Below are 70,044 nucleotides of genomic sequence, written 5' to 3' on the forward strand. Positions count from 1 at the left end.
TTGTGGCTCCAGTCTAGCTTATTATTCAGGTGAACACCCAGGTACCTATACGAGTCCACTATCTCAATGTCCACTCCCTGGATGTTCACTGGTGTCAGTGTGGTGGGTCTGCATCTCCGGAAATCCACCACCAACTCCTTGGTTTTCCCGGCATTGATCAGCAGGAGGTTCTGCTGGCACCAGTCCACAAAGTCCAGAGTTCACTGTCTGTACTCTGAGTTGTCCTCACCTGTGATGAGGCCGACTATGCCAGTTGTCAGAGAACTTCTGTAGGTGGCAGCGTGGGGAGTTGATGGAGAAGTCTGCAGTGTAGAGAGTGAAGAGGAACGGTGCCAGCACAGTTCCCTGTGGGGCCCCCGTACTGCAGACCAGCGTATCAGAGACACAGCCCTGTGACCTCAATGCCCAATAAAGTATGATCATGAAAATCTAAGGAGCTTAGAACTGAAGCAGCTTCTCAGATGAGAGGTGAAACGTCTTCAAGCAACTTAAGAAGTCCAGAAGTTTTTCTTTCCAAGCTCCTGAGATTATCATGACCTGGATGACTGACAACGTACACAGACTTAGGGTCAGGAAAGTGATTACAATCAATATTATTCTGTTTATCTTCTTAAAACCTTCACAGGTGAGGAAAAAAATCTAATTGATATTATACTCTAACTTAAGGTAAGATTGTATCTAATTCATTAGAAAGTTTGAGTCTTTTGAGATGTCTCCTTTTCAACAAACATCTACAATATTTTCACAGTTGAGGACCAGTTGTCACAAAGCTGATTTGAAGGGAGATGCAACCCAGTATCACAGCAAACTAGAAATACTGGTCTACCCTGTTTATTTCATACTTTGCCTCTCCAAAGCATGAAACATAAATATATGTAGAAGTTTCGGTAATTTGCTGTAAGCTCCAGTAACAGCAGAGGGAGGTATTTTGTTTCAAGGCAACATGAAAATAATTTGAATAAAAATAGTTGTGTTTTATTTATTGATTTATTTCTTTATTGATTTACTTTTTTTGATAGTTTTGTATTTCTTGCATTTCATTGCTAAAAAATGTCACACTAGTTTTATTTACATGAATACATCCTTAGATTATTTGCAAAGAATGTTTTACATACAGATAATGAACATTTATTTTCATTTTTATTTTATTTTATTTATTTATTTATTTACACACCATTTCCAGTTGTTTGGAGCTGCAAAACCTCTGAATAGCTTATATCTATGTTATGATGATCAATATCACATTTGTGTTGTTGGAGGATAAGTACGATGTTGCATATATTTAACGTTATATTTCTTGCTCTTTGAGCTAGAGAGTAATAATAAAAATGTACACATGTCATTGTAATTTAAAATGAAATTTCAAATTCAAATAAAACACATCTGCTGGTCATTTAGCTCTTAACTGTTTCCACACACAGCTGATTTGAGAGGAGCTTATCTTGAACACTAAGTTCATCATTAAACCATTATTCACCAACAGCTCACTGTGACAAAAAGAAGTTACAACATCCTGTGCGTATGCGTACATTTCTAGTCTAAGCAGAGCAAAAAACAATTTCCCAAAGACCTTTCATTACTGAGGTGCTGCTTCTGCAGTGACATCTGCTAACTCAGACATATTTTGTGGAATTCTGAAGTTCTATCTTAACTGTTTAGCAATGTTTTGGCATAGAGTGGAGAAATGAATAGAGGTAAAGGCATACAAGAGTGGATTCACTGCACTATTTATAAATGTTAGTGCTTCAACACTGGTCCAGGTGTGCTTGCAAAGCTCCAGTAGCCTGTTATCTTTCAAGAAAATAGCTGCCACACTCAGTGCATTTATGACAAGATATGGCATCCACAAGAAAAAAAAAGGTCACAATGATGTTGGTAATCAGTCTGGTGGTCCGTGGATTGCTGAAAAAGGCTCCCCGATTCACCTTTATGTAGAGACTGATTTATGAAAAAACAATGACAGACAGTGAGACAAATCCTACAAGAGTCTCCATCAACATAGCCACTTCAGCCATTTGCTCCTGGGAAAAGTATTAATTTTGGCATTTTGTCCAGTGCGAGTTTTTTTTTACCAGCTGTTGATTGATTAATTCTGGAATGGACAGGATCATTGCAACCAGCCAGAGCGGAGCCGGCAGCTTGCTTGCTTCTACATGATCTAAATTCCTTTCCAGGTACACCACCCGAACGTAGCGCTAAACACTCATCACAGTCACAGTCAACAGGCTGCCATAAATGCTGCAGTGCACAAAGTACATTATGATCTTGCAGCCTGCCAGGCTTAAGAGCCAGCTATTGAGGACAGTAAATCAGCACTGGAATGATACCCAATTCCACTTGAAAGACCAATACAAAGTGGTGTACACGTGAGAAGTGGAACGAAAATCATACATGATTCCAAACATTTTTTACAAATAAATAACTGAAAAGTGGGGTGTGCGTAATTATTCAGCCCCCCGAGTCAATACTGTAGAACCACCTTTTGCTGCAATTACAGCTGCCAGTCTTTTAGGGTATTTCTCTACCAGCTTTGCACATCTAGAGACTAAAACTCTTGCCCATTCTTCTTTGCAAAACAGCTCCAGCTCAGTCAGATTAGATTGACAGCATTTGTGAACAGCAGTTTTCAGATCTTGCCACAGATTCTCGATTGGATTTAGATCTGGACTTTGACTGGGCCATTCTAACACGTGGATATGTTTTGTTTTAAACCATTCCATTGTTGCCCTGGCTTTATGTTTAGGGTCGTTGTCCTGCTGGAAGGTGAACCTCCGCCCCAGTCTCAAGTCTTTTGCAGACTCCAAGAGGTTTTCTTCCCAGATTGCCTGTATTTGGCTCCATCCATCTTCTCATCAACTCTGACCAGCTTCCCTGTCCCTGCTGAAGAGAAGCACCCCCAGAGCATGATGCTGCCACCACCATATTTGACAGTGGGGATGGTGTGTTCAGAGTGTTGTGCAGTGTTAGTTTTCCGCCACACATAGCGTTTTGCATTTTGGCCAAAAAGTTCCATTTTGGTCTCATCTGACCAGAGCACCTTCTTCCACATGTTTGCTGTGTCCCCCACATGGCTTGTGGCAAACTGCAAACGGGACTTCTTATGGTTTTCTGTTAACAATGGCTTTCTTCTTGCCACTCTTCCATAAAGGCCAACTTTGTGCAGTGCACGACTAATAGTTGTCCTATGGACAGATTCCCCCACCTGAGCTGTAGATCTCTGCAGCTCGTCCAGAGTCACCATGGGCCTCTTGGCTGCATTTCTGATCAGCGCTCTCCTTGTTCGGCCTGTGAGTTTAGGTGGACGGCCTTGTCTTGGTAGGTTTACAGTTGTGCCATACTCCTTCCATTTCTGAATGATCGCTTGAACAGAGCTCCGTGGGATGTTCAAGGCTTGGGAAATCTTTTTGTAGCCTAAGCCTGCTTTAAATTTCTCAATAACTTTATCCCTGACCTGTCTGGTGTGTTCTTTGGACTTCATAGTGTTGTTGCTCCCAATATTCTCTGAGACAACCTCTGAGGCCATCACAGAGCAGCTGTATTTGTACTGACATTAGATTACACACAGGTGCACTCTATTTAGTCATTAGCACTCATCAGGCAATGTCTATGGGCAACTGACTGCACTCAGACCAAAGGGGGCTGAATAATTACGCACACCCCACTTTTCAGTTATTTATTTGTAAAAAATGTTTGGAATCATGTATGATTTTCGTTCCACTTCTCACGTGTGCACCACGTTGTGTTGGTCTTTCACGTGGAATTCCAATAAAATTGATTCATGTTTGTGGCTGTAATGTGACAAAATGTGGGAAAGTTCAAGGGGGCCGAATACTTTTGCAAGCCGCTGTAAATCTAATTATTATAAGTTTGACGTATAATATTTCTTTAGCATGAATTATTGTAACAGTGCATCCTTTTATCAGTATTCTACTAGTGCATTGATACAGGAATGATTTTACAGGTACATGGAAGAAATCATCTTGGCATTGGAAGGATGATTGGTGACCAAAGGCTCTCCTGCAGTAGTTCTGACCCTTTGGGTGGACCATTTTTTTTAACAGTGGTGACAGCTGTTCAGAAAGCCTGAGGGAGCGTACAAGATTGCATTTCTTCTGCTTCTAAGGGCAAGACTAACAGAGTTACTCTAGGAAAGACCCTTTTTACTTAAACATACACCCACACACAAAGGGCCCCTGGATGGCCTGAAAAAAAAAAAAGGATATACAGATGGATGAACCAAATATCAGTGGAAGTGGAAGAACAATGGTGATCTTTATTCAGAAGTTCCAGGAACTATAATCACAGAGTGATGAAAACAAAAAATCATAAATAAAAAAGTAAAAGCTGAAAGTAAACTTTGAAAAGATTACAAATTTACTTCTCAGGGAGGCTCCATGCTGAATGACTTTAGCCTGTATAAAATAATATGAAGCACACACAGTTACTTTGTAACAGGTACAGTTCATACTTTAAAAGTTGAGACGCTACATAGGTGTTGCAAAAGTAAAACTATGCAATAGTATATAAACTAGTGACATTACAACCACCTGAACCGGGGAAGGAAATTATTAATATTTACATCAATAAAAATGATTAAAGTAATTCTAACTGATTTTTATCTGTTAATCATCTATTTCATTTTTGGGAAATATTATATTAATCATATACTAGTACAGTATTTGTAGCTAAGTTACTTGACTTTGTGTCATGTAATCGGGTGTGTGAAGTGAGGGCCCAAATGCAGGATGTAAAGGCAAAGGTAAAATGAAAAGATTAGAGATGGGATGTTTGACACTGAGGCTACAAAGCTTGTTTCACTTTGTTAAAGCAGACTTTAAAGCAGAGGTTTAAACTTTAAACAGAAAGAAAACTGTAATGATGGAGAACATGAATGGAAGAAAACAGTCCTGTGTCTGGGGACACTTCCACCTTTTATCACCCATAGAGGTTGGTGTTTCATTAATATAATATATATGATATGATGTTGCTAATTTTCTCCCTTTAAATAAATGCATGTTGTCCTGAACAACTGTTAAATCGTTTCTGACAAATGTGGCTGTTCAACTGACTAATCATTAAAATCAAAGCCTGTAACATACCTTTATTAATTTTTATATTATTTTGAATGTTTCAGTATTGTGTTTCAACATATTTCAAATTTAACTTCAGTACCTCATATTGTAATGAATATTATAAAAACACCTCCTATATGTTTCAGCATCTTTGCAGTTTCTTCCTGTTAAAACGGAGTGTCACCAAGCACTTGCTAATACTTGTTGTCTGTTGATGTTTTCTCTGTATAATTGCAGGGTTTTACAATATAAAGCGCCTTGAGGTGAGACTTATTGTGATTTAGCATTATGTAAATAAAACTGAACTGAACTGATGACATGATTTATAGACTTGTGCAGCACCCTCTCTGCCCTTCTTCTTGTCTATTTCTACCTCTTTGTTGTTAAGAATGGAGAAAGATGGTTAATTCTGGTGAAGGAGGAGCTCCAAAACAAACATTTATTCATTTTTTTCATTAATTGTTGTTTCCTCCTCTGTTTAGTTTCAATGCAGTTTTATTTATATGTCACCAAATCACAGGAGCAGTTGTCTCAAATCACTTTATACTGTATACTACACTTTATAACTGGTTTGTGGTGAAAAAAAAAATTACATTAACTCAGAATCTACACAAGCCTCTAAAATCGAAAAAGAAGAAAATTAAAAATATGGAGAAGCTGCTTTGATTGTCATGAACTTGCTGAATGGTAAGTATGAGCTGTTGTCACTGTCGTAGGTACGTATTAGTGATGTACGATGTGACTTTTCCATTCCGATCTAATAGCAAGTCAAATTCAGGCTGTATCGATGGTACTGATCTGATGCCAGTACAACTTATGTTTGGAAAATCAAAAGTAGTGTATTTAATTATGAATAATTATCATAGAAGAAATAAAAAAAATAGTACCAATCAAAAACAAATGTGACTGAATGAAAATAATAATACAGCTGAGAAACACCTTTTTAGATTTTATAGATCCATGTTATTTTAAAGCTATCTTATCTACAAAATATTTTGCGTTGTATTTTGGGATTTTTCAAGCCTACAGCAGTTGTTTTACTGAGAGTGCCCTGTATATTTTAAAGATACCTAGTCTACATAATCCACTTTTAATGCTCTACAATTTAAAAAAAAAAAAGAGAAAAAAAAGAAAAAAAAGGAAATCTGTGGTTTTAAGGATGTGGGGAATTCCCTCATTTAAACACAGATACAAAAACCTAAACCTAGATGCAAGTCACTTTCCAAAATTCAGCTACAGTGCTACATATTGCCAGCAGCTCCACATTTTGAGTGAGCACACATGAGCAGTGATGCATTTAGACAGTCGAAATTAGGATATCATTATGACAGACGGAAAAAGAAGTCGTTCCTACCAATCATTTAGACAATGCAGATATTATAGATACTTTCCATTATGTTCCTGTTAATCATAAACTACAAATTTTCCCCAATTTACTATGGGAATTTCTAGATAAGAGCTAGATTATTTCTAGAACATAACTATCTGGTATTATAATTGATATTTCAGCATCAATCCACAAACCAATAGTAGTAGCAGCCCCGAGGGGCTTAGTTGTCTCAGCAGGCTTCTTTGGAGTAGCTGGATGTAGTTTGCTTGGTTAAGGTTAGGGTTTAGGAATTCATGTAGCTGGAGACATGCTACACAGGTCCTCTGGCTAACAACTAATCTAAAGTCCAATCTGAACTATGATCATAAGAGTTATGACAGTTGATAAGAGTCAGTTAATGGGCCTCATAGCCTTCATAGCAGGTGAAAAAATATTTTAGAGAGTATGATATAAGCTAAGGGAAATTATATGTAATTAGATGTCATTTAATAGGTACTTTGATTTTTTTTTTTAATGCTGTTTGAATTCTCTGGTTGAGAACCAGCTCAACGAGTAAGTCCATTATCTGACCAATCGCAACAGCTTGCTGTGACAAATAGAGATGACCACACACTGTCTGTTTTCAGAGTAAAAATCATTTCTCAGGGAGCGTATATCAATGAGGTGCTGCTCCTGCAGTGACAGTTCTTGACTGAGACCGATTTCTGAACGTCCTTCTTAACTGGTTACCAATTCTTTGGCCCAGAGTGGACAAATGAATAGAAGTAAATGTGTACAGGAGTGGATTCATGGTACTACTTAGAAATGTTAGTGTTCCAACAGCGTTCCAGGTGTCTTCACAAAACTTCAGCAGGCTCTTATTTTTTAGGGAAATAGCTGCCACTGCTATCACATTTATGGCTAAATATGGCACCCATAGGCCAAAAAAGGTCACAATGATGCTGGTAATCACTCTCGTGGTCTGTTGATTGTTGAAGAAAGCTGCCCGATTCACCTTTCTGTAGATACTGGTGTATGAAAAAACAATGATAGAAAATAAAACAAAACCAACCAGTATCTCTGTCAACAACACAGCTATTGACTGGCCCTCTGAGAAGTATTGATGTTTGCAATAAAACCAATGTGGTTGTTCTACCAGCTGTCGAACCACTAAAGCAGGAATGGACAGGATCATTGCAGACAGCCAGAGCGGAACCAGCAGCAAGCTTGCTCCTACCTGAGAAAAACTCCTCTGCAGGTGAACGACCTGAAGGTAACGCTGGATACTCATCACAGTCACAGTCAGCAGGCTGCCATAAACGCTGCAGTACATGAGGTATGTTATGAGCTTGCAGCCCGCCAGGCTTAAGGTCCAGCTACAGACAAAGTAGTAAATCCATATTGGGAGGGTAGCCAAGCAGAGCAGGTCTGACACAGCCAGGTTCAGCATCAAACTCTGGGTCAGATTGGACATGTTCTCCCAGTTTGGCTTGAGAATGATGACAGCAATGTTTCCAGGGAATCCCAGCAGAAAGCAGGTGGACAGCACCACCACAGGAAGTAGATTCCTGGGTTCCAAGAAGAAATTAGGTGAATATCCAGGACAGGAGGAGATGTTATAGATAATATTGGTGGAGTTGAGTTGTGCCATGCTGCAAGCTTGCTTGCTCGGGTGTGTACTGAGCAAGTGATGATGACGATAAATGTGCAGTCAGGTAAACAAGTTGCTGTTGTTTGATGTAGTCAAAGAGGAACTGATAACAAGGAAACAGAGCTATGCAAAATCCCAAAGACACCTGCCACCATGTTTTCAGAATTTTGCATAACTCTTTCCACAAAAGGAAATATGGACACGAATAACTGGGAGTTTTGAATCTTTTTATTCATTTATTTTGCTAGTAGGAATCTTTTGGATTTTCCTTTTTGGTTTTTGTATTTAGCAGCACATTTGTATGTCTTTGGTGAAATGGAAAATTTCTTTTAGTTTGAGATGGAGTGGAAAATAAAAGCAAACATATCTTCTGTCTTGGACTATCTGAAAAGGACACAGTTTCTTGTCCGGTTTTTAGCTTTGTAACTCTGGAATATCGTCAGATCTTCAGCCTTTATTGCAATTCTGACATATTACCCTAAAGCCTAAAGTTTTTGTGCTGTTGAACTACATTTCAATTAGGCTGTTGCTTGGCTCTGTGGTCTCCACCAACAAGTCCTATCTGAACAGGATATAGTTCGTTGTTTGTGTTTGTTTGTGTAACTTGGACTTGAGTTAGAAAAAAACTAAATCCAAGGTTTTACCCACATCCCCTTACTCACACAAAGAGCTCTACTAATAATGTGACCTGCAATGCAAACATACATGGAGCTCAGAGTGGCACCCTCTGCTGCGCCCCTGACACGAGTACAATTCTCACTTCTCAGAAGGGAAATGAATGAATGAATGAATGAATGAAATAGCTCTTAGAGCCAGATCTTTGAATTGAACGATGGCATCCGGTTCCTGCCTGAGAGCTGGAGAAGCTTTACTTTCTTCTTTTCCAAAGTCACATCTCATTAGTCAATGACATGACATGTGGTGATGCCTGACTGTCCGCACCAAGCAGTCATTGGTCGACACTAAGCAGGAAGTGGAGGGGCAGGGTTACTTACCCAGGGCGTGCGCACACACACACACACACACACACACACACACACACACACACACACACACACACACACACACACACACACACACACACACGAGGGAGGGAGACAAGTGAGAGAGAAAGAAAGGAGGTTATTGGAAAGGTTAGAAGGGTGAAAAATTGAGTGATGGCTGGAAATAGTAAAATGTTTGATGCGTTTTGATTGCATGATTACAAATTACTTTGTAGTCTGAAGAATAGCTCGAACTGTTACCTAGATGCTGCTTTTTTCTTTGTTCACATAAATTAATCTATTTTTTGTTTTGTGATTCTCTATGGATTTTCTAAATACTATACATAATGAGAGACCGGATCTTTTTGTCAAATTGAGTAGGATATTATGGAAGACCAGAAGAGCCATCAAAATGAAGAATTTTGTGCTTCAGTAATGAACTCTGCAATCAAATATGGATTAATTAATTAATTCATTCATTTTTAATTATTGTATGTATTTATTTATTTAAACATTACAATAGTAATTTAAAAATAAAGACACTTTTTAAATTTCAAAATAAATTTTAATCCCTTAACAAATACTTCAAATCCAAAATGGATTACACAGAAAAAGTTAAAAAAAAGAAAAAAAAGAAATTATTTCCAAATAAAATGAAACAGATTTTTGAGATCTTTTTTTAAAATACAATTTAAAAAAAGTAGATGGATTATAAATTTAAAATATTTATTATTTATTTATACACTTGTCCTTTTCAAATTACGTTAGTTCACAGATTAGCTATTACATTAGCAAAGGGATGTGCTTTGGGATTAAGTATGGGATTGGGTTGTTTAAAAGAATTTTCTTGGTTAATTTTTCTTTGTTGGGATAAACATATCTATAATCACTTTGTTTTTCTTTTTGATGCTGTGCTTTTTTTAGAATTCAGTGCTAAAATCATAACTTGTAAATCATGTCATCATACTAGTTGTTTTTATCCCAAAAGTTAGCTAATATAAAAAAATCCAAAAATATATAAATACATTGTTGACCAACAATGATATTGTGATTTGGGAAGATAATTTCACATTTCTACATTCATACATACAACATGAAAGTGATCACAGAGATACCGGAGAACATGTTTCCTGAGTATATATGGTGGTGTTTGCAGAAAACAGGAGGACATCATCACTACAGGATCCATCACCATACTGTCCATCACCGCAGAGCTTCTTACCATTCTTCATATATCTGTGTTGGACAGAATGTAAATACTGAGGCTGAATGACCTTTGTACAAGCACGCACACTTCTTAGCAGTTGCTGGCCAAAGTTGGTTTTGATTGTTCTTGCTGAGGCCAAGAATTCTCTTTATTGACTCAACAACTGGAACCATTTCATTCTGTCCTTCCATCCCAATTAATATTTCAGCCTAAGTTTATATCTTAGCATTTTTAGTGGCCATTTCAATTAAAAACGGCCAATATTGATATGGTATAAAACTGTCTGCTGCACAAAATATTCAGGCTTTTGACTGAATTATAACCCAGCCTCTTAGTCTCTGCAGTGTCAGCTTATCTGCATGCCATACAGTTTATTATTTAATTTTTCCTTTAACACTTTACTGCAACAGTGAATTGGCTTAATTGACTTCATTTAAGGAAATGAGGCTTGGGGTGAAGAGGATGATAATGTTTTTATCCTGATAGAGATGTATATACTGCTAACAACAACTTGCTGTTTATTTCCAAGATGATAGCTTCACATTAGAGCTCTGAAACTTTAAACTGGATCCATTTAAACATCAAATATTTCAGTCCCCGAGCCTAATGAAGAGGACATGGAAATTACTTTAGTTTGTCAGCAGCTTCAGTTCTTGTAGCTTAAGAGACTCTGCAACAGATTAGAATACAGCATGTAAACAATGCAGCACTTCATTTGGTGGTATTATGTACCAATACAAAATTAAAAAAGGGGAATTGACACAAGAGGATGGGACAAAACAAATGTGTCTGTGTCCTGGTTTACCAAACACACCAGTGCTGAAGTAATTTCCAGTCAGTTCAAGAACAATGCAGAGCTTTATTGAGAATTTCCAGGGAATGTAATCATAGAGACCGGGAAAGAAACAAAGCAAAAAAGAAAATACAAATTAGGTTCTCAGTTAGTTTCTATGTGGGAGGTCTATGGTCTAAATATACTCCCATGAAGCACACACAGTTACTTTGTAACAAATAGAGTTGTTACTTATATTGGATTTTATAAATGGATGTTATAAAATGGAGAAACTTTTAGAATTATGTTTGTTAAAGTAAAATATAAGGTATCCCACATGAACCAAATCGTAGGTCTCCATGTTGAACCTCCAACTACTGAGAAAAAAAATACACTTTGATTACACCTAAAATGTTGAACACTATTTTTCACACATTGAAGTTTATGTCATAGAATTGGATATTGACCTTTTTGTGTGGGGTCTGTTTTTTTTTACATTTGCTTTTAGTAATTTGATCAGTTTACCATCATGTTACCCTGTAATGAAAGAAAGGTTGACTCAGACTAACAAAACGATGGTCCGATCATCAAAAAAGATCAAACTCTCTGGAGCAGAAACTGCTGAAACTGCTGACTCTTACCTGATATTTAACTGCAAAAGTGCGAGGTAAACCCATACCCATGTTCCTCTCTCTGAACTCTTATTTTAACAAAAGCTTTATTGTTTTGAATGTGTTGGTTTTCTTTGTACCCAAGAGCTCTTTGGTTTTTGTATTTTTCCTCCTCTTGGGTATTTGCATGACCCTTTTTTGTATGCAACCTGTGTGAGCTGTTTATCATGGACCCGAATGCAAATAACTGTAGGGAGGAGTACACTCATTAAGTGAGTATTTAGTTCAGAGCTCCACAAACACAGAAAATTCCGGAAGAGAATCCAAAAAACCCCCGGAAAAAAACAAGAAATCACCAGGAAATACACATAGTCAGGGTTATGTCACAACGCTCCAAAGGACGACAAAACAAGAGAATAACTGGAGACTAAGACAACACACATCCATGCACCCCGTATGTGTCTGTAGGTCAAATTGGTTCAAAAGTTTGCTGGAAAAAGGAAGGCAGTGACAGATTCCACAAGTGATGAGAGAAAAGATAAGTAGCGTTGTACATGTTTTCATTTACAAAAAAAAAAAAAAAAAAAACATACAAGAAAACATTTCATCTTTTGAGCAACTTTACATATACTGATTTGAACCAACAGTAAAACAGATAAAATGATCGTCCCCGGTGTGGTTTTAGTATCAGGGTTACAATTAGGTTGTGGTTAGGTTTCGCCTAAGGGTTAGGGTTAGGTATTCATTTTTGATTGTTAGATGTCCTCACTAAGATATAAAAACAAGTGTGTGTGTGTGTGTGTGTTATTTATTTACTTATATGAAGCAGCATTCAATTATAAATAACAAAAAACGAAAATATTCCTCTAAATATGTTCACAAATGATACATTTATATTCCTGTCAACTGACATTTTGAACTGCAAAAGCACGAGATAAACCCTTGTCAGATCTCTCTCTAAACAACACAATACATCTTTATTTAATAAAAGATTTTATCTTTTATACAGGAAGGAGAAAATAGATAAGTTGGAATGTGTTTTTTTTGTTATTATTGGTTTTGTTTTTGCTTGGAAGCTGCTTATTGTTGACCCAGATGAAAAAACACAGGAGGCTGGAGTAAACTCAAAGCAATCATTTATGCTGATTAGTAAAAAAAATTCCAGAACACGGGGAAATCAGCAAGGACCCCCCCGTAAAAAAATTAATAATAATAATAAAAAATTACATGAATACATGAGAATGAGGGGATACGATAACAGGTGCACAGCTGGAGATAATATACCTAATGAGATGGGGGAACTCAACAGAAGAGCATTGCGCCTTCTCGCAGGATCTTTTTCTGGGCAATTGTGTAACCACTACAATATGGCGCATTTGTAAAGACTAATAAACGTAATAATATGTAAATGTAAAAAAGAAGTGAAGAAAGAAAAGATAACTAAACATCTTTTAACTTACATTTTCTTTGTGAATTATAACTATAAACTATATTATCATCATTAGTATTAGGATTAGTATTATGGAATATACTACTTATTCCTTCTTTGTTAACTCGTGATTTTTGGACAGGCTGCTTTCAGCATTGTCAGGGTCGGTGGTTGGCTAGGTTTATTCTGCAAAGCTAATTGATTTGGTTTTGGACATTTTAAGATCTACTTGTATGCATTTGATGTCTGAAGTATGGCATGCAATTGTCACGGCTGGCGGGGTGAGCCGTGTGGTGTGGAGGAAAAGGAGGACCCAAAATGCAGACAGCCGATATGATGATATGAGTGAGGGTTTTATTTACAGTGCACAAATAACAGAACTGAGGGCAGGACAGAACATAAACCTAAACTGGGTGAGCTAAATAACAAACCGGAGATCATACGAACGGGGTGGGAGGCAGAGAGACGCAGACAAGGAACAGGACACCATGAAACACAGACGAGCCGACCACGAGCACAGACCGACACCCACTATATACACACACACAAGGTAATCAGGTAATCACACACAGGAGGGAAGAACAGCTGATCCTAATACACAAAGACAACTGGAGGATACAAGCTGAACACAGTGACAACAGACTCAGACCTTCAAAATAAAAACAGGAAATCCAGAACACGAGCCTTCAAAGTAAAGCAGGGAACACACAGACTGATTTACAACACAACACGGGGACATGAACAGAGCACCAAGGACAGACACAGGTAGGGCTGAATAAAGGAAACACAAAACGCTGGGTCAAAATGACCCAGGACCATGACAGCAATAGGGGATGATAACAGTTAAAGATGATTATAATGATGATTTAAACAAGATTAAAGACTATGGAGATTATACTATAATTTATGGTAAAATTATACGTATATCACTTAATACTAGGTGCTTTGTTTTGAATGTTTACCTGATTCCATGTCAACAAACATTGCATTCTATACAAACATGTTTTGCAGCTCTGGGTGAGGACCAGCTGTAATCAGCACACAGCTGATGTGAGAAAAGATGTCATCATAAAACCACCAAATACCTACAGTTTGCTGTGACAAACACAGAGTACCACAGCACCTTCATCACTGAGCAGTTTCTGCAGTGATATCTGATAACTCAGGCAGCTTTTGGAGAATTCTGAACTTCTCCATTAAATATTTAGCACTTTTTTGGCAAAGAGTGAACAAATGATTAGAAGTAAAGGCATACATGAGCGGATTCACGGCACCGTTTACAAATGTTACAGAGGCAAACGCATTCCAGGTGTCCTCACAAAACTTCATCACGGGCTTGTTATGTAGGGAAACAGCTGCTATCTCCACAATATTCATGGCACGATATGGCACACGTAGAACAAAAACAGTCACAACAATGCTGATAATCAGTCTGGTGGTCTGTGGATTGTTGAAAAAGGCTGCCCGATTCACTTTTCTGTAGAGACTGATGTATGAAAAAGCTATGACAAAAAATGCCACAAATCCTATCAGGAATCTTGTGAACACCGTCGCAATCCTCTGGCCCTCAGAGGAGTAGTGAGCTTTGCAGCGTATCCAGTGCTGATCTCTGTGCAGCTTTTGAACCACTAAAGCAGGGATGGACAGGATCGTTGAAACCAGCCACAGTGGAACCAACAGCTGCCATGCTTCAACTTCATGTAACCTCCTCTCAAAGTGCACCACCTGAAGGTAACGCTGGATGCTCATTGCAGTCACAGTCAGTAGGCTACCATAAACACTGCAGTAGCCAAGGTATGTTACCAACTTGCAGGCCTCAACCCCGAAGGTCCAACTATTGAGAACAGAGTATGTCCACAGTGGAATGGTAAGCATGCAGAGCAGGTCTGACACAGCCAGGTTCAGCATCAAACTCTGGCTCAGACTGGACATGTTCTCCCAGTTTGGCTTGAGAATCATCACAGCGATGTTTCCAAGGAATCCCAGCAGGAAGCAGATGGACAGCACTGTTGCAGGAATCAGACTTCTGGAGTCCAAAGAGGTTCCAGATGAATTTCCAGCAGAGGAGTTGTCGTTATAAGTAACCATGGTGGAGCCGAGTTGTGGTATGTTTCAGGCTTGCTGACTGTCATGCACTGAACAAGTCATGATGATATGGTGAGCAAGCTGTTCTCCTTTGATGAATCAAAGAGGAACTAATAACAGAGAAACAGTTATGCTAATGCAAACATTTGCCATTTAAATTAGGTGTGGATCATGACGAGCTTGTGGAATGAATTAACCGTTGTTGCATGTAGCAGTAAGGCTGGCTGTAAAATAAAGCAACAAGGGTTAAAAAACAAAACAGGTTAGATCTGCTCTGGCTCTGGTAATAACATGCTCATGACAGGACACACTTAAAAAGGCCAATTAACATGAATTTGAAGTTTACAGTTTAACTGCAAAAGCAGCAGATAACCCCATAATTAAAGTTGTTATATACCAGATTGGGATGTAGATGAGTACCTGCATACAGCCTGCCCTTGCATTTTTTCCCCCCACTTTGAGCTCAAATGATGGAACAAGTCAGGACGATAAGCAGGTTTCCAAGGAATCAATGAGACATCCACAGGAACAACCCCGGCACACTCTGCAGGAGTTCACCACAATATCTTATCTCAGAATCCTGCTTTATCAAAAACGATCCATTCTCAACTGCGGTGCACCTCTCTACAGGCTGCTTTGGAGTCCATAACTCCAAAGGATAAGCTAACATCAGCACACTACCTGTGGAGTGCCAAAATACCCACATAAATGATGGATTTTTGCATTCACATGCAGACCCCCTGAATGTCCGGGTTAACCAAACACATCATTGCTGTTGTCAGTTCCAAATGTGAAAGCTGGACAGAGCATAGCGGAAAAGACGAGGATGCTGAGATGGACCGGAGTGGAAGATTTGAAGAATTGCTTTAACATAAATGAAGTTCTCAGGGAGTTAACTTCTGTGCTGGAGCATTGTTTGTTTGGGCTAATAAGCTTATTTCACAGAAGAAGAAGAATAAAAGACAGAAATTGTTAGTGCCGGAAAACAAAAAGAGGTGCCAGTTTATTAGACACATGTGCACTCATACATCTCATATGTCCTTGAAAAATCAGGCTTTTCCTCATTACAGATGTAGTATGGAGTCTGTCCGACACTATAGCACCTGTTGCAAATTACTGCATCAGTGAGATGGGAATTAATAGGAATTTAGCGATACCATTATCAATATCACTTATTGAGCTGATTACTTATCGATTCTCACTGGGTTCTCATTGGCTCCATTGATGTCACGACGGGGTGCACCGGTGTGTTTTTTGAGACAGGCCCCAAAAGCAGATGTGGACGAGGAGTTGCAGGTTTAAACAAAAGCGATCCTTTATTTGGATGATGGCAGGAGTTAAACATGGAACCCTAAGCAAACTAAAAAAACACCAAGAAACAAACACTATGAAGCTCTATGACTAAGACTATAACAATGGCAATGACTACGGCAATGGTGGGGATAACAGACGACCTGACAATGACATTCAGAAAACAGAGGACTTAAATACACACATGAGGCGATCAGGGGAAGTGGAGACACACGAGGAAACAGCTGACTAGGATAAACATAATGATGCACAGGAAAGAGTAAAACTAACCACATGAACACAGAACAGAAGACCCTTTTGAAAATAAAACAGGAAACATGCAGACTTAGACATGACAACACAAGCTTAACACACATGACAGACAAGGAACCAAACACAGAAACCAACGAGACAGATGATAAAAAATCACTAACCTAAACCTCCACTAACCCCTAAAGAAGAACAACACACAAACTTATAACCAAACTAACATGAAAACTTCAAAAATTACAAAATAAAACACAAAATACTGGGTCAGAGACCCAGCCTGTGACAATGGATAATTTAAGTTCAGCTTTTTAACTCATGTAAATGAGACCTTCAATTCGGTGTGTTTCTTTTTTTTTCTGGTTTTTTTTTTGTTTATACAAAGCATAAAGTTTTTTTGTTTTTTTTAAGTGTTATCTTCATTTTAGATGTCAAAACGTATTTGCAGCTCCCAGGTTGCTGACCCCTGCCTTAGTCCAATTTGGGGGAATTCAGATATTTTCCATTACACATTTAGCATTTTTTGGCAAAGAGTGAAAAAACGATTAACCCTCTCAGGCTCAAATTAAACTTTTTGTTGCTAATGCACAACCAAGTCCTGCAGTGGTACTTCTGAGTAAAAAAAACTCATAAAATATGTATGTGGGGTAATCAGGTTGTTAGTTTTCAACTGTTGCAAATCGGCAACGCCTGCCTCGAGAGGGTTATAAGTAAAGGCATACAGGAGCAGATTCGCGGCACTGTTTACAAATGTTACAGAGGCAAAAGCATTCCAGGTGTCCTCACAAAACTTCATCACGGGATTGTTATGTAGGGAAACAGCTGCTATCTCCACAATATTCATGGCACGATATGGCACACGTAGAACAAAAACAGTCACAACAATGCTGATAATCAGTATGGTGGTCTGTGGATTGTTGAAAAAGGCTGCCCGATTCACTTTTCTGTAGAGACTGATGTATGAAAAAGCTATGACAAAAAATGCCACAAATCCTACCAGGAATCCTGTGAACACCGTCGCAATCCTCTGGCCCTCAGAGGAGTAGTGAGCTTTGCAGCGTATCCAGTGCTGATCGTCGTCCAGGTTTTGAACCACTAAAGCAGGGATGGACAGGATCATTGACACAGTCACAGCCACAGTGGAACCAACAGCTGCCATGCTTCAACTTCATGTAACCTCCTCTCAAAGTGCACCACCTGAAGGTAACGCTGGATGCTCATTGCAGTCACCGTGAAACAGCTGCCCCTAGCGCTGCAGTAAATAAGGTGTGTTACCCTGCACAGTATGTACCAGCATATAGAGGAAGTGGCTCACATCCAGAAATCCTACTAGTGGCTGGACAAAGATCAAGTGAAAGACAGCAATGAGGCTCTAATCATGGCAGCACAGGAACAAGCTCTAAGTACAAGATCCATAGAGGCTGGGGTCTACCACACCAGGCAGTACCCCAGATGGGTGAGAAGGAATTTTTTATTTTTTTTGGAATGTATACATATGCAAAACATGCAATGTTCACAAGTGCTCAATATGTCCCCCTGCAACAGATAGCTAACAATCATATTAGATTCATTATATGAATCTAATAATAGCAACTTACATTTGCTTTTGCAAGCATGACTAGAGTCACTACAGCCTCTGTTGTTGTTGTTGTGCAATTTTGCATTTAGATTTTCAAGGCCACTGCTACCTACCAGCTACCATGAAACTCGTGAATCCCCTCTTTCTAACAATATGTGCTTCAATTGTTAATTGTGAATATCCACCTTTTATTTTTTTCAGTTTCCTTTTTCATTATTTTGGGTAGTGTTCATGTCACAAACACTTTTTTTGTTGTTAAATATAAATAGTGCTGATAGAAACCAAAGCAGGCATAAGTGATGAGCTGAGGTCACTGAGATCAACAGATGTGTCTTTTATTGCATCTCATTTGGACTCACATGCAGGTGGGGTTGAGGGAGGGGGTGTGATGCCATCCATGTAACAAAAAAACAAAAGAAAGGAATCCTTCATTTTTGATATTCATCCACATTCTTCTTGTTTTTAGGTGCCATTTTTATTTTTCCTTCAACACTTTGTTAATGCCACAATGGATTAAGATACAGTCACTTTTTGAAATAATACACAGAACATCCAGCGTATACTCGAGTGCTTTACAGTGAGCCCGTTATCCTTAAGCAGCACATGAACAAATGTACCAACCGCTGCTCTATCACAAATCGCCCAAAAACAACTGAGGCCAATCACAAACACTCCCTCGTGTCTTTGTTTCCACGTTAACTTGGACTCATCGTACGTAGAGACAAAACAAGGAATGGAGCTCTTTCAAAGTGCCTCCCAGATTCACCTGTTTCACGTCATCATGCAGTACCACTCCACACCAGCAAAGGGCGACACAGCACACACTCTGAGCAACATTTCCACTCAATATTTGTTACAGCTTCAGAGGTATGTACAAAGTGGGAAACTTTTTAGTCTACTTGCATTTTTATCCAACCATATAATTTAATGTAACTAAAAATATATGATACACTTTTTCACTTAAAATAAAGAAAATATGTATAATCTGTCATTTAAAATAGTCTAAAATGCATATGTCAATTTTTGCATGTTTCATACAATCCCTAAAAAAAGATAATGTGAAAATGAAACGAAACACTGTTTTTTAATGTCTTTAGTGATAAGCCCAGATTTGCAGTGCAAGTGGTGTTTAAGTACATTTTGATAAGGAGCTTTCGTCCAAAAAAACTTGAAGTAGACAGGTAGGATGGATGGCCATCAGATATATATGGGTACAACCAAGTCTTTAATGACAATAAACAGTATTAGTCTGAACAACAGGGATAGAGGAGTGGGAGTTGGCCAGTGAAGTTACACCGAACACAGTTCACATTGAACAACACAGTCCTCGTCTGGGAGATGCGCAAAGAAACCAACATATATCCACCATTCCAAGTCAGCTGATACGCCAAAATCCAGAATGAATCTAAATACACATTTACTGATTTTTTTTGTTAATTTTTCTGTAGTATATTAAGTAAATGTTAACACTGAATAACACACACACCCACACACACATAAACGGAATTCTCTTTTTCTGTATCTAGGGTTCACATTCACAGTTGTGCTACAACATTAGATAAAGAGGGCAGGTTGCTTTCAGGGGTCGTGGCTGGTAGGGGGGGGGGGCAAAGATCGAAGAGTTGATGGCTGGCTGAAGGGGCTGAGAAAAAAAGGGGGGGGGGGGGTGCAGACATCCACATCCACAGAGCTCCAGACACGATGACAAACCTACAGAGAGAAAGAACATGGTCTTGTCTTAGCTTAGCAGACACAACATATTGCATTATTAACACTATTGTTAAACGGCCTGAAACTGGCATGTGATATCTGATTTACTGTGACAAGATGTTTTCCCTAACCCTAACGTCACATATTTGGTTTCTTTACCTTATCGGTACTGTTGTGGATCCCAATCCAAAGCAGCTTTTAGCACATTTTTTTTTTGTAAATGCTGATCACTTAAAATTTGTGAAGTCTACTTTCAGAAAAGATCTTGATATTTGCCAGTGACTTCTGTCTGTTTGCAAAAAAAAAAAAAAACCCTCAGAAAAACCACCCTTAATTTTATCTTCAGGTCTGGGAACCACTTTTCTAGCATCAATTTGAACTTGCATGTGGTTATTGTTTAAGGCTCCTTATGCTTTGCCATTTCATGACATATGAGTTATTTTAGTTTAGCAATTGCACAACAGGTTTACAACAAGCAACGAGCATGTCTACATCTTAAGCAGAATAACTGATGGTAGAAGTGCTGTAGATCACTGTTATGCTGAAACCCCAGCCTGTTCTACAGAGAAAAACTATATGAATGTTATCCGTAATGAGAGGAATCTGCAGTTTCAGCATACTATCAGTAAAGATGTGTACCTTGGGGGTTTCTGGATCAGTCAGTCTACATGAAGTCCTTAATATTGAGGTCATCCAGAGCGTTCCTGGGTGGTGGAGGCTTCCTGGGGCTCTGGGCCATTCCAGGAGACATCTGTAAAACACCTTATTTTAGCACTCATATTCTTTCTTTTGTCATTGTAACCTGTGCAAATAATAATATTTTCCATTGTAAAAAAAAAAAATCAAGTGTGTTACCGGTGCTCCTGGGGTCCCCCCAGCGGCTGGGAAGCCTGGTCTCGCCATTGGCATCATGGGAGCCCCAGCAACTGGTGCTCCGGCCTGATGGAATGGAAAAGAGTCAATAAAACTAGATGTCTGTTATTTTATGGGTGTGTGAGGGCCACCCAAGGGGGGTGATTGTCCATTAGTTATCCAGTAATGGCCTGCCTGGGCATTACTAGACTGGACTGGAGGTCTTACCATGGTGAAGCTAGGGTGAATCCCCATAAAAGGACTGACACCCATGGGTATGGTCTAAAGGTGTGGACGAGAGGGGATGGAGAGGAGGAGGTGGGATGTTACTATACTACATTTCAGATGAAAATATGGCAAAATGAACACAGAAAACAAAAATTTAAGGTAAAAGAAAAAGGACAGACACACCAAATGCTGGACAAAACAAGCTGGCACACAAGAAACGAGGACACGCCACAACAGAAAGCCCAACTTCATCTTCAGTTTTTGTTGTCTATTTGCATATGAACAGAGGTTCAGAGAGCAGTGAAGCTTGTTTCATGTAGCCTTCAGATGGAAGCGTCAAACCAACTGCAATGTCCAGGTTTGCCTCAACTCAATCAGGTTTCAAAGAAAACTCAAAAATTAATAGCTGTTTCCAAGCAACAGCTTCTTAATGCAGTACTATCACTTCCCCCTCCATCACTCTCCAGTGAATATTCCAGAAACACACATTAGGCTGAATTAAGTTTATGCCCTGCTTCCTAGTTTTATGGTACACCTGGAACCTGGAGAGCTGGGCCATATTGAAAAGAAAGAGGACAAATCTCCAAAACATAAGCATTTGTTATTAGTTGTTTTTTTTCCTGTTTCTTTTCCATATGGTGATGAAGGCGACACTTGTGACTGCTGCTACAGGTTTGCCCTATCTGTCGCTGGCATGCGGCTCCACTCCATGCTTTAAGACACAGACAACATTTACCATCGGAGCACCCCAACTTGGGGGAGCTACCTGAGGGGCCGCTGGAGTTCCCATTGTGAGATCTTGGAAGGAAAGAAAGAGAGAAAAAAGGTACTGCAAAAAAATCTGTCGCATCATTTGTAACTTGTAATTTACTGCAGTGATTTCTAAGTTACAAGACAGTCAGTTAAAGCAGATGTTTGCCATTTTAGTAGATGAGTTTCTTTGCTTTCTTTTAACAGAGGTGGAAAGATTAATAAGTTGGCTTATCTTTAACACAAGCACTCTTAAAGTTCACAAGAATGATTTACTTTCATAAATAATTTTAAGTGTAAAGAAACTTATTTGTGGTTTATAGGGAAGTTAGAGCTACTTTTTTTTTTTATTGTGAACTAAGTGTCAGATGGAGTCACACACTCAAAAAATGACTCTTTGCCCTCATAAACTTTAAGCAACAATTTTGAATAAAACACAGATGAAATGTATAAAATCAAAAGGTTTATTTATTCAAATAATTAATCATTAAGAAAAGTATGCTTGAATATAAAATTAATCTATCCATTCTTTTACTCCCAACAGTTATGGCAGATGGCTGCCACTCCGTGAGTTTGGTGCTATCAGAGGTTTCTTCCTTTTAAAAGGGAGTTTTTCCTTCCCACTGTCACCAAGCACTTGCTCATAGGTGGTCATCTGATGATTGGTGCTTTCTGTAATATTATAGAGTCTTTACCATACAAAATAAAGCAACTTGAGACGATTGTTGATGTGATTTGGTCCTACAGAAATATAACTGATTTGAACTGAATATTGAATAAATGTAATGAATGTACGCCACTCAAATAAAATTCATTTGACCAAATTCCCTAATGTTTTACATTGTAACAAAATGATAAGTATTCAAATTACTTAGTTAGCATTTTGGGCATGTATAGCATAAATAGGTTTGGCTCTGTTAAATATAAAAGAAAATGTGACTGCCAGCACATCTAACATTCTCAAGACTGCTTTTCTCTTTTGTTTAATATGTAAAGAAGTGACTCTCAAGCCTTTCACAATTTATTTAGAATGAATAAATAAAGCAAATCTTGCAATTTAAGAATCTCTGCTGGAGAACAAACAAGCATATTTCTCAAAATGTTAATTTACTGCATTACATAGTCCAGAAATCTAGAAATCTAAAACTCTACTTACTACTTGCCATGTTAGCCATAGAGGTGTCAACATCCCCAGCCTGGGGAGTCACTGTGGGCTTCATTACATCCCCTAGGCCATCAAATACTACAGCAGGGAGGAGGTGCAGCAAGGAAGGGAGAAGATGGACAGGGGAGGGAGATATTAGTATCCTTCACTACAAGCAATTCTCACACTCTACTACAACTCAGGAGCAGGCCTTCTTATTACTTGGGATATTACCATGACAACCAACAGATGTCTCCATGACAACAGCGAAAAGAGAGCATTGAAATGTAACCTACTGAGGAAGAGTTGGTTCATTTAAAATACGACATATGGTTTCTTTTTGGAAAATACTAAATCTTAGTGAATTTCAATCATGGGAAATAGAATATAACATAAAACCATTGAATATATGACTCAGGAGACATCTGTTATGATCAATTGCAGTAAGATAAAGAAGTTTAAAAGTACGTATATATGTGGGACAGATATAAACCTGAGCTTGCTTCTGCATAGCATCAAACATGATGTCAAGAATGTGACCGTTAACGTAGTTTTCCCATGAGTTTGTGACTGCTGCAGAAACTGGCATGAGGGCAGAAGCACTGAAGCTAGAATGAAGCTGGGTTAAATGCTAAAGAAGCACTGAATAATAACTGCTACTTCACACAGTCCTCATAACCATCAAGCATCTGGTGTTTCAGGAGACAGTGCAGCTGAGCTTGCCTTGCACCACCGCAATGCAGTGCACTGTGGGAAATTAGCGTGTTAAAGAGCAAGGGGACTCACCCAATCAAATGGCAGGAAGCAAGAAATGAGCCAGCCCAAGAGCCAGATGGAGAAAGAGAGCAAGGGAGAGAGAAAGAGAGGAGAGTAAAAAAAAAAAAAAAAAAAGCACAGATGCCAAAGAGAGAGGGGGGAAAATGCAACGAGGTTTCAATAGAGTGTTTTTTTTTTTCTAAGGAGGTTATTGTATGGTTGATAGAAAGGAAGGAAAAGAGAAAGAGTTAAGCCTTAAAGCAGAAGTATTGCAGACCATTAGTTATATAATATGAGACCAGCAGCACAAAAGGAGAGGACCAGGAACGACATGAGCAGGGATCAAGTATTGAAAGGTGAGAAAAATTGGAGGATTTTCCCAAGAATATAAGTCATCATGAGCAAAATGTGATGCTGTTATCATGAAACTGAAGCAAAAACCAAGCCAGCAGCAACATGCACCATTTTGTGTGGCACAAACAATGTTGATGTATGTTGCTGTTAAAAGTTAATAAATACAATCCAAAGAGAAGCTGCTGACAGCAAACTATTTCATTAACCATTACCAAAGTTAATAGAAACAGTAAGTGATACATCCACTGACACGAAACAGCTAGTCTGGCAAGCAAACCGATTTTAAGATTATCAAAGAAAGTGTTAGTAAAATATTGTAAAGTGATATTATGGTATTAGCAGGACAACAACAAGGCATCGTGCGTGTTATTACAAGATGAACAGCTGTAGCCATGGATGAATTATCAGGTTAGGGCCTCTGAGCTAAGCAGAAACCCCGACCTATTCTTTTTTGGACAGGGCATCCAGGACCCAAAAGGCAGGAGAAGCAAGGTCGACAGAACTATTAACACATAAAAGTTCGAAAATATGTTTAAGTCATGTTAACTCATCAACCAAAGCCTTACTGTATTCAAACAATATCCATCCATTCGCTTCCGCTTATCCTTTTCAGGGTCGCGGGGGGCGCTGGAGCCTATCCCAGCTGTCATAGGGCGAGAGGCAGGGTACACCCTGGACAGGTCACCAGTCTGTCGCAGGGCCAACACACAGGGACAGACAACCATTCGCACTCACATTCATTCGCACCTAGTGACAATTTGGATTATCCAATTAACCTATCCCCACAAGCTGCATGTCTTTGGACAGTGGGAGGAAGCCGGAGTACCCGGAGGGAACCCACGCAAACACGGGGAGAACATGCAAACTCCACACAGAAAGACTGCGGCCTGATGGTGGAATTGAACTCAGGACCTTCTTGCTGCGCGGCAACAGTGCTAACCACCATGCCACCGTGCTGCCTTCAAACAATATATTATTACTAATATTATGAATCAAATCATTTTGTGCTGTCTGTCATTTGCAGAACATACATGTGAACCTGTTGATGTCAAGTATGCAACTGTTTTTGTTTTTGGCAAGTGTCAGAAAAAAACATAAAATTATAAATTATGTTTAGCAAGCCAAAGCAAAAAAAGGTGGTCCTTAAAAGAGGAAGGAGAGTAGAGGGGAGGACTTTGGACTTAAGGAACTTGAGCAGCACTGACTTTGCTGAGAGCATGGTCTGAAAGGTGAAGTTCTGATGAGTGAGTGAGTGAGTAGTTTGTTACCGCATATATATTAATAATATAGACTCATATTTGGAGCGCATGAGTCCATCATTGAAATAATTGTTGAGTGGGGAATTCTATAAATGAGCATGCTTGTTTGGTACCATGACCCCATCCAGTCAGTCTGTGAGGACCTCTGGTTAATGTTCTCTCTTTTATTCCACGCTTACAGACTTTACAAAACAATACCATCAGTCTATTTCCACTTTAAACTCGACAAAAACAAATCTTAATACAGAGGCTTTAGCTCAGGAGCCTCCAGACCTGTGCTCATAATATCTGTTATGAAATCCATCCATGACCACAATACATGCAGTGAGAGGGAACTATTTCATACAAACATGATGATATAACCTTCACTGATCACATTCAGGTTGGCACTTCCACATCTGAGGATTTACCTGACATCAGTTCAGCACCGGGGGCAACAGGAGCAGGGGCAGCAGCAGCAGCTGGAGCATCTCCTCCTGTGGGCTCTGGCAGGTCAACCAAAAAACATAAACACAGTCCACCATTCATTCCATGACAGGGTCGCAGTGGGTCGAGCCATTTCCATCGCAGCATTAAGGCAAAGAAGGGGAACAATCAGCCTTCAGCTTCACACTATTAATGTCAGACAAAATGCTTAGAGTTAGAAAAGAGGGCTTAAAAGCATGAGCGCAGGATTTTTGATTTCAGAAAATGAAAACATCACACACGCATACTGCTTATAAAAATGGCCTTTTCACATGTAACACTCAGATATACACAGCAAGGAATTTTAGTTGTTAGATTTGTGCTCGTAATCCTGTTTTTCTAGAGGATAAATGAGAGCAAGTATAATTGTGCTGAAGTAGTGTAGCCACTTTTAGTTTAAAAGAAAGAAAATCTTGAGCCAGAGTCATTATTAGAAGCTGATAAATACTTTGACTCATCTCAGCTATCTGTGTGCGAATCTCCAATAATGTATCCACCCACATGAATAACAAGAACAAAATATACAACAGCAACAATCGCAATAGCTATGATCATAAAGGAGAAAACCTGATGGTTTCAAAATCACTTGTTTCATTTTATGTCCTTCGCTTCCTCAGCGTGAACAAGAGAGGCAGAGTGAGGGGAGGTGGTCATGTGAGTTACCCACCACCAAACAGATTCATGATGGCTCCTGTGTCAATTTTGGATGGGGGTGCTGAGGAGAGGATGGGGGCAGAGGAGCTGAACACATCCGCTGGAGGAGGCAAGGTGGAGATTATGTTTTTAGACCCCAAACACGCACAAATACACACTAAACACACACACACACGGAAACACGGAGATTATAATGCACAGTGCGCTTTTATCAAGTTCAGTTTCAGTGCACGCAGTACATGCCGGAATAAGAAAAGAGGTAAGTGTCATTCACTAAATGCTTCAGACAGCTCAGTGGCTTTCAGCTGACCCATAACAGAGCAATCTCATTTCCTTCTTTACTTCCCTGATCAAAGCCAAGGACAAAGCTGAAAAACACAGACAGCAAGACAGGATATGAGAGTAAGAGCACGCGCAAGATGGCAGATTGAGTGCAAAAGGGTACCTGCTGAAAACAAGTCAGCACTGGGAGCGGGGTCTGTTTTGGAGAAGCTCGTGTCTGGCATGGAGTCAACGATATCTACAAATACATGCGCACCCAAGACAGGAATATTAAAAAGCTCAAACTCTTTCAACTGGAGAGGCAAAGCTGCAAACATGTGCACATTTTCCCTCATAAAAATAATGACAAAAACAAATGGCAAACAGCCTCAAACCACAGAGTCAAGAAGACACCAGCCTGCCTCAGTATGATGCGATAATTACTAATGCCGGACCACACACATCTCCAATGTTTACCACTGAAAAGGTCAATCCCAGGGCTGGTGGTGCTGGCGGCAATAGGAGCTGAAATGGTTGCAGTGGTGATGATGGTGTTGGATGAGGAGGTGAAGAGCGGTGAAGGGGAATGGGAAGGGGAGGGCTGGGGCACACCGGAGCTAAAACAGGCATCCAAGGAACTAGCCGGGTTATTGCTCTCCACTGACATCATGCCGAAAAGGTCTAGACCTGAAGACGCTGCGTTGGTGCTACCATCTGAGGGAGCAAAGGGGTCTTTTGGGAAGAAATGGGGGGTGTTGGGGGTAGGAAAGAAATGTAAAACATTGAGAGAAGGGGAATGTTAGACATTGACTTTGATACAAAAGAGAGCAGACATACGGCACTGAGCAAAGGCTTAGGTCAATTCTAGACATTAGATATCTGGTCCCCCACAGAGGCCTGATCCCAATATCAATGCGTCAGTCTGTCTTTACACAAAAAGACAGTGAAAAGTGAGAGACAGGCTGACACAGAAAAACTGCAGCAAGTGCTTCAAGATGCTTGTGTTCCTTTGAGAACTGGTGCTGCATCAAAGAAAAAGTGCAAGCGCAACAATTACTGATTTGAGGGTGAACTTATGAAGCTACTCACTGCATTATTTTTCAACATTTTTGCACAATACTGTATGTTACAGGAGTACCGCAATAACCACAAGAAGGAGGTCAGAGAAATGGAAAACATCAGATGGGAATGATAGGAGGTGAAAATGTGCAGAGCTCCAACATACTCCTGCTGTCAGTCGTAACAGTTACAGCTATAAATAGCATCTGTGATGATGGGAGAGAAAATGACAAACAACTGGAGCGGATATTAAATCCTTTCACAGTCCATAACGTTAGGAACTTCAAATAAAACCAGGCAGTCTTCTCCATAACAGAAAGTCTAAAGTTTTCTTGTGATGACAAAAGACAAGCATGAATATTCTTGCTCTTGAACGCCAATAACAAGATTTCCCTTCCATACCCAAGCAGTAATGATGAATGAATCCATACTACCTGCACAAAGACGTGAGTTTAAACCCTCATTAACCTTTACACATTCACAACCACAGGCATCTACATCTTTCTCTGTAAAGTTATAACATTTTCTTCTTTCACAGTCATAATAAAAGAAATACAAAAACAACATAACAAACAATATATTCCATTAAAGTCCTGCATTTTAACAACTCTTTGTTGTGCCCATGTTATCTCCATGTTCCGAGTTCAAACTACGGAAATGCACAGAAGCCGAAAGAATACCTTCCTAACTAGGAAAATAAAGCATGTAAGTAAAATATAGTAATTATTGATGAGAAACTCTGACTCACACAATTAAATAAATATGCGCATTTTTTAAAAGTTACAGGAGAAAATATAAAGCCACGATAGCGTGACTCGACGTACACAAACAAAAGCTAGCATTATTTTAATAGTTTAATAGTTACACCTGTACCTTTTCTACTGTGAGTTTATTACTCCGTGTAATAAAAAAAACAACAACTTTGAAACAATTGGTTTTTATTTTAGATAGCTGTAGCTGTTGAAGCCAGCAAATCTTTAAAGCTAATTAAGCTAATATTAGCATCACAAATTAGCTCACAGCTTCTTTCCTGTTGAGGTTTTGAGTTTTTAGCTAACTTGCTTTGCTGTATTGTTTGTATGTTTTCATGCAGAAAACATGTAAAGAAAGAATTGCTTAACTGCGTGTTTTTTGTTGTTGTTGCTTTCTCATGTATGCCACTGGCTGACACACATACACACTCTCTCTCACACAGACAGATGTTAGTCACCCACCAGTTCCAGCGTTGGCAGCTGGGGTGGATGTAGCAGCAGCCCCACCTTCAGCTGCTCCTGCGGAGACCTCAGCGGCAGGAGCAGAACTTGCAAAGGCTTCTGCAAAACCCCAGGAGAAGACAGAAACGCGGAGAGAGACAGATGAAGAAATAAGGATAAAAAAGAGAGAGTCAAAAAGCCAGAGGAAAACAAGACTATTAAGAAAAAAGAACAGAAGATTAAAGCGTTTAAGTTGCAGAAGCATTTTAAGCTGTTTTCAGCTTTTAGAAACAGCAGCGTACAGAACTGTTATGTGACATCAATGACTGACAGGTGAATGAGCAAATGGGAATACAGACAGGAGGCATTACAGCAAGGATTAATCTAGTGCACAAAGAGCCGAATAAGCCAGGACTCTACAAGTGTTACAGCTGCCATCTGTAGCTGTAGACATGTGACAGGGTTTGATAGAATTGCTTTTCAGAGATCAAAGAAAAGCATTACGGCCTATCAAACAGGATGCATGAGAGCAGCAGTGTATATACAAGCCAAAAGTGAACATGTGGTGAGTATGTGGAGAATATCTGTAGAAATATTAAGTCTAAATCTGATTGTACATTTTGTATGGATTAAAATAATGTGATTAAATGTGATTGCTTTCCCAAAAAAAGCACATCACATAAAACTGCGTACCACCGATAAACGATTAAAACACAACTCATCACTAAACTGCTTGTAAGTCATTCTTATTATCATATTAGCTAGTTCATTCATTTAAATTCTATATCGAGATATTTTTCACATCAGAATTTCACTTTTAGTAATTTAAATAATGACACTTTTCATGACACTAAAGCATAGTTACTGCCCACATAGTTACACACTTTACCCAAGTAAATTTCTTCCAAGAAGGAGCAACCCTGAATGGTGACAAGATTTCATGTACCTCTCGAAATCTGATCAATTCCGCTCGTAGCATTTCGAAATAAAAGTTGCGATTGCAGTACTGTACTTAGCTGTGGAAATAACAGCTCATGGAGAATTCGGACCACCCTGTGCACCACTTAGTGCACAGTACTTTTAGTAATAGACTGATTTTTTGTTTGTTGCTACAAGATCAGACACAGGAAATCTTTTATACCACACGTTAGCCACTATCCCACTCTCCGTACTACAGTAGATTATTATTATGTCACGGAGCACAGGAAAAGCAAGCCAAAGGTCCAGAACTACAATCCTGGCTCTGCACAAATTCAGCCAAGCAATGAACTGATCAAGAACAACTGGCATGCAACATCTCTCAAAGCTATGCTAGAATAATAGTTTATTGAACAGGTTTTGATGCATCAACTGCAAATTAACAATGCCCTATTTTGCCCCCAAATCTTTATCTAGCAAACCTTTCAACTATGACGAGAAAAACCCCACTCAGCACAGCCACGCATGCCTGGGAGTGGAACCTAACCAGTCAGCCGGCTTTTTTGTCTTTGGCCTGTGGTGGTAACGCTGTCTGGATTTACAGTTTCTTGTAAATCTTGTAGAGTTTCTATCAGAAGAAACTTTGCAATCTTCACCTTGTAGTTAGACCCTTCATGTTCACCCAATATGTGTTCCTGTCACTAATGTGCACACTCTGTGAGCCCAAAGCAAGAGGCACACCTATTGAGTCTCCTCACTAAGAAACACTTTTAATAACCCTGCTGAAGTATAGACAGTGATAAGTTACAGATTAATCTTGTGAAATAAGTCAGCATTGCTGCAGGGTAGCTGATAGTTCCCCCAACTCTACCCTCACATGAAAATGAACAACGTCACAAGAAAATGAACATAGTAACCTCCAAAATGGCAAACCATAGTTCACAAACCATCTTTTCTACACAACCTGCATGGAAGCATTTCTTTCTTTTCACGTTCTTTTAACGCTGAGTAATATCAATACCGGCCAAAATTACAATCAGCATCTTGTTAATAAATTGCTGTTTTTAGGGCATCAAAGTCAAAAAGATGCTAACAGAGGCAGGGACTACTACACTGTCATGAAATGTGGCATTAGGAAATGAAAAGTGAAAATTCAAGTGATAAGTTTTTCTAAATATTGAGTAGCATTTTAAGCTATTAAGTGTGTATATTTTGACATGGTTAATCCATAATCAAATGTATTTAGTCTGTTTAAATATAACTAAATAATGTGGGGCTATAATTTTAAGGCAGTTGATAGGGATGTGCATCAATCCAGTACGCAGTGAGAGTTTTTGATGATACAACTTTGCTTGCAGTGGACAGACAACAACTGCCATAATTCAGCAAAGTTCTGTCTACATACTGTACGTGTTTGAGCATGCAGTCGTCTGTGTTATCATATCGTGTGATGGGTTTTACAGTTGAGCTTCCCAGAGTGATTCCTTCGTAGAGAATTTTCTGGAAGCCCACTGACCTCCCAACAGATCCACATTGGCGGCACCAGGGGAGGTGGCAGCTGCTGTGCTAGTGGGAGGAGCTAGAGAGACTCCAGGTTCTGCTGCTGCAGGTGTGGGCGATGCCGCTGCAAGGGAGGGGGTGGGCTCAGCTGCGAGGGTGGGTTCAGATAGCAAGGAATCGCCCATTTCTTCCAATACCAGCAGGGGTGTTTGAAATCCCCATAGAAAGGAGGCAAAATAAACCACAAAAGAGGAACCAAAATAGCCAGTGGAGTCACCGTTGGGAGAGTGAAGGAAAAAAAAGCCAAAAGAAAGGTCAATCCAAATAAAGCCCAATAAAGATCATTTAGAAGTGGCCAAAAAAAAGAAGAAAAACCCGTATTTTTAAACAAATTAAAAGTCACCAAATGATCCAGCATTGTCCAGTCATAACCAAGAAATAAATATTAAAAAGCAATCAACCAAAACAGCCCCCATTATAAACCAAAAACAGACAATGGAGTATGTGGAGGGAGGGGAGGGAGAAGGCAGAGAGAAACAAAGAGAGTACTCAGACTAAGAGAACAGCTCGAGGAGACAAACAGGGAAGTAACCATGTGACACTGCTGCAATGTTGTCTATTTTTATATTTTCTAAATAGAGAAACAATATATTGCCTCCAGGTTGCTTCAATTTCATATTACAGCAAGAAAACCAGGAAAATCAAGGCAACCTGGAGGAGGTTTTAAGAATGGACTAGTCTGGACCAGATCCTACAGGTGAAGTAAAGAGGAGTTGCACTCACCTGATCCAAGAAGATCTACGGAGGCAGAAAACAAAGAAACAGGGAGAAGATATGTCTTATTCTGGAGCTTTGATTTGATTCTCTAGTCAACTCCAATGAAAATAGACTGTTACGTGTTCACTAAAAGGACTAGATTACCTGTCGTTCTTTCTAACAATGACTACGACGAAAACCATGTGCATGATATCAGACGAGCCAGCAGCTGTTCTAAAGGAAGGAGGGCCACTTACCTCCCCAAGATGTGGGGCCAGCTGATGGTGCTGAAGGGCCAGTAGAGGCCAGTGGATCCAGATCTAGCAATGAACTGGAAGATGATAAAGTTTTAACCACACTTTTCTGAGTGAAAGTTTTCTGCTGCACATGATCAATAGTTTACTTGCACTTAATCAGCTGGGTGAGGTTAAAATAGCACTGTTGTAGTGACATTTTGTTACCTAGCACTAAAAGAAAGTGGAGACAACATCGTGGGAAATGTCTTGCTTCTGAGATCATTTACCCATCATCCAAATTATACATGTGAAGTAAATGAAATGAGAAACTAAACTGGGCAAGCAGACACCAAAAAAAAAAAATCACAATTCGTGATTTCTGTCTGTCTATTAGAATTCTGTTGTTCCCAATCACTTCCAATACCACTTACAGCTGACTGTGGAATATTTCATAGAGAGGAAATTTCACACTGGACATGTTGCACAGGTGGCATCGTATCATGTTATCGCGCTGGAATTGGATTGATTGATTCTGATGGGTGGTGATTACTTTTGGCAATACTGACAATACAGATACACTGTAAGTATATGGTATTTTATAGATGTTAACAAAATCCAATGTTTTTTGAAAGGTTGTATTGTCGGGGTATTTACTAGAAATAGGAACCTACTCTTCGGCCGGTTCAGGAGCAGCTGAAGCAGCAGCGCTGCCAGCACTGTCCCCAGGAGGAGGCTGCAATGTGGGAACAGCATTTGAAGATTTGGCTGGAGTTGACGTTGGAGACACATTGTTTGTAGGAGATCCCTGGAAAGTAGACAGACAAGCCCCCTTTCAGTGCTGATTCAAAATATAAAAGGCTAAAGAAAAAAACAGACTACTTTAAATGTGCATCTTACCTTTGTTGGAGACCTGAAAGTGGAAGAACAAGAGGAGGTATAAGTGATGTGCTTAAAACAAACTGCTTGACAAAAGCTCAATTTTACAGATCATTTTAAACTCAATATCGGGGATTCAAACAAACATTTAAGATAGACTGCATCATATGTGATCATATGAAGAGTTCATTTCCAAAGTACCATAATATATAATCAAGTATGAAAACAAGAATAAAATCCAGCGCATAAGATTTGTTAAATCAGTCTGATTTTGCCAGCTTTTATTTCATTTTCAGTTTGACTTGGGAATGAAACCCTTCATATAGCGATTCACATTGCATATTAGCGTATGACAGTACACATGGTGATCTGCTGTTTACCAAAACATGTGTCTCCCAGAGGTCACGCATGTAATCACACCGACACACACATTTCCACATGTGAACTATTCGATTGATCCAGTTCATAATTCACATGTGAATAATGTGCACATTTATTACCTGGGGGAGGGTGGGGCGAGAGGTGGGACAGTAAATACATCTAAATAGTTAGTAAACTGCAAACGAAACATAACACATATGCTCACCCTTCACTGGTGTTTCCAAATCAACGTAAAGGAGAGTAAAAGAGAGGAGGGGTTAAAGGAAACTGTAGAAATACAAAACCTGTTTCTACCGATATTTCTATTGGCTACTCGTGAAAACAAAAGCGGGAGATAGAAAGAGTTATCCTAATGTTTTTACTATGACGTTGCAAAGAAATGTTACGTCTTACCCCTTCTTTCCACCTTTTATATCCTCCAGGCCGTTCATGTGGGTTTCCAGAGATTCTAGGATACTGCTGGGAGCCTGAGCAGAACAAAGAAAATTCAAACTGGAATCGCAACTCAAATCTTAAATCATCTCCTCAGATACATTCCAGCCGAGGTTTAATCGCCAGAAACAAGAGTGAGAGAAAATCCCACTGCAATAGTCGCATGCATGTGTCTATGCACACACAAACACGAGAAGGATTTGTGTGTTTTGCGTGACTTGTTTGTCAAATTAAAGAAAGGTCAACGTGCCAACACTTCATCCTGTAAACAGGCACTCAGCCAAAATAACCCCTTTGTTTCTGTGGTTACCGGTTCCTCGAGAGGTTTAAAGGGGCAGTCCTCGTCATCCGAGTCTGCTAGATCCACCACTACCCCTGGGTGGAGACACTGGGTGGGGAGATGGTGGTGGGTGAGACATGGGCTTCTGTGTATGCATGTGTGTGTGAGAGGAGATGGATATATTCTTGATCCCATCGCTTGCAAAGTGGGGATTAAAAAACCCTGAGAGTTGTGATATGTAACTTACATAGTTGATGTCGGGAATGTCATTTTTGTCAACTCCAACTGTCTGTTAAAGAAAAGAAATATATATATATTTAAAAAACAATATTATCACACTGCACAAACTCAGTTTTTACAGTCACTATGTGAGTCAAAAGAAAAAGGACCGCTGAGGCTACCTCAGCCAGCTTCATGAATTCTCCAATCTTTGTCACCCTGGTCAGGAAACGCTTGTAGATCTCCAAGGCCTCCTTGCATTCACTCTTCTTCATTTTGAAGAATTTCTCTACACACAAAAACAAGAAGTTTGCTGACTGACAAACACCTTGTCCATCTTTTTTGATTATCATCGGTGAAATGAAAAAAAAAACAACAACCCTGCAATCTATTCACTTTAAGCGGACTACTAACCTAATAGGTTGATGATCCCATCATTGTAGGATGCAAACAGTTTCACCAAATCCTTGAAGAGAAGCAGAAATGCAGCATTGATGATCCCATTGTTCAGCTCCTTGGGATGAACCTGAGAGGAGACAGGACAGAGATAAGTAGGGCTGTCTGAGGTTCTGTTCATCCAAATAAATAAATAAGAAGAAAAAGAAGGAAAAGTGTGCAAATCAAAGCAAAGACGCACATCAAACTCCAGGAGTGTGTCGATCTGTGTCTGCAGAACAGGCATGCCTTTCAGCAGCTTCTCAGTGGTCATGGTTCTCATCACTCCATCAGCGCTGAGGTAACACAACAGAGAGAGTATTTTACATAAAAGAAGAGCTACAGGTTTTAACCACACGCTAAGTAAAAGCATGTAAAAGAAAATGCTAATGGCCAAACAAGTGTTGCTATGACTGCATGCACACCGAGTTTACCGTACCCTTTCTTGACTCTGGTGAAGTCAAATGCCATCTGGCGGTAAGCAAAGGCTTTCTCATTCAGGTATCGTCCATACCGCCTGATGAATGTAGACATGTCATAGCCTACACAAAATGAAATCAAAATGAAATGATTGTTGAACAAAAAGCTAATAGGCTTCTTGCTGTCTGCTCGTATTTGTTTCTTGATTATTTCTATTATTTGTCATTTGTTTCTCAACAGCTCACTTCATGCATTGATCTCTTTTTGTCCTAGTGGGAAAATATATTTTAGAACCTGCAGTAAACAGTGTATCCCTAAAGCAGTCAATATAACAGGAATCACAATTTCTCCATGTGTAGCTGAGACAGTTTGGTCCATAATTTGCTGAACACACAATTTTGTAGCCTCTGTACATTACCACAGTGGTAATGTACCACATCAAACAAAAATATAATGCAAATGATTATAAACCTGAGAGGGTTCATTCAAAGGGTTTGCATTTAGGAATTTTAGCGATTTTTTTTTATGTAGCCCCCATTTGCAGAGACTAAAGTGAATCTGCCAATTCAAGTGAGACCTGTCATCTTATTATTTCATGACAAATGAAGTCACAAGACACAAAATTTGATATAATAAGGTTTCATAGCTTTTCACTGCAATTATAGGGGCCCAAAGGGATGTCAGTGCAAGTTAGTGAGGTCGTCATTTGGCTAAAAATACACTTTTGTGAGGGTCAAATCAGTGATCTGGTACATTCTTAAAAGGAAAAAATGCATTGGCCAGTTAAGCAACTCTAAAAGGTCCAAAATACATCAGAAGACAACAAAATGCATGATGACAGCATTTTTTCCATAGTTAAGAAAAAGGACACTCTTAAGGAAGTAGACATATCATTATCAAGAGATGCATTCATGAATGGAAGATGGCTTATAACAAGGTGCAAATCACTGGTTTCACTCAAAACCAGAAAGGCCAGAATTATATTTTTAGGACTGGATAATGACCCAAAATACAAAAGCAATGCAACAGTTTGTCAAGGCAAAAAAATAAAATATTCTTCAAAGGCCAAGTCAGTCACCTGACTTTTCAGTTACTGAATAAAACCATACATGGAAAGACCCTGCAATAAAGGTGGCTGCAGTAAAGGCTTAGCAGCCACCTTGCAATGGAACAAATACAGCGTTAGGTGATGTCCATGGGTTCTAAACTTCAGCAACCATAAACTGGGAAGGATTTCCATCCAGTATTAAAAACAGTCCTTATATTTAAAATTATGTTAGTTTGTCCAATTCATTTTAAATCTCTGAAAATGGGGGAGCTGTGTATTTAAAGGGCTGTAATTCTTCAAGTCTGCATTTCACTTAGATTGTCTGGTTGTGTAGAAATGAAACTACAAAAATTCTATCCTTGTCCAACAAATTATGGATCTCATTAGTTGACACCGATTAAGTCCGAGCGAGTATGAATGGTGGAGCAGGAAAGGAGGTGGTTTGAAAAGCGTGCAACAAATTAAACAACACCCTAGATTGAATGTATATGTGGAAGGGTAGCGGCTGATCCATCAGCACTGAGATCGGCTGCTGGGATTGTAGCTGATATGTGATATTTGTTATTTTCCTGTTAGTTCCTATTTTTCCTAACTTAATGTAGGTTCTTCTCTAAAATCTGTAACCTAAGGAGAAAAGGATGAGAAAGTTCAGTAATGTGCGGTTATTATCAGATTATCCATTTACAAAGAACGATACACAACAATACAAAGGGAGAATATTACAGTTGATCAGACTGTCGTCTTACCATGTGATCCGGTTTTGTCAATAAAGTTGCTGAGGTTGAACAAGGATGTCCTGGATGCCAAGTACTGAATGAACCTCTGAGAAAGAGAAAGAAAACCCAGTGAACAATCCTGTAGAAGTCAAAGCTGAAAACTACAGCCAACAACACAGCATTGACATCTCTAGTAAGGGCTTTCTTTGTTGTGCTTTTCAAGCTTTTATTACATCATTTAACCCTCTCCAGGCAGGCGTTGCCGATTTGCAACAGTTAAGCACTAACAACCTGATTACCCCACATACATATTTTATGAGGTTTTTTTTTACTCAGAAGTACCACTACAGGACTTGGTTGTGCATTAGCAACAAAACGTTTAATTTGAGCCTGAGAGGGTTAATAGCTTTTACAGGAGTAATGCACAGTGGACCCATTCCACTAACTTGTGGTCAAAGCCTCTATTTATTTGTGAAACATCAGGCTTCCTGCAAATGCCTTGAAAGACCAATTTCAGCTCTCTAAAGTGGTAACTTCACACCACACCAGACATTTATTATTTATTTCAAAGGGGTGACTGTTTTTGTCAGCAATTAGAAAAAAAAACTTTACTATATCAAAGTATACTATAATATATACTATTCAGCATTTCTATTTATCTTTTTTCCTGATTAGAAGAGATTCAAGCTTAAACCAAACTGCTTCACATGTTGAATGGTCTGTTTACTGTTCACTAACCTCATTGCCATAGACACACATGTGGTGTGTGGTGACGAGGGCCTTGAAGACGACCACCCAGCTGGCGTTGGTGGATCGCTCAAACAGTGTGTCAGCCATCTGAGGGATGTTCACGTTGGTGGTATTGGTGGCTGACACCAGGTCTGCAACACAGCAACAAAGAGTTCTCCTCATCTGTCAAAGGCTCTCTCACAGAGTGCTTTAACCTTGTGATAACTTTAAACAGCTTATTGTCGTCTTCTTCTTCTTCTTCTTTTAACTACAGTGGATTGCCTGTCTCCATCTCACCCCATCACTTACATCCGCTTCTGTCTGTGACAAAGTGGCTAGGACAGAAGTCATTTGCCATTTGTCACTTGTGTATATTGTTATTCTGTGTTCTGTTATCCTATAGTCTATCATAATGCTTTAATGTAAACACAGCACATGTAACCTTGGCTCTACATATTATCCCGGGTCTGTTTGTGGTAGCATTGGTTATATTCATTTCATCTGTGCAAATGTACTTAAAGCTAAATGTCACTTCATCATTAATTGATTTGAATCTTTCATTTCTTTATGTAGTTTGGTTATACTTACCATTGTGTGTTCCTCTGGACAGGTCCTATGTGTAAAACAGGTATGTGGGAATGGCCGCCCCAGTACTTCCTGATTTTATAGGATATGATGTCACTGATCATGTCAATTGGGTGTAACCAAATGAAGGGGTGTTTCTTTTGTGTAAAATTGTTTATTTCATTTAAAATAACCCCATGAGTCAGAGTAAGTGAAGATATTGACTTTTCAAACTGTTTAGTTGGGTGAATGAGTTTGTTAAGTGGAAAAATGATTTTATTCCTGTTTCTTTGTCTAGACTATGTTATTTAGTCTACCCTGTTTTCCCAATGGTGGAGGTTAATGAGATCCAGGTGTGAGTAGAATTCTATATAAAGCAGGTGAGATTTTGACTGAGAGGTTCTTATGTTTTTGTGAAATAATTGTTGAAAGGCGACGCCAGAAAATAAAGAATACTTAAAAGAAACTTGAACAGTCTGCAGATGCTGTCTTCCTATCACCTTCCATGCTGCTTATGTCACGCTACCTCACACTGTCATGTAAAGAATCTGCATGCTCTCCTTTACTACATCTAAGAGTCTTCTCTGTGGTATTCTTATTTTCCTCCTGACTGACAGCTCCATATTCAACAGCATGCCTCCACCTCTCTAGGCTCTCTGCTTTGATGCAAACCAACCCCACCTTCAATCAATCTGTCACTTCTACCTTACACCTCACTACTGTCTCACTGTCCTCATACATGTCCTGCACCACCCTCACATGCTTCTCTGTCATGCCTGACTTCCTCATACAGTACCCCATCATGTGCTTTCTCTAGATCTACAAAAACACACTGCAACTCCTTATGATCTTCTCCATTCAAACCAAATATCACGTCTGTAGTGCTCTTTCTCTGGATGAAGCCATGCTGCTGCACACTGGTCATCACCTCTCTTCTTGATCTAGCTTTAACAACTCTTTCCCATATCCTCATGTTATGGCTCATTAGTTTTATTACTCTGTAGTTACTACAGCTCTGCACATCACCGTGTTCTTGAAAATTGGTTCCTGTAGACTTCATCTCCTTTCCTCAGGCTTCATCTCACTCTCCAGGATTGTATTAAACATTCTGGTTAAACAGTCCACTGCCATTGCTCCTAGACATCTGCATACTTCTGCAGCAATGTTTCGAAGACCAAACACCTTTCCAATCTTTATTCTCTTCATAGCTGCCCCCTCTTCCTTTTTACTAATCCTCTGTACTTCCTGATTCACTAACTTTCCTACACCCTTCATTAAATAGCTTATTATATGCTATTAAAAGGGAGGTGAACTTATTCTTAGACACATGTCTGCAAGATTTTCTGCCCTGATTTAACTGCTCTGATTAAATTTTGATTAAGTGAGGAGGCAAAGTGCTCACTGCAGAGCTGCACCAGACAGCTTTGAAAATATTCAGGCAGGAGAAAGACCTGATGCACATACCAAATGTTGGTGCAAGAACCCAGCCACCCACCCACACACACACACACACACACAGACTCACATAAGGGGGGGACACACGCTGACAATGCAGAGAGAGAAAGAGAGAGAATTATGCTTTGTCATCTCTCCCTGGCTGCCAGTTCAGATACTCAAACAGAGAAGTTTCCAGAAATAAAGAGTCCTGACTATTGCATCAGTAAAAAATATAACAGAAGGTACAACGTACTTTGACAGTAATGATACAGATAAGATGAACCTAGGCGTAACCCAAATACCGATTCACAGTTTTTCTGTTTTGAGAAAAACCAAAAGATTCGGGTTTTGAAAAGGTTTGACTCATGTGATTTCTCAATTTCAGACTCACGTTCTTCTTGTGAACACTCAAGATTTTCATTCTCTATATCTAACATACCACAGCTGATAGCAAAAGACAACTGAGTTTTTGTATTGAAAATGTAAAAAAAAAAATAAATAAAATCTAATAAGCAGAAATAAAGATAAAGACACTAAAGACACATGAATGGTCCATGGCTTGAAACTAATAAAGCTATAATCACTAATCATGCATTACACCTACAGAAGCTACTGCTCAACCATGGACACTTATGATGTGAAGCACCCAGTGCACACTTTTTGTGCTGATGTTAATGTCCGTGGGCTCTGGTGACTTTTTCACACTATGCACCTCAGCACTCAAGCACCCCACTGTGTGACTTTAAGTGAGTTACTGTGCTTCCACCTTGCATTAATGCCACTTACAGTTGATTGTGAAATATCTAGGTGGGAAGAAATTTCACAAACTGACTCTCTGTAATGCTTAAGTGAGCTCTTTAGAATGACCCATGTTTTCAGATATGTTTATAGACTGCATGGCTAAGTACTTAGTACTTGATTTTATATACTTGAATGAAAGCCCTAAATTCAAAGATTAAGAGGTGTGGGCCAATACTTTTGTCCATATACTGTACGTCAGCATTGCTCACAAGCTTAAAATAATGGTATGATGACATGAACTGTGAACGGTTCTGCATCAGCCATGCCTATCTGCAATGAATAATGAACAGATTGTTTATTCTTTTTTCCTTTGTTCATGCTTTGATTGAGTTTGGCATCAGTTTGTTTTCTTTCCAACAAAGAAAGGATATGGCATGCGGCTGAAAAGTAGGCACAAAAAGTTTAGCTGAAACAGAAGTAGTAACACTTTGAGAGGGCACTGACAGGCATTTATGAAGTGTTTTGCAAGATCTTTTCAAATAGGCCATAAATACATTTGAAATACATGACAGAAATGTATCCATTAGTAGATTTTGTATATGTTGTGCTCACTGTGGCAGTAGAACAGATGAACATTTCGTTTTATATGTTCTTGCTCGCTTAAACATAGCATAGTGTAGCTGTACATTGTTTTGTGTCCTGCTGACATTGGCATCTGAACAACAAGGACAGAACTGAGTGCATTCATACAGAAAGAAATGCAGCAAATATTGGCGGGCATCTGTGATAATGGAGGGAGTGGAAGGCCATTGTATTCAATAGACCTCGAGCTTGTTTCAAATAGGTAGAGAGCAAACTATAAATTAAACCAGACCACAAGTCTGCAAGGTGATGAGAAAAGGGATGACAAGAAGGAAGAGAACAGTAGGGAGTCAGATGAGTGTGCAATAAATGAAGCGATATACGAGTTTGAGCAATGAAGCTGCTCAGGGTCCAGACAACAGGCTGGTTGGGGGGTTGGGGGTTTTAATGCTTGGGGTGCTGTAAACGGATTATTACTAATCACTGATCCTGTTCTTTTCTGTTGTGGTTGGTTGCTACACCTCACACACCCTGTTCTGCACACGGCTCATCACCTAACACGTCTTCATTATCAGCTTTTTGTCTGTGGCGTTGTAGGATGTCTCACTGATGATCTGATGGAACTGATGATCTTAGCACAAAACGAACCGGACAAAATGAAAATAAACAGCAGGTGGATGTGCTCCATGAATGTGTTTTAGCTGGTTCACAGTGATGATCGCAGCTCTTCCTTTGATCTTTGTTGAACTAATTACACCCCAGTCCATCTGTACAGCTTCACCAGATGGTAACAGCGACACTTCAGCTGCTCCAAAGATGTCTGATGTTTTTAATGATGGCTGGGGTGACATCAGTCCTTCCACTGTACATGTTTAGATATGATTTAGTCTCCATTTTCCCACTTTAGTGTCATTTAGTCTATGTTAAAGCAAATCTTCTCTCATTTTTTATCATTTCAACCAATCATCCCCCTCCCATATTTGAATATACTCTATGTTTTGTTAAAGATTGTCCTGATTGTCCTGTTTGTGTGTCCAAACACACACAAACAGAGTCAGGATCCATGATGGCTGAGATTTGATTATATAACATTATCATGTCACTGGCACAGCTACAAGTTTAGATTTCTATTAGCAGCATGAACACAGCGCTAACCAAGAGCCATTTTCTCCAGCTCATAATAAATATCAATTTACATACATAATCTCATCCGTTTATGGATGTTAGCTATGTTGCCATATTAGCCATATCACGGGTTGTAATCCATGCTGCCGTGTTGTGGTACCATAACCCGAAACAAACACACACTGACATACAACTGGTGTGCCTATGTGTGCATAATGAGGATTGGCTGAGCTAAATAAAGACTCTTACGGTAATCCACGAGTTCTAAGAATGAACTGCGAGACCTCACACTGTGTATGTCTCTGCACCACAGTGTCTTGGTGTGCGTTTTCTACCCTACATCTTAGTCTGAGACTGAGGAATGAGTTTCACAGTTACACAACAAAATCGTGCACCAGCCCGAATATTCTAGATAATGGTAAGCAGAACACATCTGCTTGCTGTGCTACATGTGAAGATTTATAATGCTATCAATAATACTATAGGCGGTTGTTCATTGGAAATATATAACACATACATTTCAGACCTAGCATTTACAGCTAGCTAAACATTACAATCTCTATGGTAAATAAAAGCAACATAAGGAGCTTTTAATGTGACCAGTATCTCATATGGGACCTCACTGCACCACTTAGCAGAATGTTTTAATCAGCTAACATTTTGGAAAACATCTAACTTGCTGACAGAAGGTACCATGGATTCCGGCGCCGCTCCGAGCTGGCAGCCGGTATCAGCAGCTCCGACCTGACCGAGTCCTTTTTTCTCTTTTTTTGTTGTTATTGTGTTTCTTGTTCTTGTTTTTTTTATTGAGGACTGTACTACTCCACAATGGAGCTCAGAATTTTATGGACAATCGTGTTTTTTATCACATTTTTTACGGCATCTGAGTCCGGAGAGCGCGTGGAGGTCCGACTGCCCATCATTTACAGCAGGGATCAGCTGTTAGCCCTCGGGGCCTCCGCTGTTCTGCCTACCGCCAAGCGAGCCAACATCCCCCGATAGGTGAGGAGGAAGAGACGCGGCTCTCGGGCCGGGATTGGGCGTCGCAGTAAGGTTAGGAGGTACCGGCCAGCGATTCCATGTGTTATTATGGGGAATGTGAGATCGCTCCCCAAAAAAATGGATGAACTGGCGGCTCTAACCCGACATCAGAGGAGCTACAGGGAATGCAGCGTGATGTGCTTCACAGAGTCGTGGCTAACCGCGCTAACTCTGGACTCACACATAAACATAGACGGTTTCCATCTGATCCGGGCAGACAGAACAACGGAGAGTGGTACGAAGAGAGGAGGGGGTTTGGCTGTGTTTGTGAACGATAGATGGTGTAACTCTGGGCATTTATCTATCAAAGAGACGCTAGGCTGAGCTGCTAGCGGTTAGCATGAGACCACACTATTTACCATGAGAGTTTACACACGTCATTATGATAGCTGTGTATGTCCCGCCCTCTGCTAACGCTGCAGCAGCCTGTGAGATCCTGCACACTGTAACCAGCAGACTCCAAACACAGCATCTTCAGGCCCTTTTCCTGATCTCTGGGGACTTTAATCACATCTCCCCATCCTCCACTCTCCCCGCCTTCACCCAGTATGTCACCTACCACACCAGAGACAATAAAACATTGGACTTATTGTATGCTAACACCAAGGAGGCATACAGCTCATCACCTCTCCCTCCCCTGGGGGGCTCAGATCACAACCTGGTTCATCTCCAGCCTGTGTATAAACCTTTAGTACACAGAGAACCAGTTGTGAAATGGTTGGCAGAGACTGAAGAGGCCCTGAGGCACTGTTTCCATTCTACTGTATGGGACAACCTCTGCAGCCCTTTGGAGGATGGCCTCAACAGCATCACAGACTGCATTACGGATTACATGAACTTCTGTGTGGACAACACCGTACCCATCATAAAGGTACGGTGTTTTTCTAACAACAACTCATGGATAAATCCTGAAATAAAGGCTCTCCTTAAGGAGAAGAAGAGAGTCTTCTCCGGTACCGGTACCAAAGACCTCCCATCCCAAGGACCTCAGCAGCTACAGGCCGGTAGCCCTGACATCACATCTGATGAAGACCCTCGAGAGGTTGGTTCTAAACCCTCTGCGCCCCCTGGTGAGGTCTTGATTGGATCCGCTGCAGTTTGCTTACCAGCCTGGCACCGGGGTGGAGGACACCATCATCTACCTCCTGCACCGAGTTCTGACTCACCTGGAGAAGCCTGGAAGCACTGTGCGGATCATGGTCTTTGATTTCTCTAGTGCTTTCAACACCATCCAGCCACGACTTCTGAGAGACAAGCTGGAGCTATCGGGAGTGGACCACCACTCTGGACTACCTCACAGAACGCCCACAATATGTGATGTCACAGGGCTGTGTCTTTGATACGCTTGTCTGCAGTACGGGGGCCCCACAGGGAATTGTGCTGGCACCGTTCCTCTTCACCCTCTACACTGCAGACTTCTCCATCAACTCCCCACGCTGCCACCTACAGAAGTTCTCTGATGACTCTGCCATAGTCGGCCTCATCACAGGTGAGGATGACTCAGAGTACAGACAGTGGACTGGACTTTGTGGACTGGTGCCAGCAGAACCTCCTGCTGATCAATGCCGGGAAAACCAAGGAGTTGGTGGTGGATTTCCGGAGATGCAGACCCACCACACTGACACCGGTGAACATCCGGGGAGTGGACATTGAGATAGTGGACTCGTATAGGTACCTGGGTGTTCACCTGAATAATAAGCTAGACTGGAGCCACAACACTGATACTCTTTACAGGAAGGGTCAGAGCAGACTCTACCTGCTGAGGCGGCTGAGGTCATTTGGAGCCCAGGGAGCGCTTTTAAAGACCTTCTATGACTCTGTGGTGGCATCTGTCATTTTTTACAGTGTTGTATGTTGGAGCAGTAGTTTATCGGCAGCTGAGAGGAAGAGGTTGGATAAACTCATCAGGAAGGCCAGCTCTGTTCTGGGATGCACCCTGGACCCAGTGCAGGTGGTGGGAGACAGAAGGACTCTGGCCAAAATAACATCTCTGATGGACAGAGTCTCCAACCCCATGCATGTAAATGTTGCTGAACTGCAGAGCTCCTTCAGTGACAGACTGCTGCATCCCCGATGCATGAAGGAATGTTTCTGCAGGTTCTTCCTCCCTGCAGCTGTCAGACTGTACAATCAGAACTGCTCCCAACAAACATAGATGTTTACATCAGCGCTGTAACTTGGCACTATTTTATCAACCGATTCACACTATAACCAGGGTTTGCCTCTGATCTGTATTAAATTTTATTTAATTTAATAACGGTACAGTACTCTGTTTTTGGTAACCATTGTCGTTGATGTAAATATGTAAAAATTGTGTATGTTTCTGTTCTGTGTCTTGTGTACTGTTTGTTTGTATATGTGTCTTTCTTGCTGCTGTTACACCCAAATTTCCCCTTGTGGGACAATTAAAGGATTATTCTATTCTATTCTATTCTATTCTACCATTACTCTAGTGTTTATATGTGAAATACAGTGCATGGATAAAGATATTTTATGGTTAGCACAGGTTAGCATAAGTTCTCAAAACAGGGGAAAACTTTCTAGCCTTGCTTTATCTAAATACATCAAAATTAGCCAAAGCTAGTAAATTCATCTCACGCTGACAACAGGAAATTAGGAAGTTAGTGCTCCCATGATACTTTAGCTACTTTTGGCTGCTCACAAAAGGTCACTACAGCAAGTAGCTCCATATGTTTGAGTTGGCAGAATTTTTATGCAGATGCAGACCCAAAAGGAAGTTGTGTCTCTTCCCTTTGGGTCTGCATCAAACAAGAGATCTTTCACTTGTTAGGCAAATGTGTAATCCACTACACCATAAAGCCTCTTCCATGTTACTCTGCAATCTGAAAATAGCAATATTCCACTTTCAATATATACAGTGTTTCTTTAAGACACTGTTTAGAAACTTAATCTAACTAAACAGACTGTGAAGAATTAAAAAATAGGACATTATAGTATGTTGAAGTTGTCAGATATGTAAGTTAGTATATTGTACTGTCTGCTTAAGTTAGCATGCTAATTAGCTAGCACCAGGTGACGGAATAGCAATGTTGTCCGGAGAGGATTTTTTTACAGTCTGTGATTCTTTACTCTTTTTAATCATGTTGAATGAAAGACAGTCAATGAAAAAAACATAAACTCAATGATGTCTGACGTCTTAGCAGTTTGGTTTCTTCCTGCATTTATACTTCCTCACACATGCTTTAGATGGCCCCTCCCAGAGTCCCTGACAATAGGCAATACCAAGGACTGGCCCACACAGCATATAAGTGAGGTCATATCATTTATCCAGCAACCCCTTCCACTTATGAATTGCATCTTTAAATCGAGGAGATGTAAAATGTTAGTTTGTAGTTTATAGATGCCGGTGGGGATGTGTTCTACATCTGGAAACAGCCAGGCTGACTCAGGTACTAAACTACTGACTGAATAATCTAAAGCTCGTGTGACATAGTTCTAGATCAGGTAAGAACACTGGGACACTCTTCATAAAAGCAATATTTATACCAATTTGACCTTTAAAAAAGTGACAGTCAGTGCCTGCGGTGATGAGAAAACACTACGCTTTCATTGACCTTGGGTGGATACATTAACTCTGTACATGCCCTCCATTGTTTCTTTCACTATGTTTGCCATAACCATGCATGACTAGACAAACCAGAAATACAAAATTCAATGCAGTGTGTCATTTAACCCCAGCCCGTTTCATAATAAAATCAAACACAGACATCTAAGTCAAAAGACAAGGCGATTTTTGCTCCAAAGGAAAAGCACATAACATTTTGAGCTTTTAGTTTGTAGTTTATTCATGGGTGGAAAGGCACCTGTATGTTCTTACTAATCTATATATTCACACACCTGCTTCTTCTAAGGCAACTTGTTATGGTGCTAAAGACAATCAAATCAGTAATTTGTTCTCATAAAAATGGACCGTGTCACTAAAAAGGTCAGACAGTTAACTGTACTGAAAGACCAAAACAAATGTCTCAGTTTAATAGCTACACATCTATCGTGATTTCCTCTGCAGTCTAGTGATGACAGTCCTGTCATTTCCACTCTTTCTTCTCAGAGTCCCCTTCTGTCATTACACTGCCCCCTGACACTATTAATCTGTTCCCTTGGCAACTGCACTGCACAACCACCGCTACACATGCATGTCAAGCCCAAGGGTCGAATAACCCTAATAATCACCAAGCAATAACTAAAACCTGTAGTTGCATAATATATTGAATATTATTAATCAAAAACACTGAAAGCTAGCTAATAAGATATGTTTTGATAATTAAAAATTACCCTAGTGCGCCTTTAGTTGTTTATTAGATTTTTTTGCTATGTGTGGCTCTTCATAGGTCTTCATAGTGAAAATGTGTTTTACTGTTTTGAGGTGAGGAATTTCCTCCAGCCAAGACTGCAGCAGAGGCACAGTGGCCTACATACCAGAAGTCTGTTGAACTGCCCTGTTGAATTGCCCTAGAAATAGACCCAGTATAACCTATTTGATTATGGAAATAAAAGACACATGTTTATGTCATAGCTTACTAAATGAAAATATATAGAGAAATCTCTACATGTCTGCAGCAGTTTTATGTCCTTGGACAAAAAGGCTACAAACAGTGCCGGTAAACGTTTTCCCAACACGTCCACACATGCACATGTCCAAATCAGCACCACTGAAAGCTAGAAACACTGAAACTATCACATGGAGCAGCAGAGAATGAGGAAACAATGCTCTCTGGTGTAGTCTAGCTTTTGCATTGTCACCTTTGGCTTTGTAAATTATGCAAGACAGCCATTGGCTGATTTTTAAATTATTCAGCAGGGGAGTGGATCACAAGATATAAAGTCCTAGCAGAAGACACAGGACCAGACTAGACCTGACCACACACACACACACACACCCTTGGAAAACACACAGGCAGACATACAAGAAAAAGAGCCAATCAAACTATCCAGAGCAGTGCCACTGCTTTGGGTTGACTCAGTGTTTGTGGTAATGATGATTTGTGGAGGTGGCTCCTGCTGTCATCTGTAGATGTGTCAATGAAGCTGTGAGGTTTGTAATTTAATTCAGCTGTGACTTTATTGGTCTTAAATGGCTCCACTCTAACCCAGTTAGTGCACAGGTTCTTGTATGCTGCCACCACCTCGGTTACAGTCGGTTTCAGCATGGAGTAAAAGAAAGTGGCCTTGAAACAGCACAGGGAGGGGAACTTAAATGGGTCTGTCAAACTACCTTAAAATATTACATGTTTCTCCTTCCCAATCTCTCCTTCTTTCTCCCTGGGTGTCCACCATCTTCTGGACACAAAGGGTCAACAGAGGGGGTCATCACCATGGCTACTATATCCTGCAGCACACCCATTTAAGTAAACGGAACGAACAAGCCCAAAATGCTGGCATGGTCTGCGTGTGTGGCTGTGTAATAAGTAAGGCATAGGACCTATAAAGCTACAGTCAGTGCAGTGAGGATGAGGGCCACACTTACATTCCAGGTGCTTTTTCTTGGGCGCCATCACTTCGTGAGTGGTGGCTTTGCAGACAGCCCGGGCCATATCCGATCCCGTTAGCTGGTACTGCGCAGCGGCAATGCGATCCGTGAGCGTTTGCCCCGACATTTTCTCCTAGTTGTTTCGACCTCCTCAGGAATTTATTTCACCACAGGACGGTGAGGGGGAGAGGGGGAAATACGAATACAACCCAGCTTCTTCCCTGCGGTTCAGTGAGATGAGTGCGTCCCTCTCCTAGATGATATAGGCCTGCGACCTTATGTGTGGGAGGGGGGTGGGGGAAAAGCAGAAAAAATGAGCTGGATAAATGTTATTTTCGCAGTAAATCGTGTGGTCACGTTGTTAATATTCGCCGTTGCATGAGTAGACTTACGCAAGGTTGTGAATTCCCGGCGGCTCGTCCTGTTATAGGCTCCGAGCGTTCAGTTCAGCACCTTGGAGAGCTAAAGCCACTCGGTTATGTAACAAGCTGGCGACGAAAGCTATTTTCTCAATCCGGTGAATTTTATTCCAGCAATGGAATAGACTCGTCTAATCGTAGAACAGTGTTTCTGAAAAATAAGGTATATAAATCAGCGCTGCATAGGTCGGTCAAATATCCCTGTTGGAGGGGAACACAGGTTTTCGCTCCCTTTCCCTCCTTCGTTGTTGCATTACAAAAAAGCTTTTGAATAAATGAAGAACCCGCAGTGCAAAGCAGGTCGTCAGATTGCGGCTTTTCTTTCCTCTTTGATCCGTCAGTCTCGGCTCGGGAATGCCGTTTCAGGCTGTGGTCCTTAGAGCGATAGAAAATTGCGCACCGCTTCCCGTCGCCAACACTGCGCAGCGCAAGAGGCTCGGAAACAGGAAAAGCGAGTAGGGAATTTCCTTTTCCCCTTCCCCCTGTGGTTTGTTTATTTATTTGACCTGTCTACAAGTCCATCCAGACTCTCCTCCTCTCGGCAGCTTCTCGGACAGGGTTGGGTGACACACGTCGCATCATCACGTCTCTTAAAGGGGTGTGGGCATGGGGGGTCACAGTACAGAAATCGCTATCAATTTGCGCCAAAGGGTTAATACACCAGCGTCATGGTGGCATACTAGCTGCTGCATGTGGGCTGTATCACACCGGGGCTGCTCGTAGATCACGCGGAGTGACAGATGATGAAGGTGAAACAATTCCTGCTCTAAGCAGGCTCCTTTTAAATATGTGATCGGCAGAGGTATTTTAATCACATGTTAAACCACAAAAAAACTGCTGATCACAATATTTTTTTGTTTTGTATTTGGGAACATCATGTATTTTGTATTCAGAGCAGATGATATTGGGGATGTATGCCATATGATGAGTTAGCGTATTTGCTTGTAGCTCAACTCTGCCAGAGAGCTCGATAATCACGATGCATTCTGGGTAGACCCGGCCATGTTGTTGTTCGCGTAAAACCAAAGTAAAGATAGACATTGTATAATCATTTATGCTGCTATTATGAGCCCTTGGCTTATCTGATATTGTGAATCTTGTTTGTGTTCTTGTTATTTAGGCTAGTTTTTTAATTTAATGATTAACAAGATAATTATTAAAAAGATGGACACCAGCCTGTAGCCAGATTTGGGCTTATCCAGGTAACTTCAAGGTTGACCCTGGATTCACTTCTTGCCAGGCTAAATTGCCATGGTGACTTACGCTGCCGAATTAGTGATCAGTAGGTGTGAAACTACACACATACATATATTTAAAATATAATATGAGTAAAGGGTTTGGACACACCTAATTATTTAATATTTTTTCTTTATTTTGATGACTATTACAGTGTAGATTTTCACTTAAAGCATATGGAATTATGCAGAAACAAAAAAGTGTGAAATAACTCAAAACATTTTTTAGATCTTCAAAATAACCACTCTTTGCTTTGATTACTGCTTTGCACACTCTTGGCATTCTCTTAATGAGCTTCATGGGGTCCTCACCTAAAATGGTTTTATATAGTTATGAGTAGACATAAACACACTTATTCAAACTATACATTTTAACGCATGTCATAAATTATGTTTATATATATTGTTTGTATTCATATTTATGTCAGTATATTTAGCTTATCTAAGTTTTTTTGCACTGTGTGAAGAAGTATTGCCTTCATTTTGTTATGCTTGCATAATGACAATAAAGTCTAGACTCTTGAAACTTTTAACTCACACAGTTGACATTTTTTTCTTGCTTTCATATAGGCTAAACTTTATTAGTTCAGCAACTCTTTGCCCTTTCTTACAGGCCAAACCATTTCAAGTACACAGACATTCATAAAATGCTTTTAAAACCACACAGATGTACAGTGCTTACCCACAATGCTGATTTAAATGTAGAAGCTGGGTTACTTGCATTCTTTACTATAAGTTCAACACAGAATGCAACATTTTCTCAACAAAACATTTGTAGGACTCAGTCAGGCAACCAATGAGGCTTGGCTCTGTGATTCATGCAGAAAAACATTTTTTGGATCTTTGGCCCTGCACAGTTTCTTTTTACTTGGTATTTTTAATGCTGCAGGTTTACATATTTTCTTTTCTTTTACAGTTTATAATTTGACATCTTATAGCACCACATACACCTTTATTAGGCAGAAGGTTTTACTTGGAATATTGCAGTGTCATAATACCCTTACGTTTCTACACTATAGTTACACTAAACTGTACAGTGAATCTTTCAGAATTAGAGTAATTCATACGTTAAATTGTTTTTCATGTATTTTATTATTGGTACAGTGTTTCATTACAACACTTCATGTTTTGGTGCAGCAGCAAGTGGAAGGGCTTGTGGTGATGCCAGTCAGAGGGAGTCGCAGAGACTTCTGTGTGTCTGAGGTGTAAAATCGTACCCAGATTTCATTGTCGCATTTCAAAAGCTGGCTTTCCGGAAACAAAGGAATAAAGATTTTGCTTTCGCAGCTGCCCTGCAACCTGTACCCATGAAAGAGATGTCTGATATGAAGTGTACGGGAGGTGCCCAGTCAGGGCACTATATTGCACGACGTCGGCGACGTCACGATTCCGTGCTCTGCAGAGCTCTAAATAGAACCCTCAGTTGTATCACTTGTGTATTTTAATTTTGTTTTACTTCTGTGTTGTTTTACTTTTGTTTTCTTTCTCATTGTGAAAATGAGCTAAAAATACGATAATTAGGAAAATAAAATGTACCGACAGTAAAGTATAAAAAAATAAACTAAAAAAACGCTCGACTCTGGCTGAGCATGCGCTGTGTATTCGCAACACGTGACGTACGCGGAAATGAAGCCACGTCGCCCGTGAGAAGGGAGAAGGAGGAACCTAGATCCAGGAAGCATTTCACTGACTGCACTGTAGTGGAGATACTTCAGAAAACACAACAGTAAGTAAATTAAAATTAAGCGAATCTGCTGCACAGCGCAACCTTTGGTTTAAACACAAGGCGTTTATTGTAGTCTCTTGGTTTATGGGGCATGAGACGATTTTATGTAACTTATTTTACTTGGGAGAAGCAAGTAACTTTCTTTGCCATTCATTTGTTGTGCTTCATTTTATTGAGCTTTATACTTTGCCCTTATTAAGTGCTGTCAGTGTTTAGTCCAGTCGCCGTGTTTTTAGCCTATTAAATATGGTTAAATATGATAAACAGCATTTTAATAAAGTAAGCATTTCCAGACAAGGGCTTGGGCATGTGACCTCAAATCAAAATCACGACTAATTAAAACATTTTACCCAAATTACGACTAGCGAACCATTATTTATAGTAATAACCTTCATGGTTTACTAGGCTTGTTTTGGAAATATGTTCAAACAGTAAAGCTGGGACACACACAACATATACAGGTGGTATTTTTTGCTAGAGCCAAAATTGTATTTATTTATTTATCCTTTTACTAAACTGCCTTCAAGTAAACAAACAGGCATTACTGTCAAACATGTTCATCAAATATTCCAGCTAGCAAAGAAAAACAGAATATAAACAAATAAACGAAGTACCTTAAATTAACTTAATTCATTTTGCTGGGACTCATTCCAAGTATTTCTGTTTTAAAGCATTCCTCTTTTCCAATCTTTTTATACACTGAAGATAAATTGCATAATTTTTAAATGCAGAAAAACTTGGAATAAACAAAAATACACTTATAAATATAAAACTTTCCAATAATCAAAAGGTTTACACACCGAAATTCCACCTTGATTCTTTATAGAAACCCGAAACGTAATCATATCATATTCTAACACAGGAAATTCTTTTTTTTTCTACGACAACCATTAATGAACACTGTCTATGTAACTTAATTAACAGCGTGATAATCAGATAACTTGAAACGTAACTAACTTTTAATTACATCAACATTACTGTTATTCCTCCAGCTTTTTGTAAAAGATACGCCAGGATACTAAACCATAATGTTAATTTTTTACAAATGCTCCAACCATTTTAACATAGCACTTAGTACATGAGTTACTTCAAACTCGATGACATTCATACCTCTCGTTTCTACCGATTTTACAACATTGCTTTTCTGAATAAGATGTTCTTTATTACTCCAATGAATTTGGTTTAATAGTTCTGTTTAATACAGCTAAAGTGTAAAGCTGGATTTACTCATCTGGCAGTGCAAACTTCTGTAAAAGGAATTCTTTTTTTCTTCACAAAAAAATGTGAAGAACCTTTTTAGCAAAGGTTCCCTGAAAAATGTTATTCTCTGAAACCTTCAGAGAGGCTTCAGGAACCTCCAGGGAACACTACCTGAGGAGTTACCCAGAAATTATTTTGTGAAAACTATTGTTTAGAGGGAGCACACCCTGAAGATTCCCTCTAGGACTTTATGAAAAAGAGTCTTGAGAGAAGATGCGTAGAGTGTTTCCTACAATTTTCTTTTTTTTAGGAATGTTCTCTGAGAGTTTGTTTTGTAAAACCTTAATTTAACCATCTTTAAAGACAAACTTCAAAGGGAATGTTCTTTAATAACAAAGACTTGTACAAAATTCTCCAAAGAACATTTTTCGAGTATTCCTTATTTAAAAACAATATCAGGGAACTTTTAGGGAACTTCAGAACTCCTCTAAATAGTCCATTGTTTGTTAAAGAGTTTATTTAAAAAATTATCTGTTGATAAACAGATAATCTTTTTTTTTTTTATAAGAATTTATAGTGTTATGGTATGCATCGGTAGCTTGAATCCCCTGCTTTTATTGCATAATAATAACTGTACATGTTATAATTCAAGTAAGGTTAACATGGCGGGGCTTTAAGGAAGATCTTAACACTTTCTCTGCCACTGATGCTTTTCTGATATGTTTCAGCAATGGCCGAATTTCAAGAAATATCAAAGTTGTCCGCTTTGCATCCGAAGCCCGCAGGGCTTGTTTTGCAGTATGGTACTTCTGGCTTCAGGACCAACGCCAAACAGCTGGACCACATCATGTTCAGGATGGGTCTGTTGGCCACAGTCCGCTCCAAAAAGACCAAAGCAACCATCGGAGTCATGGTTACTGCATCGCACAACCCAGAGGTTAGAGGGATTCATAAGCGCAAATAGCTATGGTTTATTTTCATCATAAATTACAACTTCAGCCCATTCCTGTTTGTGTCATCATGTCTGCACTTGTGTAGGAAGACAACGGGGTGAAGCTCGTTGACCCGATGGGCGAGATGGTGACACAGGACTGGGAGGAGCATGCCACCCAGCTGGCCAATGCAGATCAGGAAGACTTGCTCACTGCTCTGAAGAACATTATAGAAAAGGAGGCCATTAACATGAGCCAGGAGGCTAATGTGTTTGTGGGGAAAGATACTAGGTATAATGTCTTACTACAAACAAATAAATAAAAACTGATCAAATATAAACCTGTGTGTATGAGTAGAATTCTTTACAGTCATGTCCTCTGCCTGTAGGAGCAGCAGTGCCAGCCTTTCACAAGCAGTACTGGATGGAGTTTCTGCTCTTGGTGGTCACAGCAAAGGTAAGAGAAGTGGATACCTAAAAGATATTCCTGTGATTGGCTGCCCCTCAGCTGGGTTGCATTAAAATATGACATGGCTTTGCAATGTATTAGCTCCCTGCTTGTTCTTTTATTGTTGGTGCTTCTTCTGGCTTCTTATCTGCCTTTTTATCCTTTCCATCTGTCCTTTCAGACTATGGTTTGGTGACCACCCCTCAGCTTCACTACATGGTCTGCTGTCAAAACACACAGGGTAAATATGGAGAGGCCACAGTGGAAGGATACTACACTAAATTCTGCCAAGCTTTCATTCAGCTCACCAAGAATGTAAGAAGCAGAAGTGTGTCGTGTGTTATTTTGCGCTTGCATTCAGTCGCTCTTTGTTTGTTTGTGTCGACGTGTTGTATGATACATTCATTCATCCAGGAACTACTCCTTTCTTTCTCTCCTCCATGTTTTTCTTTCCATTAGACGTCCAACCGTACGGATGACCAGAAGCACCTCTGCCTGGATGGCGCTAATGGCATCGGGGCTCTGAAGGTACGTGAGATGGAGAGTCACCTGAAGAAAGAGCTACAAATTTCTCTTAATAATGATGGCAGCAAAGGAAGGCTGAACCACCAGTGCGGAGCCGACTATGTGAAGGTGCAGCAAAAACCCCCAACAGGTGCGCATAGGGCCAGTTAAATTACTTGAATGTACTGTAATCGTTTTAATATGCGAGACCTGTCTTGCATTCTCACATGAAGGCGTTAAGATTAACCCAGGAGAGCGATGCTGTTCCTTTGATGGCGACGCCGATCGAATAGTTTATTACTACACGGACTCTGAAGGAACATTTCACCTGCTGGATGGAGACAAGATGGCTACCCTCATCAGCACTTTTCTCAAAGAGCTGCTCACACAGGTATACTCTAAAAAAAAAAAATCATGTAAATGACATACAGGCACGCACTTACCAAGAATCGCTGTTCTTTGTATTTTTTCTCCCTTGGAATGCACAGGCTGGACTAGACTTGAAGATAGCAGTAGTGCAAACTGCTTATGCTAATGGAAGTTCAACACACTATCTGGAGAACACAATGAAGGTGACAAAAAAAATTCCACAGAGAATTCAGGTGTTTTATTTAGTATTTATATGGAGAGGACGGTTCTCACAGATTTATTTGCCACTTAGGTCTTAGTGAGGTGTACGAAGACTGGAGTGAAGCATCTTCACCATGTAGCCCAGGAGTTTGATGTCGGTGTGTACTTTGAGGCCAATGGCCACGGAACAGTGAGTACACACATATGCACACATATTTAAATGCACTGAAAATCACCTGTAAGGCTAAAAATCAGAAATAATGTGTCATCCTGTGTTTGTTTGTGTTTGGATCAGGTGTTGTTCAGCAAGGCAGCTGAAGAGAAAATCCAGCAGCTGGCTGAGGACACAAACGTCAACGACGAGAGGAAGAAAGCAGCTCTCCTGCTGCGAAACACGATCAACGTCATCAACCAGGCACGCTCACGCTGACATCAATGTTGAACTGAGCTCATGCAAACAATGGAGCTCTGTTGTTAACGTCGATATTTTCTTTTAAAGACTGTAGGAGATGCCATTTCTGACATGCTGCTGATTGAAGCCATACTGGCCATCAAAGGAATGACTATCCAGCAGTGGGACACCATCTATACCGACCTGCCAAATAGGCAACTTAAAGTCAAGGTGCTCATATTGTATAGTTATGTATTATATCCAGAATATAAAGTGTGACTGATAGAAAGAAAGAAATACGCACTCTACATTTAATTTATTCCATAGTATGATACAGCAGTGCTGAACCAAACTAAGGAGGCTTTTATTTTTTTAGATAAACGTTTGTCTACTATAACCCTGCACATAGTAGAGTGTCTGTGTCTACTTCAAGCCAGTTAGAGATAGTGGCTCCTGAGGGTGATCTTTCTTTTTCTTTTTTTGTGTAGGTGGATGACCGCAGGGTGATAGACACAACAGATGCAGAGAGGCGGGCGGTGACCCCAGCAGGCCTGCAGGAGGCCATCGACAATTTAGTGAAGAAGTACAGACAGGCTCGCTCCTTCGTCAGGCCCTCTGGCACCGAGGATGTGGTGAGAGTATACGCAGAGGCAGACACGCAGGTGAGAAATCTATTTTCCAAGTTTTCTCTGTTATTGATTCTCATGCCAGTGTTACTGAGGTTAAAAAATATCTGGAAGGGAATGGTTTTGTGAATAATACTCTGGCTCTCTGTGTTGTTTCAGGAGAGTGCTGACGCCCTGGCACATGAAGTCAGCCTTGCAGTGTATCGCCTTGCTGGAGGAGTTGGGGATGAACCCAAACCATTGCATTAGAACCGCAATCACACAAACACACCATATTGATCGATCAGAATTACAGAATTGCTGATCATTATTTTATTTTTTATTTTTTTAAAGTCAGGTGATACCAAATGATTTTATATTGTCGTTATTTTCTTTGTTTTTCTGTCACTCTGATGATGGGGTACACATCAGGGGAATTATTAAAGGTTGGGGGAATTGTGTGTGTATATATAAAATTTAAACAGTCAAACAACTGGTTTTAATGTGGGTGGTTATTTCACTTGGTCCCAGATATTTGTGAACAGTTATTTTAAATAATTCCCTTAATTTTCATTAAATCATGTAAGTTTACATAATGACTGTTGAATCGGCTTTGCTGCTATTATTTGAATTAAATAATGGAAAAAAGGAGAGTGTTTTTTTTTTTTAATTACAGTGAAGTAACACTGATAGAATTCTATGATTGAAATGAAAAGCACAACCATGTTTGCAACATTCCGGATAATAAAAGTATGAACATGTATTTATAAGTTACACTTGTAACTTATAAATACATGCAGCTTATCACACATTTGATTTCCATGTGTGACAACTGTAAGTGTCCAGAGTGAGGACAGACTGAGGGACCCACTGCTGCAGATGATCTGTGAGACTTTGCACCCCTGATGATCCACCAGGACAAACTCAGCAGTGTCTGAGGAAGAGTCGGCACCAGCTGACAGTGTTCCCTCTGTGTGAAGGACTAACAGAAACGTTTGAAATAACTAATGGTCTGTTCTGAATCGGTCTTATTAGGTAATGTTAAAATAATTTTATCATTCAAGTGTTTTCAAATGGGAGTAAGTACTCAGGGCCTTCAAGTTAAACACTATGAAAGGCAGTAACAAGTTTACTATTCAGAAACCTAAAGTATGTATCAGCAGCAGAATGTACCTAAAAATAAATGTCAGTTTTTTCAGTTCTATGAAGCTTTGAGTATTTTGGATCAGTAGCACTGCTGTGTTTGTTGCATCATATTGCTGTAATTGTTTATATGCTTTATATATTTTGAGGTAAGTTGATCTATAGTGTTACATCATATTTTATAAGGATGTTATGTGTTTGTAGACTTATTGCCCAGTTTTACCCATTTAGCAGAAGTCAGCCTGTTTAAGGCTCTGATATCTATTCTGTATGACTTAAAGCAGTTATGACATGGTATGATTTTCTCACCCAATAAAGGCATATTTAATATATCAGTGTACTCTTCATTTGATCAGAAAAGGTTATCACAGCTCGTAGATTTTCTTTTTACACATAAATGTAAACATTCAGACAAATTTAGTAATGCCAACACATTAAAATAACAATATTTGTCTCTTATATATGATACATCTATATATACACTGTAAAGGGTACTTGTCTTTGAGTGAAGATTTAAGGTGATAGGAAATATAAATAACTACAAATTGAATCTTTACTGAAGCTCAGTATTTGACACAGAGTTCAAACTCACTGCTTTATTAATTACTAATAATTAATATAATAATAAATTTAATACTGGTCATATTATAGTAATATTACCAAATTGAGATGACTTTAGTCTGATGAACAACATTAGCTAATTGTTATTTACTAGCTAATCTTAAAATTACTGTTCAGTACAGAAATGAAGCCCAACAATCATGTTTTTACAGTCCCGTGGTCTCAGCCTCAGATACTTATCAAATCAAACAAAGCTCATATAAAAACAAACAGATGAACAAAAAAAGTCTCCCTAATTTCTGTCAAAAAATGCTGCATGAAGCGTTTTTTCTATCACGGTTGCTGAGCAGCGTCCCATTTCACAAGCCTCGCACTTCTTCTTTAGGCTGCCCCCTAGTGAGCTGCTCTAAAAAGTGCAGTTGATCCAGTTATCAGTTTTAGTTTCCACTCCATTTTCAAAGGCATTCATAAATGATCTATACTGTAAAGGGTCTCCATCAAACACAGCGATGTTTCTGGCTGAGAGGACAAAGGATAGGTTTAGTTTTACAAGCAAAGTAGTGATGTCATTTTGTTTTTGTTAAAATTATGTAATTTCATTCGTACAGTTCTCAGTCAAAGTAGGAGACTGAGCTTATTTCCAAGACACAAAGCTTTGCATTTGTTGCTCTCAGCGCTCTCTCCAAGGATAATTTCTCCTTTTCTTTTCTCAGTTTTTCTTCTTCCGCTTCAATAAAATGTTTTTGTTTTTTGTATTTTCTTTAATGCAGGGAGTCGCTCCATGAGCACTGCCTTGTCAACCGCAGCTTTAATCCACAAAGAAGCTGTTGATGAAATTCGACTTTGCTGTGAAAATGTTTTTTGAACGCAGCTTTACACTTGAGATATTAGTGACACTGTCTGCAGTATTCACTTCATCCAGATTTGCAACAACTCGATCATCAAGAACAGTATTGTTTTGTTCAGTATACGGATTGCCTGCTTCCTGCAACCAAACCTTTACATTGTGTATGAAAACAGAGAATGCCATCACCTTAGACTGAAAATATGCAGTTTGCAACTGCCAGAGGCTGAAGTGAAAAGGCAAACTTAAAGGATTCTTGCAAAGCAGTTGCATCTTCGTAGCATTTAATAAACTTCTCAAATTCAGGAGACACTTCCTTAACATTTTCATGTGACTAATGTCACTAATGTAAAGATTTTCCCCATGTACTTAAATGCTTGCTTCCATGTTAAACTCTGCTTTTCTTGTTTTTGTAGTGAAATAATGTCTTTAAACTCTAATAGCTTCACCCTTTTCCTTTACGGCTTAAACAATATTATCACTCACCAGTTTTGATGAATGAGTGACGTGTTGATCCAAGCTTCAATGAGCAAGTTGGTCTGGATTACTCAAAAGATGATCCAGTAACTTTTGTTCAATGGTGATCCATGAAATCCATATATCCAACATATCATTAATGAAGGACTAATACTTTAGTCCATGGGCAGGTTATTGGTGTGTGTGTGTCCCCGTGTGTCCCCGTGTCCCCAGCTCGGTGTTCCCAAGTCCTGTGTTTTTGGGTTCACAACTCTTTCTTGCCACACATCTACAACTGTAACTATTTCATTGTTGGGTTTTCCGAAGCATTGGTTAAAAACATTATAAGGCAATTCAGGTCAGACTGTCATTCAGGCAGTTTTAAAATAAAAAAAATGTCATTGTGTAACAATTACTTAGACCTGCAATGGAAGGAATGTTGGAATTCAGGAATGTTGGGATTCAGGAATGTTGGGACTCAGGAATGTTGGGACATGTTGGGATATGTTGGGATTCCGGAATGCTGGGATTCCAGAATGTTGGGATATGTTGGGATATGTTGGGATTCCGGGATATGTTGGGATTCCGGGATATGTTGGGATTCCGGGATAATCCAATAGCACATCGACGATACTGAAGTTTCGCCCATCCCCTTCTTATGAAGTGGTGTTGGTAATGCATTCCTGCCCATGCACTGCTGGCTCAGGGTCCATTGTGTAACTGAAGCCACCAACATTAACAGGATGTATGACGCCTTTTCTATGGCCTGCTTTAACAACGTGCTAACCTTATTTACACTCAAGTGTATTAATTTTAGATGTAAATTGAGTATAGAAATAACATCTTAAAGGCAGGGGGTTGTACTTGAACCCAGGTCAGCCGCTCGGAGCCATGCGATATAAGACTACGTTTTCATTCAACTGAGCTAAACCTGCACCTGACTGCATCTAATCACTAAAGTTGGACAAGGCATAGAGAGAGGATAGTCTAACATATGAAACAGGAAATGACCGCCATGTATTCGATTTATTTCAAAGTAACTATATTCTGATTACCACCTATTTAAACAGTAACAGTAATGGAATACAGTTACTCATATTTTGTATTTTAAATGCATAACGCCGGTACATGCATTGTGTTACTCCCCAACACTGGATATTTGTGAACAGTTACTTTCATGTATTTGAATTACATGATAGACAAAGAGATTGGCTTTTTTATATATATATAATTACAGTGAAGTAACACTGATAAAATTTTATGATTGAAATGACAACCACACCTATTTTTGCTTGCTGTTTATTTTTCTTACTTTCAGTGACATGCTCATGTCACACAGGAGGGTTAAATAAGCAGAGGCTGAGAGCGAGTTAGGACCAGGCAGAGTGGAGTGATGACGGCACACCAGATGTACTCAAAAAGAATCACAAAGCTGGGGATTTATTCCTCATCTGTATCATCGGCTGCTCCAGAAATGACGATGGTGCACTCCTGTGTGTCACTTTCGTAAATGTCCCCATCTGTCTTAACTGTTCTGGAAAAGGGGAGATCAGACAGAATAATATGATTACTGTGTAGTCACTAGAGATCTGGCTGAAAATGTTACAGGTTTTATGTGTCATGCATTCCGTGCCAAAGTCGCCCTCTACCTGACGAGGACCGTCTTTCTCTTGGACATCACTGTTGCCTGCTTCTCTAAGTTACCATCAGCCTGGATGTCTGATGAGGCTGCTGCTATTCGGCCAGCACCTGCAGCTCTCTCAGTGCTGTTACCGCTTGTATCACTCAAAGATCCACCCAGCTTTGAAGGTGCTGAGAGAGCACATTTGCTATCACTGGAAGGAAGTTGCAAGCCTCCAGTCAAGGAAAGGTTTTGGACCATGGTGCCCAATCGGCTGTCTTCCCCCTCAATCAGTTTTCTAACACACAAACATACAAAAAAAAGAAAGGAAAACTGATGACAATTTGAACCAAAGTTTTACCGGTTTACATCCATCTGATCTGTTGCCTGATTTTCTTTCCACATCTTGTGTAATTTTGCATACCTCCACCTTTTCTTCCTGTTTTCCTTCTTGACAGCCACCCTTCCACTAAGGCCATTTCTAATGAGGCTTCATTTATCAGTTGTAAATGAATGATTAATAGGTCAGTGTTAAGTGGTTTACCAAATAAGCACAGGTACAAAAACTGGACTGAAAATTAGTGAAAAAAGGTGGCAATGTCCAAAGAAAAACATTGAAAACCTTCACAAAGCCTTGAGAAAATTAGAAGGGAAATCTGTTTCTTTGGAAGCAAACTGTAAAGAAAAAAAGGAGTGTCTCAAGACTTTTGCATAATACTATTTATTTTCTACTTGATGTAAAAGCCACACACCCACATCTGTGTGTGTGCACATTAACAGTTTAAGTGTTCTAAGTGCTTAAAACCTATTGTAATGCTTGTTCACCTGTAGGTGGCGATCTCAATCTCCAGAGCCATCTTGACATTCAGGAGGTTCTGATATTCTCGCAGCAGCAGAGCAGTCTTTTCCTTGCTCACCTTCAGATGCGCTTTAATTCCCTCAATGTGCTCCTGTTGAAATTACATCAGAGGTGTATGTTTTTTGTTGTGATCAGACCAGAGGATGACAAAAAATATCTCTATAAGTCAGTCAGTTAGTTACCTCTAAGCCCTTCTCTTCATTCTTATATTTCTCCAATCTGTCACGGATCTGGGCCTCCAAATACTCATTCCTTGTCTTCAGTACCTCCAGTTCATGTTCTTTGTCTAGGATCTAATTGTGCACATGTACACTGAGTATCCAGAAAAGTTGCAGAATGAACCACAAGAAGAACAGAAAGTAACACTCACATTCTTCCTATAGGCAGCAATTTCCTCTCTCATACTTCGGACTCTTTGAATATGTTCACTGGAGGTGTTATCAAGGTCCTGAAACTTGGTTCTATACCAGGTCTCCATTTCCTGGACAACACAGAATGAGATGCAAAGAGATCTAGAGACAAATTCTCCAGAGTCGGGGCATACTTCAGCTTCATCAATGCCACTTACCTCCAGGTTTTTGGCAGCAATGCTGTCGTACTGAGATTGAATCTGTTTTAGGGCAGGGGAAAGGTCTGGGAGGCCAAACATGAAGTCAGATTCAGAGGATGCTGAAGAGATGTGCAGGATCAACTCCTCGATTTCCTTTCAGTAGACCAAAAACAAACACGGGTGGGGGACCGTTAAATGAGCTAGGAACATTTTCAATTCTATGAAAGCAAATCTACCACTCTGCCCCACAGATTAATCAGAACTTGTCTGTTTGACTTCCTCTGAAGTTTTCACACCAAATAGATAACGACAATATTTATGGTCTTGCTCACTCTGTCCATCAACACGAGCTGGATTTGACAATAACCAGCAAATTTACAGCCCGTTAAACCACTGATGGGGAATATGAATGACATGCCAACAACGAGGCAGCTATGTGTTACCTCTTTGTGAACTCTCTGCAGGAAGGAGAGTTGAACCTCCAGATTTTCCAGCTGCCTCTCCAGCGCAATCCGGGCTGAGGTTGCTTCGTCCACATTCTGAGAAGAACAGAAACAACAGGGATATAAATGTAATTTATTTTCACAAGCAGCTACTAAGTGTCTTTATTCAAAGCTACAAATTGACTTTTCATTGTGTCATACCGGGCGTAGAGCCTCAATCTCATACTCTGACTTCTTCCTGGTCTCCAGGGCTTCATTATATCTTGCCTTCAGCGTGTCCAACTGGCCCAACATTGCCGCCTTGGCTGCCAAAGACAGATCCTGTACAGGCCACAGATACAACTGTCAAACTCCTGTAGAATCAAAAAACAGTGCTACCCCTCTGCGCTAGCGCTACCCAATGTGGGAAAAGAGGTAAAGGAGGAAAACAGGACACAGTTGCAAACCATTTGACAATACACAAAAAAACAAGAACATGAAAAAGAACCGCATCATTTATGTGCAACAAAATATTACAAACACACGCACACACATAAAATTTTAACACTTTGGCCAGCTTATTATCCCAGCATGGTACTTATTTTCTTTTTTCTGCAAAAAGAAAGAAAAAAAAAACAAAAAAGAGAGACTGTGGAATCATGACAGCACAAGAACAAGCTCTAAGTACAAAATTGATAGAGGCTGGTGGGGTTTTTTTTGTTTGTTTGTTTTGTTTGTTTTTGTTTTTTGCCCGTCCCGTTTGGTTCTTTAGCTATCAGAATTGTTGTCTGAAGGCCTTGCCGTATTGGTCCATTTGATCGACCTCTGCTATTATTATTTATTTTATTTTCAGTTGTTACAGACGGGATAGACATGGCTGGGGGACAGGAAAGGGAGAAAGAAAGGGAGAGAGAAGGAGGGAAAGAAAAACAGAGGGAAAGAGGGACAGTAAGAAGGGCCACTTATAAAGAAACAATCTCCTGGATCACCTGTTGAGAGAGAAAAAAAGAGAGCAACATAATAAACACAACACCATCGCAATAATGTAGCTTCGTGTAAATAACAGTAAATACTAAATATTGAATGTTGTAGTGCAGCACGCAGGACCGGCAGCGCACAATGTCCTTTGAGGTAGCAGTTAACAAAGGTGTAGTTTGTGTCTGTGAGCACAAACTACACCAATCTAGCAGATTGTTACATGGGTAACAATCTGCTAGAGTGTGTGGGGAGCCATAGCCCCGTCCCCCAGGACGACAACAACACTCCATCAATATTTTACTGCTGAGGGGTAAGAACTGAACAAATAAGGGAGTGAAATAATGCAGTGGTGGCTACAATAAGGACCCACACCAGCTCTCTCAGTTTGCCACTTAAAAAGTCACTTGACTCTCTCTCTCACCCTTTGCTCTCTCATTTTCTCTGCGTCCCTGTTCAGTTCCTTCAGCTGAGACTCGTAGAGTTTCCTAAGCCCAGATGATCTGTCGTAGCTGCTTCTCAGGGCCTCAATCTCAGCCTCCAGCTGCTTGTTTTTTGACTCCAGTGTTCTCACCTAAAGCAAGGAGCATGAGAAACAGGTTAAAAGTTAAAAAACAAAACAAAAACACAATGTACAATGTGCTACCATTTCATCTTGAAAGGTTATGAAGCACTATGTGTAATGTTAACTTTTATGTTCTTGTTCATTTCTGAACAAGAAAAACAGACAACTGAACAGACCTGTGTGTATGTGTTTCAGGTTTTATTATAAACACAGAAGCAGAATATGGTTGGACTGCAGATTACCTTTTCGATATACACTGTCAGACGGTCATTGAGGATGACCATCTCCTGCCTTTCGTGGGTACGAGTCAGCATAAAGGCCCGGTTCTCCTCTGCAGCCACATCCAGGTCCAGTTCCAGCTCACCATCCTTAGACACACCAAAGCACAGAGCTCCCATACTTGTACTGCTTTAGGAAAGGAAGAGAAAACTTTTTTCTGATTGATGTTAGTATTTTTTGTTTCACACTTCTTTAAAAAGACAAATCTGAACACAACTAATATAAATAACCAATAAATACATTTTTACACGTTACCCACCTGGTCAGTCGAGCCTTGTTACTGAGGGCCATGCGCCCCCTTGTCTCACCACTCCGGGTCAAGCTTGCTGACCGATGCCGGGTCTCCTTCCGGGTGGGAGATGGACTGGAAACCCGCAGCCGGCAGGCAGAGCTGGCTGCCAAAGTGCCCTCGAAATGACGGCGGTATGAAGACATCCTCTCTGGACTGCGGCTCATCCTGGCAGACTTGACTGATGGAGCTGAACACTGGAAACCGGTCGCTTACTTTGTCTCACAGTCTGTAGTGGGGTCTTATATTCTCCGCAGCCCTTCCCTCAGCACCTAAAGAGGAATGTAGAACCTCCCCAACCAAAGGGTGCATGTCTCTACAAATATCTGTCAAGGTTACGCCAAAAAATTTATTAGACCTATAGACTGCTGAAAGAATATTACTGACAATAATGACAGAATTTTCTGCTGAACTACTTTTAAAGCCTCCTTTAAAGCAACGTGTATATGCAGTGCACTGAAATCTGAATTTAGAGCCCATATTATTTTCAGCAATATACCAGTCACACATTTTGGTGGATAAAAACTTCCAGACAGAAGGACAGACTTATGACGACTGACATGTTTCTTACTTACTCACTTAGTGTTGTTTTGTGTCTGGTGATTTTTGTTTTACTTGTACAGTGCAATGTTAATAGAATCAGACTAGCTTGAAATTAAAATATCAAAATGTTACTGCATCATGTTACTGTATTACTGTAAATGGTAACTGTATCATTAACACAATGATATTGACTGGACATGGACTGCTTTAGTCCTTTGAATAATGTTACTTTATTCAAATTAATTATCAACTATTTATAACTCAAATCAACACTGTCTGAAGAAAAAAAAATCCCACTTTTGACATTTTAAAGGATTTTAAATACAATCCGGAACCATCGCCTTTCGTTTTCCGGAAGGTTTTTTATGTTACTCTAGCGTCTGCTTAGCCTAACTACTTTCCGTCTGGTATTCACTCCTTTGCAAGCGAGTAATATCAGTTTAAAGCTTACTTCTCTACCTCAGCTGCTACGATATGGCGGGGAATTTTTGGCAGAGTTCTCATTAGTAAGTTTTTATTAAAACTTTGACATGTTACGGTTTTGTTTATGAATTCGTCTTCTTTGTTGTGAGGCCTAGCTGTGTTTGCGGATGCATCGTATGACGATGCTAACAGTTTCTCCTAAACTGCTGCTAAGATCTAAAATAGTCAATATAAATAAGACCGAAAGAAAACTCAGTAAGATTGTATATGCCATAAAACGTAAGCATGCAAGCGTTGTGTTATGTTGTCAGCGACACCAGAGCCGGCGGCTAAAGCTTAGCTTTATGTTGTTATTGTTGTCTTGCCTGTTAGCTTCATTGCTCACGTTTTGACGTCTAAGCGGTTTGAAACAATATTGTTTCATGTATTTGTCAGTCTGCAGTGGGTCCTGGATAAGCAGGACCTGATGAAAGAGCGCCAGAAGGACCTGAAGTTTCTCACAGAAGAGGAGTACTGGAAGCTACAGATTTTCTTTGCCAATGGTATTTGTTATATTTGGCTGATAGTAATTGATAGCCTACCAAGTTATGTTGGTATTGTTCGTGTAAGCTGTGTTTGCTTCAGAAAAAAACATCTCCAGGCTTAACAGTTATTTATAACCAATCTATATTGGTATAATAAAATGGGCTATACCTCTTTTCAGTATTTAATTCTGTGTCTTTCAGTGATCCAGGCTTTAGGTGAACACCTGAAGCTGCGTCAGCAGGTCATTGCTACTGCAACCGTTTACTTTAAACGCTTCTATGCCAGGTAAACGGATCCCATCCAAATAGACTAAAAATCTTATTTTTATACTCCTGTGGGACTGGCAGTGAAATGTGTCCATATACTCCATTCAAAAACATCTATCTTTCAATATAAAATGTTTTAGTGTATTGTTATTGTGTTCAGGTTTTTAAATAGTTGTTTGTATTATTATTATTTTTTTTTTACTTTAATACCTACTACTCAAACAAATAATTTTCTTTGTCTTCTTCTATGTAGGTATTCTCTGAAAAGTATAGATCCAGTTCTCATGGCTCCTACCTGTGTTTTCCTGGCTTCTAAAGTTGAGGTATGAGTGTTTCTGTGCTGCCACGAAGCCTCGAAGTTCCTTACTGTCTTTAAGGTTCCCACTTATTAACTGATCTGATCTTAATCATTTTTGTCCTTTTAGGAATTTGGAGTTGTATCCAACACCAGGCTGATCTCTGCAGCAACATCTGTGTGTAAGTGACTGTGTTCAGCAACATATGTATTTTTTTCCTGCAGTGTAGGTTGTATAATGCTGTTTTATTTTTCTCAAACAGTGAAAACAAGATTTTCCTTTGCCTTTCCAAAGGAGTTCCCCTACAGAATGAATCATGTAAGTAAAATATTCTTGTGGCAGTTAATATAACAGGCACAACATCATAATAAAAAGAGGTAAAGTGATCTTTTTTATGTCAGTCAAAAATACCTGTTTTGAGTTTTGATGGTAAATTGCACAGGACAGAAAGAGTTGAGGACATTAGACATGAAAAATATTTAAGTTGTTGTCTTATGTACATGATATTTTAGTAAAGCAGAGATTGAGGAAAAAATGGACAGAATTCAAGTGATCTGAAAAGTTATTTATTAACCGCCATGCCGCTTTACAACATAACAAGAACCTTTTACTCTATATCACAGTGTCATGGCATTAATGTCTATTAATATATGAAATTCCCCAGCTAATGTTCACACCCTTGTGATGAAAACTCAGTTACTCTGAGAGATAGCATTGTACTGTGTGCTACAGTACGCACAGTTGTCGTGCACAGCATCTCACATTGTGGTGGCAAATGCAGTGAGCTGCCACACGATTATTTATCTAGCATCACTGCAGGGTTTGCGGGACATCACCAGCACAGCTTTGACATGCCCTCTGACCAGAAAAGTGTGTAAATTATTATTTATAGAGGGCCACTGAAAAGTGATAATAGGAGGGAGTGGTTCACACAGCAGGGAGGGAATTTGCAAGGTGATGCTACTCATAAACATAAATTTTTGTGTCTGCTTTTGCAGACATAGTAAAAGAGAATGATGGAGTAGCACACAGACAGTTCTAAACAAAAAGCGGTGTAGATTGTGAGCAGTCTAATATTTGCTGGTGGAGTTTTTATCAGAAGTTTAATTATTTCTAATTGTGCTACAAGTGACTGCTTATCTATTTGAATGTTTACTAAACCATAAAAATTCAAGAACGGGTAGCTTAACTTCCTCAAGTTATAAGTCAGAGAAAATAAACAAAGAGGGATAAATAAAATTGTTATTTTGCATGTTAATTGAGAAATTTTGGAATTGCTTTATTAATGACACTACACTGTATATATTATGTATACATTATATATTATGTCACGTATGTTGAATAGTATTTAAAAGCTTTGCAAGCTTTTAAATGTGTATAATATATTATACTGTCCAGATGGTCTTCTCTCAGATGTCTTGGTTTTTAAGCATTTTTAATTTGTTTTGTGAGTAAGTTATCTCTGTAAAAAGCTGCCATGTGTTTTCTTTGGAGTCTTCTCTGAACTAGTTTATGTTGCCTGACATGTCCTAAACCCAGTCCTGCTTTGTGTATTTACAGATATTAGAATGTGAATTTTACCTTTTGGAACTGATGGTAAGTACAGAAAGATTTGTGTCTTTAGTGCTGGCTTGACTGAGTGTTGTGTTGTTGATTTATTGATGTAATATTTTTCTATGTTTTCAGGACTGTTGCCTGATTGTGTACCACCCCTACAGACCACTGTTGCAGTATGTGCAGGATATGGGACAGGAGGACATGCTGCTGCCTCTGGCCTGGTACGATACCATCTGCTTGACATTTGTCACTTTTGTTTATTCGATTTAGTTGTTTTTGTGTGTCCTCACTCTGTGCCTGCCCTGCCAATGTCTCTTTACCAGGCGAATAGTGAATGACACGTACAGGACAGATTTGTGTCTGCTCTACCCTCCCTTCATGATCGCCTTGGGTAAGACTTGTACCCATGCATTTCAGATTGTTCTCTAATATAGTTACTGATTTTAAATAAGCTTTAACCTGATCAGTTTTTCTTTTCCTCCCACAGCCTGTCTGCATGTTGCCTGTGTGGTGCAGCAGAAAGATGCCAGACAGTGGTTTGCAGAGCTCTCGGTCGACATGGACAAAGTCAGTTTGATATCAGTTTCAGTGTTGTAGAGTTTTACCCATTCGTACTTAGCCTCATAACATATAGCAACTTGAGGTTCCACACATTGTGACATGGCAGGCACATTGTTGACTGTTTAAATCAAGTTTTTACATCTTTGTTCTCACTTTGCCACCATAAACTGCTGATGAGTTAACTGCCTTTAAGTAGCATGAGGTCATGAAATTGACCTAGTTATTAAAATCACTGCTATCCTTTTATGTACTGTATGTGTTTGTGCTAGCAATATTTTGTGCTCAAATATTAACCACATAAAGTGATATTTTTGCTGTGGATTTGAACATGTAACATACTGACACAGACGGATCATGTCATTCACTTCATGTATATGTTTTTACATAAGAAAATGCTCATTTTGTTCAATGACTAC

At 39.7% G+C, this 70,044-nt stretch overlaps 6 protein-coding genes and 2 pseudogenes across 13 annotated transcripts in view; 2 read left to right on the forward strand and 6 right to left on the reverse strand.

Moving 5' to 3' along the window:
* Positions 1–1,642: 1,642 nt before the first annotated feature.
* Positions 1,643–2,306, reverse strand: LOC148098387 (leukotriene B4 receptor 1-like; annotated as a pseudogene).
* A 4,751-nt stretch (positions 2,307–7,057) lies between these two features.
* LOC118454671 (leukotriene B4 receptor 1-like) lies at positions 7,058–8,123 on the reverse strand. Its single transcript, XM_035910464.2, has one exon. It carries the CDS (start codon positions 8,030–8,032, stop codon positions 7,058–7,060), a length of 975 nt encoding a protein of 324 aa, XP_035766357.2. The 5' UTR covers positions 8,033–8,123.
* A 6,115-nt stretch (positions 8,124–14,238) lies between these two features.
* Positions 14,239–15,122, reverse strand: LOC118454670 (C-C chemokine receptor type 7-like). The gene is made up of 2 exons (XM_087852246.1): positions 14,323–15,122; positions 14,239–14,272 (listed from the first exon to the last, which is right to left on the reverse strand). Exons 1-2 carry the CDS (start codon positions 15,120–15,122, stop codon positions 14,239–14,241), a joined length of 834 nt encoding a protein of 277 aa, XP_087708372.1.
* Positions 15,123–16,843: 1,721 nt separating this feature from the next.
* On the reverse strand, positions 16,844–19,092 carry LOC148098388 (C-C chemokine receptor type 8-like; annotated as a pseudogene).
* LOC102790294 (clathrin coat assembly protein AP180-like) lies at positions 18,575–49,960 on the reverse strand. Of its 6 annotated transcripts, XM_006797227.3 has the most exons (25): positions 49,257–49,960; positions 48,862–49,139; positions 37,896–38,038; positions 37,188–37,263; positions 35,413–35,515; positions 35,176–35,269; positions 34,953–35,064; positions 34,721–34,827; positions 34,567–34,608; positions 34,001–34,074; positions 33,248–33,260; positions 33,022–33,155; positions 32,372–32,445; positions 32,142–32,156; positions 31,375–31,545; positions 28,962–29,060; positions 27,166–27,420; positions 26,873–26,947; positions 26,441–26,527; positions 25,719–25,793; positions 22,952–23,038; positions 21,782–21,843; positions 20,821–20,904; positions 20,605–20,716; positions 18,575–19,965 (listed from the first exon to the last, which is right to left on the reverse strand). In XM_006797227.3, exons 2-24 carry the CDS (start codon positions 48,989–48,991, stop codon positions 20,630–20,632), a joined length of 2,199 nt encoding a protein of 732 aa, XP_006797290.2. In that variant the 5' UTR covers positions 48,992–49,139; positions 49,257–49,960; the 3' UTR covers positions 18,575–19,965; positions 20,605–20,629. The 6 variants fall into 6 exon arrangements, with proteins under 6 accessions (XP_006797290.2, XP_087707967.1, XP_087707966.1 ...); XM_087851841.1 differs by lacking the exons at positions 26,441–26,527; positions 26,873–26,947; positions 27,166–27,420 and having other exon boundaries at positions 22,952–23,023; positions 49,257–49,952; XM_087851840.1 differs by lacking the exons at positions 26,441–26,527; positions 26,873–26,947; positions 27,166–27,420 and having other exon boundaries at positions 49,257–49,952.
* A 2,189-nt stretch (positions 49,961–52,149) lies between these two features.
* pgm3 (phosphoglucomutase 3) lies at positions 52,150–57,649 on the forward strand. Its single transcript, XM_006797225.3, has 13 exons — positions 52,150–52,244; positions 54,173–54,381; positions 54,483–54,667; positions 54,765–54,832; positions 55,005–55,138; positions 55,283–55,478; positions 55,561–55,718; positions 55,816–55,899; positions 55,989–56,087; positions 56,193–56,312; positions 56,397–56,519; positions 56,777–56,950; positions 57,074–57,649. The coding sequence occupies exons 2-13, from the start codon at positions 54,175–54,177 to the stop codon at positions 57,161–57,163; spliced, it is 1,638 nt and encodes a 545-aa protein (XP_006797288.2). The 5' UTR covers positions 52,150–52,244; positions 54,173–54,174; the 3' UTR covers positions 57,164–57,649.
* Positions 57,650–61,191: 3,542 nt separating this feature from the next.
* On the reverse strand, positions 61,192–65,661 carry ngs (notochord granular surface). 3 transcript variants are annotated; one of them, XM_035910529.2, is made up of 11 exons: positions 65,428–65,661; positions 65,132–65,294; positions 64,749–64,898; positions 63,572–63,691; positions 63,371–63,466; positions 62,946–63,080; positions 62,748–62,858; positions 62,560–62,670; positions 62,344–62,468; positions 61,547–61,816; positions 61,192–61,431 (listed from the first exon to the last, which is right to left on the reverse strand). In XM_035910529.2, the coding sequence occupies exons 1-11, from the start codon at positions 65,622–65,624 to the stop codon at positions 61,338–61,340; spliced, it is 1,572 nt and encodes a 523-aa protein (XP_035766422.2). In that variant the 5' UTR covers positions 65,625–65,661; the 3' UTR covers positions 61,192–61,337. The 3 variants fall into 3 exon arrangements, with proteins under 3 accessions (XP_035766422.2, XP_087708261.1, XP_006797333.2); XM_087852135.1 differs by having other exon boundaries at positions 61,192–61,426; positions 65,132–65,297; XM_006797270.3 differs by having other exon boundaries at positions 65,132–65,297.
* A 706-nt stretch (positions 65,662–66,367) lies between these two features.
* ccnc (cyclin C) overlaps positions 66,368–70,044 on the forward strand; it is a 7,970-nt gene continuing 4,293 nt past the window's right edge. The window contains exons 1-10 of the mRNA XM_087851870.1: positions 66,368–66,506; positions 66,859–66,965; positions 67,149–67,233; positions 67,468–67,537; positions 67,640–67,691; positions 67,773–67,828; positions 69,071–69,106; positions 69,197–69,288; positions 69,391–69,458; positions 69,555–69,634. Of these exons, the coding sequence (XP_087707996.1) occupies positions 66,475–66,506; positions 66,859–66,965; positions 67,149–67,233; positions 67,468–67,537; positions 67,640–67,691; positions 67,773–67,828; positions 69,071–69,106; positions 69,197–69,288; positions 69,391–69,458; positions 69,555–69,634 (678 nt within the window). The 5' untranslated portion in view covers positions 66,368–66,474. The remainder of the gene's footprint in view (positions 66,507–66,858; positions 66,966–67,148; positions 67,234–67,467; positions 67,538–67,639; positions 67,692–67,772; positions 67,829–69,070; positions 69,107–69,196; positions 69,289–69,390; positions 69,459–69,554; positions 69,635–70,044) is intronic.

This window comes from Neolamprologus brichardi, chromosome 15, assembly GCF_056152115.1.
Source record: "Neolamprologus brichardi isolate AB-2024 chromosome 15, ASM5615211v1, whole genome shotgun sequence".
NCBI classification, from domain to species: domain Eukaryota; kingdom Metazoa; phylum Chordata; class Actinopteri; order Cichliformes; family Cichlidae; genus Neolamprologus; species Neolamprologus brichardi.

Coding starts and splice junctions, on each gene's coding strand:
- pgm3 (XM_006797225.3), top strand. CDS start 54,175: ATGGCCGAATTTCAAGAAATATCAAAGTTGTCCGCTTTGCATCCGAAG. Junction 54,382..54,482: donor CTGCATCGCACAACCCAGAG/GTTAGAGGGATT, acceptor GCACTTGTGTAG/GAAGACAACGGGGTGAAGCT. Junction 55,719..55,815: donor TCAAAGAGCTGCTCACACAG/GTATACTCTAAA, acceptor TGGAATGCACAG/GCTGGACTAGACTTGAAGAT.
- LOC102790294 (XM_006797227.3), bottom strand. CDS start 48,991: ATGTCGGGGCAAACGCTCACGGATCGCATTGCCGCTGCGCAGTACCAG. Junction 29,061..31,374: donor CAATGTGGATCTGTTGGGAG/GTCAGTGGGCTT, acceptor GGGGTTTTGCAG/AAGCCTTTGCAAGTTCTGCT. Junction 23,039..25,718: donor CGGTGCTGAACTGATGTCAG/GTAAATCCTCAG, acceptor TCCCTGCTGTAG/TATTTGATGGCCTAGGGGAT.
- ngs (XM_006797270.3), bottom strand. CDS start 65,624: ATGAGCCGCAGTCCAGAGAGGATGTCTTCATACCGCCGTCATTTCGAG. Junction 64,899..65,131: donor TGACAGTGTATATCGAAAAG/GTAATCTGCAGT, acceptor TCCTTGCTTTAG/GTGAGAACACTGGAGTCAAA. Junction 62,859..62,945: donor TTGCTGCCAAAAACCTGGAG/GTAAGTGGCATT, acceptor TGTGTTGTCCAG/GAAATGGAGACCTGGTATAG.
- LOC118454671 (XM_035910464.2), bottom strand. CDS start 8,032: ATGGCACAACTCAACTCCACCAATATTATCTATAACATCTCCTCCTGT.
- LOC118454670 (XM_087852246.1), bottom strand. CDS start 15,122: ATGGTTACTTATAACGACAACTCCTCTGCTGGAAATTCATCTGGAACC. Junction 14,273..14,322: donor TGGAATGCGTTTGCCTCTGT/AACATTTGTAAA, acceptor CCTTTACTTCTA/ATCATTTGTTCACTCTTTGC.